This window comes from Thermobia domestica, chromosome 3, assembly GCF_964235325.1.
Source record: "Thermobia domestica chromosome 3, izTheDome1.hap1.1, whole genome shotgun sequence".
Taxonomy (NCBI): Eukaryota; Metazoa; Arthropoda; class Insecta; order Zygentoma; family Lepismatidae; genus Thermobia; species Thermobia domestica.
The window spans coordinates 230,441,131-230,513,219 of NC_137456.1; positions in this window are offsets into that span (position 1 = coordinate 230,441,131).

Here is a 72,089-nt window from a genome sequence, read left to right on the forward strand (position 1 = left end):
TCGGGAGCGTGAATGGCGAGGAGTGTTATTTGATTTGCTTTTTAGTAAGACTTTGCAATGCAAATAAAGGTAGGCAACATTAGTTGTAATTAAATAATAATAATAATAATAATAATAATAATAATAATATTAATAATAATAATAATAATAATAATAATAATAATAATAATAATAATAATAATAATAATAATAATAAGTGTTGTTTGTGGCAAGGCAATATCTTCCTCAATTCTTCTTCAAACGTAATGATTGTAAGGCCATATCTCCCTTATAAACAAAATATTAGCAATTTATATCGAGAGAACGGGAAATTGTAGAGTGATGGGAGCAACGTTAGTCAGTATGCACTCATAATAGTCAGAAAAACAAGTGATTTCAATGCAAAATGGACGAAGAGTCATTGTCATGGGGAGTCATGTTGCCACGGCAGAGCCTTCTTTAGGCAAAATGTCGATAACTTATATCGAGAGAACAGGAGGTGGTGGGATGGGACCAACGTTGGACACCGTGGACCCATAAGGCGCATTGAAAAAATTCGGGGGGCGGACGCCAGCTAGCCTTACTTATTTCCACATAATAATATAAAATTATATTGTTGAAATACTCACACGAGTTACCTACTAATATTTCATATTATTATTATTGTTATTATTATTATTTATATTATTATTATTATTATTATTATTATTATTATTATTATTAATATTATTATCGTCAGCGTCTTTTCATTATGTGAGCATGTTTGACATGAAACCAAAGAGAAGATCCATCATTCGTAGAAAGAATAACATTAGTCAGCTACTTTAACTGTGAGCGACAACAAAAAATACGAAAACAGTGACTACCTGTAGCGAAAAGGAACAATACTTTCTCTCAAATGGATAAAAACTGAAACCGAGATTGATTCGGATTTTAATACATGACGTATTGCCGGATACAAAATGCTTTGCATTACTTGTTTGTTTGTAGACAGCTACTAGCTTAGTGTTCTGAAAGGTTGTGTATAAACTAGAGATAGCCAATTCCGGAATTATTACTTTTCGGACTCCCGAAAGTAAACCCGAACAAATTCCGGAATTCCGGCAATAAGAAAAGTTTAATCTGAATAAGACATTGCAGAGGGGCATAAGGACGACACCGAAAGAGGAATCCAGAAACAGCAGGTAAACGGAGAAGAAAATGTAGAAATTGTTGAAGTGGAAACATAAAATACAAATACGAATAGGGATGAGCACGAGTCGAGCCAAAATTCGACTCGACTCGAGTTCAATTCGAGTCGAGTCAAAGGTATTTTTTTTTTGAGTTGAGTTCCGAGCCAAGTCGCTGTTTTCGAGGTCGAGTTTCGAGTTGAGTTGAGTTTGATAATGGCTCGCTCGCTCGTTCAGCTCGTTTCAACTCGTTTTGAAATAATGGCCTGATTAGACTGGAAAGCGAAAGCCATGAGAAATGTAAGCAGTAACGTCGAATACTTTTAGTGTTTCTCACGACAGGGGTGCGTCTCGTCTCGTAATTTTAATGCATCTCGCGGGGCAATTTTAGTGTATCTCGTCTCGTCTACATAACGAGAAGACAAGAGTTTTTTTTATTATTATTACGAGACAACTTCAAATGTAATCACCAATATAAGTATATACTGTACTTCTTAAAATCAAGGCTGAGACCTGCACGGCCGAATTCTTGAGCCCAAGCAGAAGACCAACTCGGGTAGTGATATCAACCGGCTCCTCTCGTATCAACTGAGCGAACAGCTTGAGTCAGCTCGGTTGCGTTGAGCCGTCGGCTCGGCCCAATTGAGCCGATGGGTCGAGCTTTCTTTTTTTTATTATTACGAGACAGCTTCAAATGTAATCACCAATATAAGTATATACTGTAGTTCTTAAAATCAAGGCTGAGACCTGCACGGCCGAATTCTTGAGCCCAAGCAGAAGACCAACTCGGGTAGTGATATCAACCGGCTGCTCTCGTATCAACTGAGCGAACAGCTTGAGTCAGCTCGGTTGGGTTGAGCCGTCGGCTCGGCCCAATTGAGCCGATGGGTCGAGCTTTCTCGGTTGGGATGGGTCACCTACTCGGCTCATGTGAACCGGTTTGAGTCAGCTAAGTTGAAACTAGTCCATCGGCACGTTTCGACTCAGCTCAACTAAGCCAATGGCTCAAATCGGCTCGGCTGGGTGAGCTGTTGGCTCGGCTCACTTCTCAGTTCGGTTCGATAGTGAATGAGCTGTAAGCCGATCCGCTCGAGCCGTTGAGAGGCCTAAACCCAGTCCCAGCTGTATTGAAATGTTTGGCTGAAGCCTATAACTTTTAACAATTTTTGGCTCGAGCCCGAATACTTGCCCCTTCGGAACTCAAACTCAGAACGTGACCGATATCTTTACCTCCTGAAATTTTCTCAACGACCGAGATCGACAGTCACTTAGCTTATATTATTCAGATACAAACCACATATCTTTTAAAGATTATACACGGTGTTCATATAATAATAATAATAATAATAATAATAATAATAATAATAATAATAATAATAATAATAATAGTTTTAAACTTGAAAAAGAAATCCGGATTTTTTCAAATTCCGGAATGTTAACGAAATCAAAAATTTTTAAATTCCGGATTATTTCGAATTGCGGAAATATTCCAAAATCGGAATTTTTCGAATTCCGGAATTTGTCTGGTTTTACTTTCGGGAGTCCGGAAAGTAATAATTCCGGAATTTTCTATCTTTAGTTTATACAATACCTTTCAGAACACTAAGCTAGTAGCTGTCTACAAACAAACAAGTAATGCAAAGCATTTGGTATCCTGCAATACGTCATGTATTAAAATCCGACTGCAGTTTCAGAATCTAACCAGAAATTGCATGTATCTAGCTACTGGAAGCTGAGGTATGAAGAATTGTATTGCGTCTTATACAGCCCTGCAAAGCACTGAATATCTAAACGGCTTTCGTTAAATCCAAGTTGTAGTACTCACAGTTTCATCCATTTGTCTATATGATCGTGTTACTAAAGCTTACTATATTATAGCGTCAGTAAGTCTTTCTCTGCTCTCCCGTAAAGTTGAGATACTATCTACTACAGAATAAAGAACCAATTATCAATTTAACTAAGTTGTTTTATTACTACACATCTTCTTCCGCCTCTGTCAAGTCTAGTCGATCTTGTTGACGCGACATATTTGCTTTTTTATACCCCTTTCTTCGTTTACTGAACTAAACAGTAACTATTCTGAAATATACTACTGCGCATGCCTCGTAGATAAATATTTCTGATGCCAATAGTTTCCGTTTTGTCCAAGGAATGTTCTTTTTCTTATTCCCAGCATGACCCTTTTATTACATTATATGAAGTGCATGTAGGTCTAAATACCTCATGTCTTACGTAGAATGTAGGTTTAACTCTTCCAGCAAAGAAGAAACATGTGATCATAGTATACAACCTACAGAAGTGATAGCTGGCAATACAGTGATCGTAATCCCTAACGACACAGAGACTGAGCTATGCCCTCCCTGCTGGTCTAGTGGCTAGCACGTGCGCCTTAGGTATATGGTGTTCCGGGTTCGATTCCCGGCGGGAGAGAATCTATGCTTTTTAACTGTTCTCGATGTTTCTGTGTTCGTGTCCCTGTCGTTATAAGTTATTAGAAAAAGCAAGTTAAACGAGCGAAGCAAGTAAAATTAGCAAAAAGTAAGTTACTGAAACACGTTCGGTGAGTCAGTTAAAAAAGTGGAAAAAGCACTGGCTTTTTGCGCCGTCCATGCTAATTCGAATCAATCTCGGCTTCATTTTTTATCCATTTGAGTTAAAGTATTATTCCTTTTCGCTACAGGTGGTCACTCTTTTCGTATTTTTCGCCGTCTTTCACAGTTAAAGTAACTGGCTATTCTTTTTCTTTCTACGAATGATGGATCTTCTCTTTGGTTTCATGTCAAACATGCTCACGTAATGAAAAGACGCTGTGGATAATAATAATAATAATATGATATATTAGTAGCTAACTCGTATGTGTATTTCGACAATATAATTTTATATTATTACGTGGAAATAAGTAAGGCTCGCTGGCGTCCGCCCCCCGAATTTTTTCAATGCGCCTTATGGGTCCACGATGTCCAACGTTGGTCCCATCCCACTATCACCTCATCTTCTCTCGATATAAGTTATCGACATTTTGCCTAAAGAAGGCTCTGCCGTGGCAACATGACTCCCCATGACAATGACTCTTCGTTCATTTTGCATTGAAATCACTTATTTTTCTGACTATTATGAGTGCATACTGACTAACGTTGCTCCCATCACTCTACAATTTCCCGTTCTCTCGATATAAATTGCTAATATTTTGTTTATAAGGGAGATATGGCCTTACAATCATTACGTTTGAAGAAGAATTGAGGAAGATATTGCCTTGCCACAAACAACACTTATTATTATTATTATTATTATTATTATTATTATTATTATTATTATTATTATTATTATTATTATTATTATTATTATTATTATTATTATTGGTTTACTTACCACTAATGTTGTCTACCTTTATTTGCATTGCAATGTGTTACTAAAAAGCAAATCAAAATAACACTCCTCGCCATTCACGCTTCCGAACTCGAAATACATGAGGCCCGGATTCGATTCCCGGCGGCAGCTTATGTGGTTCAGATTCAACGTTAATCAGTAGGCCCACGTCTCATATAGCCTCGCTGCTGAAAAAAGGACGTTAAACTGAAAATCAACTCAACTCAACTCGAAATATATGATTTACAGTTCTCTGTGTTAGAGGAAAGCACATTTATTATATTATTCTTTCAAATACCACGTTTCACAAGTTACTTCACTTTCAATGTGTAATTTCATATCATCACTAACAATCATCTTTTTCCGATACGAAAATAACCCCCTCCGGCAAAAAAAAATTGACCGTAGCGAAAGGGCGTGAACCTTCTTTGGGCGATTAATCGGGTCCAATATTTCATTAAAAGATGATAAGTCCCTGCAAACAAATATTTCAGTAAAAGAGGAAAAGTTATTCAAACTTTCAGAATACCTATTTATGGGCGAAATTTGGTTACCTTGGAACTTTTTAAGAGTTTGAAGGGCCGCCATTTTGAACATTTTCATCTGATTATTCTGGTTAACGAACTCATCAAGATATTTCAACAATTAATGTTTCTGCCAAGTTTCGTCCCCAATCCGCTGAAAATTACGGTGGTTATGGCATTCGCAAGTAGCGTTATATATATACAGATAGATAGCTAAATAAACACACACACAGAGAGATTAAAATTGTTTTGCTCCCTTCTCGCACCTGTGGAGCGTCAGAGCTAACCCGGGCCCCTTTGTAAAACGTATTGACCAGCCTAACCTAAACACAAGCCTCTTAATTGCTAACGTAGAAACGTGTTCGGGAGGTGTAAGGCATGTAGAAATTGTATTTTTAGTAACCATGAGTATGGTCCACTTCCATGTTTTTCTTTTTACTTTTTGCAGCTACTTCGGAACTTTCAATTTTTATTCTTCACTGATCGCAAATGGCGTTTACATTCAAAATAAGAAAAATTTTGGTGGCATTTGGTCGGATATTCTTCTCTTTCGAAATGAAGAAAAGAATAAAAGCAATACGCAAAGACAAAAAGTATTATCAGTACGAAACATTACCAATAATAATTGCTACGAAAAACTAAATAGACCTCTTTTACCCTCTCATGAGCTGTATGTATTATCAACAAACATTTTTAAAAATGTCCTTGAACGGGATCCGAACTGGCGACCTTTGCATTTGTAATCAAGCGCCTTAACCACTACACTAGTTTTATTATTACCTTCTTGAAAAATACAAAATGGACTCAACTAGCTGAGTCTAAACAAGAAAAGCACTAGACTTAAATACAAAAATCACCAAATCTGGGTCTACAACTATAAATGCAGAGAACTAGAAATAAATAAATGCATATTTAAACAATAATAATAATAATAATAATAATAATAATAATAATAATAATAATAATAATAATAATAATAATAATAATAATAATAATAATAATAATAATAAGAAAAAAACGAGAGAGGAACGTTAGTTCATGACAAAAGCACTTCTAAAAACCTACTAAAAGAAATCCTTTCCTGCTGCGGAGAATAACATTTCCGGCGTGTACGTTGAAGAAAATCAAAGTAAGTGCGTGCATCCAGTAACGTGATATGCCGCTGGAAATATAGTAAAGTGCTGGCTAGCAGGAAAAGCACTGTACGATGCTTAGTGGGGGGGAAAAATGAAAGTCCGGCAGAAGCAAATGATTAATGTAAAACAGTGCACTCGGACGACGAGTGATACGACCCACCATCACCTGCAAGGCGTTCCCTCACATGTTGTAAACCGATGAGCCAAAGTGTCCTCAGAACGACATATAGTACACAAAGCATCAGGTGCTCGTTGTATAGCATAAAGCCGCGCACGTGTTGGAGTAAGTTGATGGACTACTTGAAACCATAACACTTGCATATAGGAAGGTAAGATTGGGTTCCAAATGTTAGCCCAAACTTGCTGCCACTCTATATGTGGAAACTGTTGTACTACTCGTAACTGAGTCGGCTGAGAGGACAATGTGAAGAGCACAGAATATAAAGAGCGAGCATTGTGCTGCTTAGGGACCAAAGGCACCCCGGCATAAATCCAATATCGAATAAAGATCAAAACATATTTCGGACACTGATCGGCAAATTGAATAAAAGGGGGTTTGACAGGGTGAGCGTACTCCGGCCAAAAACAACTAAACCAATGGTTCGTAATAGAATCGACGGTTGAAAGACCAACGTAGGAATCTGCCATGAAGAGAGTTTGACATTTGAGACGGATATGAACTAAACCGAGACCACCACGGGAACGTGAGAGATAAATGGCAGTTCTGGGGATGCGAAAATAGTAACCCCGCCATATGTGCCAAAGGAACAGAAATTCAAATCTTTTGGCGTAAATCTCAGGGAGGGGAAATACCCGAGCCCTATACCACAATTTAGTTGCCACGTAGATATTGATAAATTGAATGCGATGCCATAAATGAAGTCGACGAAAGCGGAGGGTGAAGAACAACCCTCGAATTTGCGTAAGAAGAGGTTGCCAAATTTCTTCATAATGGGGAGTGGGAAGGGACGTGAATGGAATCCCTAAAATTGTTAAGGATGTCACATGCGGTATAGGCTGCGTACCTGGGGTAGGAGAGGGTAACTGAAAGCCGTAAAATTGTAATACTTGAGTTTTCTTTGCATTAAACTGAAGGCCAGAGCAACGCGAGAATCGTTTGAGGACCGGAAAGACACCCTGAAGAGCAACTGCGTCGACCCCTGTGATAGTCAGATCATCAGCGAAACAATAGATGTTTTGACAAGTAAAGAGGGTAGGGCCTGGGGGAGACACTAGCGCCAAACGATGGAGAAGAGGGTCTATAACTAAAGAAAACAAAACAGAGCTTAAACTACAGCCCTGGCGCAAACCTCGTTTTAAGGGAATGAGGTCAGATAGATGTCCATTAATTTGGAGACGAAACGTGGCGGTGGTGTATAAATTCGAAATTACTTGACAGAAAGCTGCGGGAAAACCCCAAGCGTCGAGGGTTAGACGAAGGAAATTGTGATCGACACTATCATAAGCCTTCTCTAGGTCTACTGCTAACGCTCCGGCTGGGACACCGCGAGACTGAAAGTATGCAAAGACGTCTCGAAGAGTACGAAGGGTAAATTGAATGTTATTCGATTCGTGCAGGGCTGCTTGATACGGACTGATAAGTTTCTGTATTATAGGTCGTAATCGGGCTGTAAGAACTTTAGTAAATAATTTCAAATCAACTGGCAATAAAGAGATAGGGCGGTAATCAGCCACAACCTTCGCCTTGGACGATTTGGGTATAAGTGCGACAGCCACAGTATTAGAATGAAAGGGCACATTAGACAACCAGGAATTAAAAAGTGTCACAAGGGTACCACGAAGAATAGGCCAGTAATGACGGTGAAAAGATACACTCAAGCCATCTATGCCGGGAGAACTACGTCCCTTAGACTTATTGAGAACCGCCAAGATGTCGTCAGCCGTAATTGGGCACAATAGAGCCTGACAAGCTTCTGCAGGCAGCCTCTGGGGAAGGGCTGATAGAAACTCAGGACCACAAAGAAAATCCGAATGCGTTGCGCTCGTGAAGGCTATAAAGTGTTGCGTAAATTCTTGTAAAATCTTTAAAGGGTCAGAAATGGTATCGCCGTTGGCCAATACTAACGATTCAATACATGTAGCTCGTCGCTGTCGAAAAAGGCGATCCACATGATACAAGGAAGACGATTCTTCCGGAAAACAATGATATAGATCGTCTGAAAAATACGCCTGCAACGATACTCGAGTATCGATTTGACGCATTCTACGTTTAATATCGTTAATACAAGCCAGATTAAGTAGGGAAGGCTGTGCAGCCCAGAGGTCACATAGTGCCCTATAATAAAACTCATATAGCTGACGATCGTGCTGTTGGGACAATTTCCCTCTCCATTGAAAGAAACTACGGAATTTAGGTTTACAATAAGTAGTCCACCACGCAACCTCCGTTGGAAAATAACGTTGCATTTTACGCCAGTACTTAAAACGCTCGGTAAACTCTTCAACAGTGTCTTCTCTTAACAGCACTTCGTTGTTGATTTTCCAGAAGAAACGTCCCCTTCCCGCCGGAAGAAAAAAAGGCAGCTTAAAATGAACTAAGACAGCTGCATGATTTGTGAACGATACAGGCCTTGTGTGGACAGCGAGGACAGCCTTACTTAATCGAGCATCGACGTAAATCCTATCCAAGCGACTTCGTGTCGTAGTACAGGTGTACGTCATTGCATGCTTAGAGTGAGATGCTAGAAGAGCATCATGGAGCTGAAGAACTCTCACCAACTCAACTAAGGCATGACAGGGAGGTGATGGTGTGAGCGAATCACGTGCGTCGATCACCGCATTATAATCGCCGGCAAATAAACAATAAGTAAGACCGGAAGGTATTAACGATGGAATGACACTGGAAAAAAAATCTTCCCTCTCTCGTGTTTTAAGAAAACCACTAGGGGCATATAAACAAATAATACATATACCGTTAAGATAGCAACGGATGGCTCTCCCATCCGGAGATAGCATAACCCTATCATAATGTAGACCCTTTCGTACTAACATCGCGACATCAGTGTTTTTTTCGGAATTCACTATAGTATTATAGTCAGAGAGAAAGTCAAATGTATGAAAAGTTACTTCAGTTAAACAATAAACGTCTGCAGGATTCCGTTCAATAAATTGTTGTAATAACACTAAGTTCTGTGGAGAACTAATTCTATTAATGTTGAGAGTAATTAAAGTAAAAGCATTGATCTGCGCCATACTTCCACACAAAAACACTAACAGCAATACAAACAAAAACTTACTTGTAACGCCCATAGAAAGACACTGCAGTAGACAAGAAATGTATAGCACATAAAAACTGGAAAAAGAAAGCTTCTTCTTGCTAAACACACAACTCAATGCAACTAAAAAAACACTCGTGAACTGAAGGCCCTAAAAAGAAAAAAAACAAACACACAATGCAGGCACGCTATATCTCGGAATTGGACGTTGCACGGCTTTTGAGGCTGTGATCACGTTACTTGGACTGTATTGCACCTTGAGAAACACCAACAACAGCTGTATGTTCTTTCTTTTTTGTAGTCGATCTAGATACCCTTCGGCGTTTTTGTTGGGAAGCCGGATCAACGGCAATCATCGTAGCACTGGATGAGATAACGGAATTGCTAAGAGGATCATGACCCTGCGAGGGGGGGGGTTCACTTGGACACATGGGCACATCTACATTCTTGAGATTCTCCGAATGTATCGTAGAGACCAGAGACGACTCGGAGGGCTGTTGCTCAGACACCAAGCTTTTTTTCCCTTCCAATACTGACGACATGGTTGGTAATGGTAAAGGCGCGACGGAACTCGTTGGTAAAGCAGGAAACTGAGACTCATCGGGAACACTGTTATCCTTTGCAAACCCAGTCTTAGATAAACTTGGTTCGTCACTTACATGATCGGAAGAAGCCGGAAGCGGATTTGATCGCCATACCTTCCCCAATTCAGTCATAACCACTGGCGGCGGGGTCGGTTTCCCCCCATAGTACTATTTTTCTTCTTCAAATGACAATTAGACACGGTATGCGACGTGCTCTGGCAAAAAAAAACAAGTAATTGGCTGACCTTCATATGAAACATTCACTTTGTAACCTTGGACGATCAATCTAGAGGGAATATGCTTAGTTAGCTCAATATGTATGACCCGTACACCACTGTCAATGCCTGTAGGAAACGGTGCCGCCCAATACTGTCGTTCTACTCGCCTTACCAATCCATAGGCAAGAAAATGTTCTTCCAATAATTGCACTGGAGCTTCCAATGGAAAATCATAAACTCTCATCAATTTCACAGGGTCTTCTGCGGGCAAAATTCTTACTGTACTTACGTTACCGTCCATGTGATTAAAGGTCACAGTCTCAGGCACTGTCGAGGCAAACTGGTCATAATCTTTGATTGATTTAAACTTAATATAAATACTAAAAGTTTCTTCATGAAGTTGAAGAGCACAAATCTGGTCAAACAGGCGAGGAAACTTCTCCAACAGCCATTGGTACACTTGACTGGAATTAGGTCGAGAACTTCGATAACGCTTATCAAACATGAATTTGTATTGTAATTCTTTCTTATAAGACATGACGCTCAAATTCTCGAGATACAGAAATTGGAATCACCACAAATATTAAACGTACGAGCCTAAATAGGCAAGAAAAAGATGCCACTAAGTTCACCACACTACCAATGTGTGAAAATCGTATGAAGTATGCTCCCAGCAGGCTTTGCGATCTGAACTGCTCGAAAGCACGAGCACGAATGTGACTACACCAAGATCATCGCATAGTGAATGTTGAGTTGTCGGCGTATTTGTTGTATTTGTGTTTTATGTTCCCACTTCGACATTTTTTATTCTTTTTTTCTAAGTTTAACAGCTGTTTCTGGCTTTCTCTTTCGGTGTCGTCCTTTATTTATACTATGCACTATTCGTATTCAGAGCTTGTGCCCCTCTGCAATGTCTTATTCAGATTAAACTTTTCTTTTTGCCCCTCAGTAAATATTTGATTGATTTAATTCTCATACTCTCCACGGATGGAGCGCAGGAATGCCAAACTCGAAAAATAGGTGTACATTTACTTTCCTGACAGATAATACATATATTTCTGTAGTATTGTTTTTGAACGGAACATATTGATTTCGTGTAGTTTGTTTTGGGAGATTTTTGTATATTTCGTTGATCTGTTACACCTTCACTTGTAGCGAAAAGAAACGTTTTTGTACACTGATTTAACAATGCAAATCTCATAGATATAGGAAATCAGGTATCATTGCTGGAAAGGGAGTAACTGTATTTTATAAACTTAGTTCTAGAGTGAGAGAAATGAATGCTGGCCACATTATTCACCTTTATTTGAGCCTAATTATCTGTTCTATACTGGCAGCCTATGGTGGTGAATGGACACAAAATCTTTGAAAAGATGGCCATTCCAGCATCAGAAATCATATAACTGTTAGGCGCTGTTAGTAGCGTAACAAGACGGAAGGGCGATTTGAGGGGCCGTTGCCTCCCCTAATTTCAGGAGTCAAGTTTATTTGCGACCATCTTTTTGTTGTGCACCAATTAGTACCTAACTTAATAGTGCAAAACAATTTTCGAAAGTGAATCTATTAAGTTTAAAATGTGAATGTTATTTTACAAGAAAAACAGGATTTCTCGAATGTTTAAACAGAGTGAGCTGCGTCTTGTTTATAACGTTAAAATTGTTCTAAATAAGAATGAAATATAATTTTATTAACATACATAAATTCAAAAATAATAAAACAGAAAAATGACAATAGAGATTGCTACATTTTATGTATGTGGAATATTCGCGAGTATCACCGGACACGTAAGATATTTGTAAAACATAATATACACGTAGAAGAAACAATAAGAACACATACCTACGAAGCTAACAGTGATAACATGTGCAATGGACAACTGTTTCCATAGAGGTGCAGTTTCATGAGCCCAGCATTCGTAGAATTCACCCTACACCCAGCTTTCATTGAACATTTCACCACAGATTATGCATTGCACACCGATTTCTGTTCCTCTGGTCATATTTTCTCTGACTGCGTGGTGGTTCGTTAGCATCTTGTGACTGTGACTTTGGTAGTTCGTATGATGAAGTCACTTTTCTTCCAATTTGACTCTTATATGATGAAGATGTTAGTATCGCTCTCTCTTCGGTTCTTCTTGTTCGTGACGCTAAACGCCTCTTCCGATTTTCCGGCAATGATGGTTACTCTTCACTTATGGAGGGCTCTTTACTAGTTGATTGACGAAAGTATTCTGATTTTCGGTCATAAGTGGTCCGCTACCGACGATGAAAAAGAAGTTCCTTTTCTTCATCTGCTGCTGAATTGAAGGTTGTGTGTCTTCGCAGTTAGGCCTCGTGTAACGTCTTACAAAACGTATCACGTTTCCGGACTGGTAGTTGCGCCTATAAATATCTGATTGTTCAGCGAGTATATTCTGGTGCACGCAAATCAATTGAGAGCAATGTACAGTACATGCGACACTCCTTTCGGTATGCCTCTGAAACAAGTTTGAGCCCTAAATTAGTTTGAAATAAAGCAATTCTCGCTTATTCTCATATCAGTGTTATGGTTACATCGACAGTAGCAACACCATGCGGCTTACGTGTAATGCTTTAGCCCCCACCAAAGGCGATAGTGATATCGAATTGCTTGGCAGGATTAGCATATTACAATATTTTGCTTCGTACACTCCGCATCAAAAAATTGTGACAGCTAACGCCGTGCAGTTAAGCTATCCAATATACACCTTCTTATCCCATAATCATGTCAGGTAAAGAGACCCCCCTCTCCTACTTTCTTCTCTCCCATTCTAAAATTAGCTAACACCATAAGCGCACTTCTAATTGCAAACTATACATGCATTAGCTTTGATAAAATGAAATAACAAAACCGAGACAAAACAAAATTCATAAGTTGATGTAGGGAGAAACTGAAACACACAGAATGAAAGGTTGAAACCAATGGATGACTATTACACAGAGATTCAAAAATGAAGCAGAGAGAGAAAAAAGAAGAGAAAGAAAAGGAACAGATAAAACTGTGGAATTCAAACGTAGTAAGAAAAGAACCTTACATTATAAAGTTCCGTTTCCAGAAATCCAACAGTAATATCGAAATAACATTTATTTTCACATATTTTTTCAGAACTATTCGAATATATAGAGGATGCGTTAAACATTCTTTATGTCACTTTCATAATGGATAGCATACTCAAGTTCCAGCAGAAATGTATAACTCCGAGACACGTCTAGGATAATGTCAAATAGTTTAACACACGCTTTACTCCGCGTGGTTCGATTGCAAATTCGGTAGTGCTCATTGGAAGTACTAATACAAAAACAAATTCTAATATAGCGAGTAGATAGCATTGGTCATATCTTCCATTTCAGACTAGTAACGCAAACAGTCCAAAAAAAAGCGAAAAGAAAAAGAAAGAAAGAGAAAATTGAAGAATGCTATTTTACTGCTAAAATTCAATCAGAAATAACCTATATTAAAAGTAGAAACTGTATCGTAATGAAACGTTACAGATGTTCGAAAGCAAAAGTTTATGTTCCGCTTAGATTTAGCATGTTTCAAATGTCAACGTGAATAAATCACATTGAATTATAGGATGGAAATAAATTTTGTGTCCAACTAGTATAAATAAAATTCTGTTTTCAAATAATAGTCTGGAGGAAATCCATCGAAACTAAAAATTTCAGTATGTCTAATGTTTCTCGGTGGCTTTTAGCTAATTTGAGGGTGCTGAATCTGAATCTGCCGGGTGTACAAATGTACACCTTGAGGGTTTCGAGTAATTCAAGATGGTGCCTGTAAAATTGATAGGAATATTTCTGTATATTTTTTCAGGATGGGTATTAAATTATATGTTTTGTGGGTTCCAGATTCCAATAATACTGTCAAAAATGTTATGAAATTGATACAAATCGAGATATTCAATATGACACCCAAAATGGCGGCCGTAAAATTGACAAGAATATTTTTGGAGTATTGTATCGACATGGGTATCGAATTATATGATTTTTTGGATTGCAGATTTCAATAGTTACTTCAAAAACCTTATGAAATTGATAGAAATCAATATATGTTCAATATGGAATATTCAGATACGTGACCCTCGAGCTAGGTACATACTTAAAACAATATCTGATACACTGAAATTTTGGATTCGGTGTTGATGCTTTCTCCGTCACCACAACTCACCTTGTTTGCGTTCCAGAACATTTTTTTCACATTTTGGGCTTCTCTATATTTATTTACAAAACCTTTCCTTTCTGTGTGCAAAACAAAACAAAACACAAGCTTAGGTTTGAAGATTTTCTTATATTTTTTTCCTAGAAGTTTTCTTAATCAAGAATTATCTTGCTGGACACATTAATGCGAATTATGTATATTTACAATACAAAACACCGATGTTTCTATGTTACTCCGCATTAAAATAATACATATCACAGATCAGTCATTTGTCAGTCTTCGTCAGAAGAAGTATCCATGTTTTCGTCTTCTAGATTCCTAGTATTTTGACGTGTGAAAATATTCTGGCATCGTTTAGAGGCTTCACAATTGCAGAAGTTAGTGCAGCTGTTATGATTTGCCACGCAGCCACAACTTCCTTTACAGATGTTTTCTGAAGAACAGCCGCAACTCATCATCTTCAAGATGTCTTTCGGTGCCATCACAGTTCCCGGTGGTACATAACTGATTCCAATGGTTTGTTCAACTCATCACGATACCACCCAAAATGTGTCGGATCCATGTCTGGTGTGTCTGGTTTATCTGTTTGTTTCCAAACACAAGCCTGGAAATGAGGTCTTTTTTACATTTTCTGAGAATGCCTCCGTAGTTGGTAGCAAGCTCATCAATTTCGGGATATGTACGGCAGTCTTCTTTGACAATTTCTTCAGCCTGACATCTCTTCTGACATCAGACATTGTAGGGCCAGTTATCCTACTACCATAGCAAGAAGCTATAAACTCAGTTGCCTCCTGGATCACATATTCAAGTAGTGATGTCTTATTTCCAAGCTTTTGAAGCTCCTTCCCACTTTGTAGTACTTTCATTGCCTTCTGCTTTCCAGTGCCATAAAGAGTAGGAACTGTATCGCAGACAGAAAGAGAATGAAGTGCTAGTAAGTTGGAAACAATATCATGGTGTTTGGACACAGACAATCCAATGTCAATAACTCCTCTATGACTTTGAGTTGTCTCCATAAAAATGTTACAAGTAAGTTTTTGTGTATGGTAGTGGTGCATCAGAAGAAGAAGAATACAGTGGAGTCAAGATAATTCGAACTTGGATAATTCGAAATATTGGATAATTCGAACAGAAGTTTATTCCCCTTGAAAACTGTATCCCCTTTTGAATCTATGTTTTGGATAATTCGAAGTAAATACAGTTGAAAATTTTTAATGTTAGACAGATGTAAACAGAGAAATACAACGTGTTTCCAGTTATTGAGATGCTGCCATGGGGAAGAGTAATACAAATGATAAATAGAAAATCTGGTTTGGGTACAAATCCTCGCGGCCAGAACCTCGCCTCCCAAAACCTCGCGGCCCAAAATCTCGCCGGGCCGAAACCTCGCCTGGCCAAAACCTCGCCGCCCAAAACGTCGCAGGCCAAAATCTCGTGGGGCCAAAACCTCGCCCGACCAAAACTTGGCCACCCAAAACCTCGCGGGCCAAAATCTCGCCGGGCCAAAACGTGGCCTTGCCAAAACCTCGCGCCCCAAAATATCGCCATATCCAAAATCTCGCCTCGTTGTAATGATCTCGTGACACAGAATCTCGCCTGGTCTAAATTAAGCGAGATGTAGTGTCGCCTGGGAAGAAATGTCGTCAGGATAAAACTTCTTCACGACGATTTCTTCAATGTAGAATGTTCTATCGCCAGATTTACAAAACTTATTAGGTTTTGAAACTTGACATTTTGTATAAATCTTCTTGCTCCACAAGGGCACAAACTCCAGATAAGACAATATTTTGCGAAATGCATGCCCTAAGGAGGAATGGAATGAAAGGCCTTGAATGAATTTTGCCGTTCTCCAGATCTAAGAAACTACTAAGCATAGAACCTTTACGTTTTGGTACAAATCTTCTCCTTGTACAATAAGGAGGTATGTTGCAAAATGCTCCTCATAATTCTTGAGCGTTGGCTTGATCTCAGGACCCACGAGGTTTTGGCGGTGAGGTTTTGGCCACGCGATGTTTTGGGTGGCGAGGTTTTGGCCCGGCGAGATTTTGGGCGGTGAGGTTTTGTCAACGCGAGGTTTTGGTCCGGCGAGATTTTGGCCCGCGAGGTTTTGGGGGGCCAGGTTTTGGCCCGGCGAGATTTTATCCCGCGAGGTTTTGGCTCGGCGAGATTTTGGCCCGCGAGGTTTTGGGCGGCGAGATTTTGGCCACGCGAGGTTTTGGCCGGCGAGATTTTGGGCGGCGATGTTTCGGCCGCGAGATTTTGTTCGTATCCCAGAAAATCTATATAATGATAAAGATGAAGGTGAGTTGGGGAAGAAGTAAAGATAGAGAACGTGTGCCAATCTAATCTTGTTTCAGAATTGGTAGAAAATTTAAGATGAATTATTGATAAAGTCAACCATGTGTTATTAATATCGTATTCCACGCAATACATGAAATTCAAGATTTATTGACCGCACGAAAACAATCAAATTTAAGCAAATGAGGTTTACGACTTCCTAAAAGTGAGAACAGAATATTCAAATTGTTATTGATGTTTAACCCTTTTGTGATCTTGGCTTTTTGGGCTATTTTTTAGACTTTCAGTCAAGCAGCTACTGCATCGTCACTACCCAGACAGCAATTTAATCTTGCTGCAAGTTGCCACAAACTTGCTGTTGCAAGGTCAATTAGCTTGCCGCAAGCTATACTATGCAAGCCAATTAGCTTGCTGCAAGCTAGTTAGTTACATCTGGGCAAGGCTTGCGGCAAGCTCGTCTTCACAAGTTAAACACAAGTCAAATTATCTCAAACGCAAGCCAAGTATAAGCGTACTCTCATCAAAGGCAAGCTTTATTAAGCTTATTGCAAGCGAAAACACGCCAAACAAGTTATGTGGAAGCTTGCATTAAGCGAATTTAAATAAAACAGTATGAAATCAGTATAATTTAACCGTCTGACTAAATCTATGCTACAATATATCTCCCCCTCGCCTTCCCAATTATTGAAGCAAATGCATAACCGTGGAAACACCTAAGTCTCCGATCCGCTTCTGCAAAACATCAAAATAAGCATAATTGTTACGGTTTATTTGTGACAAGCAACGCTTTTTTTTAACAAGAGTTTCATTCCCAACCATTGGATGGGCGGGCCGTAGAAGGCAACACCTTCTCTGTGGCCAGAGATATTTTCAACTTTTTTGAATTAGATGACATGGAGAATGATTTCAGGCTATAGAATAATGTGGATTGACGTAAGGAACTAATAGCAAATCAAGTTGACGAGGATGTGTAATAGGTGGCTATTGTGTTAAAATGTGTCTTGGGTACATGTGCGGAGGTTATGAGCAATATATATGTGCATTTCGGTGGTAGATACGGCGGTCAGGATTATACTGATCTATGGCTTCGGTGTATTCGTATATTGCTAACAGATGATCCAGTGGTGGGTAGGCATAGCTTGAACATGGTTTAACAGCTCATGGACAATGGGATGTGCCAATTGGATTCTTGTTGCTATGTAGCATTAGCGTAGATGGTAGAGGTGTGGCAAAATAGTTGGGAGTTGTGCACGACGATATATTTCAGCAGTGGGAGTATCGAAAGCGAGAGAGTAGGCCAGACGTAAGGCATGTCTTTCGAGAACTTTCAGACGTTCATAGTAAGTTGGTGCTGCTGATAACCAGGCAAGATGTCCATACGTGAGTGCTGGGCGTACGAAGACTTTATATGTTAGTAGTAGAAGTTTTGTATTAAGACCCCACGTGGTGCTTTTAAGGTTTCGTAAAAGGTTCAAACGGCGCCGGATATTAGCTTCTAATTGTTTTAGATGAAGCTTCCAAGTAAGATGTTTGTCGAATATTACACCCAGATATTTGAGACTGTTTTGAATTGGGATTGGAGAGTCAAAAATGGTTAAATGTATACGTTCCGGATTGCGACTGTTACAGTATTTATTGCGTTTGAGCCCAAAGAGAGTCATTTGAGTCTTAGTGGAATTCAGCTTGAGCTTCCATTTCAGGCACCATGTAACTAGTTTGTCCAAAGCTGGTTGTAGGAGTTGATTAATGCGATCCACAGAAGATCCCAATGGGACATAAGCGGTATCATCAGCAAATTGTAAGGCATATAGTGGGGGCTGAGGATGAGGCATGTCGGCTACATAAAGAGTATATAATAGAGGAGATAAAACAGATCCTTGGGGTACACCGGCGCGGAGTTGAAAGATTCGCGACTTTGCCCTGTTGATCTGAACGAAAGCCTGGCGCTGATGTAGAAAATTGGCTACTAATCGGACATAGCTGTGAGGAAGCAGACGACTCAGTTTGTAAATTAACCCCTCATGCCAAACAGTATCAAACGTTCTTTCAATATCAAAGGAGATCAAAACAGATGGTAAACGCTTATTAAAATGGTTGACAAGTAGTGTAGAAAGTTTGAGTAATTGATCAGCAGTGCTATAGAGTGGACGGAATCCAGCTTGAATAGTTGGTAGTTTGTTCGTGATTTGTAGATAGTGATGTAGCCGTTTTACCAGAAGGCGTTCTAGTGTCTTTCTAAACACGTTAGTAAGGCTAATAGGTCTGTAAGATGACACAGCAGTTGGATCTTTGCGAGGTTTTAGGAAGACCACAATTTTAGCAAGTTTCCATGTAGTTGGAAACTGCCTGTAGATAAAATAGTTGTATACAAAGAAGCAAGTGAGACTAGAAATGCCACAGGTGCCTTAAGCAGTTGACGATACGTAATTGAGTCTGCCCCCGGAGCTGTGTTGGGACGGCATTTAAGAACAGCTGTAATATAATCTGATGTTATTGGAGCAGTGAGCTGATTTGTGGGATCAAGGTGGTAGTTGAAATCAGGTTGAAATGATGGCTACACTAGAGAACCAGCGTGTGAGATATGGGTATCTGTAGGAGAAGTGAACAAAGGTGTAGTGTGTGGAGTGAAGACTCCCTCAAGATATGTAGCGGAAGTAGTTGCCTTTTCTTCATCCGTCGTTGGTACTTTGTCAGTATATATGATGGGGTATTGTGGGCCCTGTTTCTGAAATGTTAGACGTTTAAAGGTATTCCAGAATTTAGTAGGATTTGTTTCTTGGCGCAAAGCATTACAGAAGGCACGCCAGTCTAGTCGTTTGCTGGCTACTATGTTGCTCTGTACCGTGGAATTGACGATGGAGAAGAAGATATCGGCGGTCATGCGTGCGACGAAACTCTGTTAAATACTCGTGTGAGCGCCGGAGAAGATCAAGGCGCGTGCTGGTAAACGAGGTCTAAATGATTTGGTGGTACATTTAGGAACTGCGTAATCCATAGCGTGAGAGACTATGTCAGTCAGAGTATGTGAGAGTGTTTCAATAGATGCAACTGTTGTGAGAGTAGGTGCAGTAGCCGGCAGATTTTCGGTAATATAAGTGCTGTACTGATCCCACCGAACTTTGCTAAAGTTATATCTGGGTGTGCGTGGTGATGCAGATGCAGTGGATGTCAGACGTGAAGTTATAGAAAGAAGTATTGGGAGATGATTACTACCTATGGAACCAAGGACATATATAGTAGTAAGTGGTAACAGATTACTGGAAATGATTGCCACGTCGGGACTAGTGTCGCTTTCCGGACGAATAGGATGCGGCAGCTGCAGTAAAGAACTATGAGTAGTTTGGAGGAAATCATGAAAGTGTTGTTTCTGAGCAGCTGTACGAGAATGGTAGTTGATGTCTGCTAAGAAGATGTATGTTTTAAAGTTGAGATCTAAGTATGTCAGAAAACGATACGGAAGTGACTGTGTAAATCGAACATAGGTGGTGGCGATGGTAATAGTAGTAGCTGGAAAATAGAGCGTCTGTATGACGTGTTCGGGATATTGCCCGGGAGAAGGTGGTATGATATGGCGCAGTGGAATAAACTGCTTAACGGCTATTGCTGCACCACCACGTGCGATGTTGTGTGGCAGATAAGAGCGTATGAGATGATAACGTGGAAGATAGAAGCGGTCAGATCGTTTTAGAAAGGTTTCATTAAGAAGGATGCTATCTGCATTGTGCTGGTTTGCTAAAGTTTCTAGGAGAACTCGGTTGGTAGGTAGCGAACGAATATTGCAGAATAGCAATGTAATAGTCGTCCTTCTCTGACCTGTACTATTCATGATGGGTGTCTGTATGAAAATGGAAGTAGGTTGAGAGTCCGGAATATGTAGCTGCCATGTGGAGCTGGAATATATCGAAGGCGACTTTGGTTGCATGATTTAGTATAGCCTTACGCTGGAAGGGAAAGACATTTTGAAGAACGATAGTGATAAACTTCAAAATACTTTCCACAGTAGGTGGTGGTAAGTAAGATGTTTGTGTGGTCGCTGTGGTACTAGTCGGACGTGATGAGACATGAACGCGTAAAGGTACAAGAGTCTCGGGCTTATCTGGAAGTGGTTTAGGTTTGCCCTTACACTTGTAGGAGTAAGTTGGATGTTCCCCGTCACAAGTGTTGCATCTGGAGGGTTCGTTGTGCTTAGGACACTCTTTTATTTTATGATCTCCTTTGCAGTGGGAGCAGACGGAAGGATTTGTGCACTTGTTCGTTGGATGCGCATTATAAGTTAGGCAATTTTCACACCGTAGTGAGAGAGGCGGAGGTGTGCGTGAAGGCTCTACCCGATGGTGGCAACGGTAGATGTAGACACCGTTATTTAGAAGATCGTCCACCAGTTCTGGATCATCTGTTAGTAGTCTGACCATATATGTAGGGCCATTAGCATTTTCAATACGGCGAGCTCTAGTAGGTTGAATCCCATCTTGCTTTAGTTCCTCTAGTATGTCTTGTTCGGTATAGGTAGGATCAACTCCACGGATAACTACAGAGAGTAATGGAGTACCCCGAGGCGGAAGTGGTGTTTTGATATGAGGAGTTTTAAGGAGTTGAATTTTCGTGTTAAGGCCAAACATTGCTGGTCCCACTTTATAGATGAGATGCTTATAAAGATCGGGATTCTTTGTTTTTAGGATGATTCCGTTAGAGGTCTTGTTTAATTGATGGAGGTCCAGTCTAGAACAATATCGTATTAGTTTTTGTTAAAACTTTTTGATGTCCATGAGCTCAGCAGAAAGATTAGTAAACTGAAGTGTAAAAATTAGAGTAGGAACAATGTCCATAGTAGCCTCTGAAGTAGATGGCGTAGATTGAAGTTGGATTCTGGCTGTACTGGTTCTAGGAGGACTGCGCAAAGCATCAGTGTATCTAAGCTTTTTAAATGAGCGTGAACGGTCTCCGATTGGTTCGCGAGTTGGTGAGAGGCTAGAGGTGGATGAGTGAGATGCTGAACGTGCACGCGCCCGTGGGCGGTCTATTGGTGGACCCATAACAGTTGGCGGTAGTTTATGCCTTTCAACTCGACCTTCCGGCGGATCAGAACCCGGCATTAGTGAAACTACTTAAGTACTGCCTTGTCAAAAATTGAGTAAGAAGTTGAAGATAAAGCGATAAACAGCACACAACTGATTTCCAGTAGCTCCGCCTCCGAAGAGGAGAGAATAAATCGAAAAAACCAAAGAAATTGCCAAGATCGTCAACTTAGAATCAACTTCGTCTGTTTACCTCCGTGGAGGCTTATAATCAATTCGACGGTTGTTTCCTTACCTTGAAAAAGGCAAGTAATCCAACCGTATATGAGAAGATCGCGATTACGATTGAACCAATGGGGATGGAAATCCAAGGACTCGCTTATTTTTCTCCGCCAGCTACGGATACCCTCTTTTTAAGCCTGGTTAGAGCTCCAGGTGGCCAGTTCGCAAGCAACGGTCACGGTCACGGTAATTTTAAAGTTTTGAGTAGAGTATCGGGCCGAAGCCCCTGACTCCATGAGTTAGATGGTATAAAAGATATATGCAACATGTGCAGGTGGTTTGTTGGGTAGTACTATTGTTTTGTTAGGCGTGGTAGACTACCTCGGCAACTGTCGCAGAGTAGCAGATGATGATATCAGTGCGATCGCTGGAAAGATATTAAATGCGTGGCGTGCGATAGACATTTCGTAGAGCGAATTCGGTGCCGATGTTAGCGATTGCTGGATTAATGTGTCGGGGTAAAGTACGCCAGAACTTACTGTGAAGATGTCGCAGTAGTTCTCTAACAGTAGGAAGTTCCAAATCTTCCAGAATCTGTCTGTTTCGGGTATATCTGTCGTGACCAGTGATTATACGACCACCTTTAGTTTGCACACTTTCAAGTGTTCGAAGGAGACTGTATGAAGCGTGTTGCCAAGCAGGGCATGCATATGTGAGGGTGGACAGAACTATCATCTTAAGTATGTGAACGCGGACCTCATGAGAAATGGAACTGCAGCGAAAGATTGGATATAACGCTGAGATTTTTCGTAAAGCTCTTTGCTTGATGTTGCTGATATGTGAGGCGAAAGTTAGCCCACGGTCTAAGGTCACTCCCAAGTATTTGGCGTGGGTGGCGTGAGGAATATGTGCGTTCTCATAGATAAGGTATCGAGGGACGCGGATGCGTCGTCGGCTGTGGATGACATCACAACTTTTGTCTGTGTTTACTTTAATCCTCCAACGTCTTGCCCATTCCTGAAAACTTGTTAGTTGTCTTTGCATATAGATGTAGCATTGTGCAATAGAGCTACTGGTCGTAAAAAAGGCAGTATCATCGGCATACGTTGCTAGAAAGCAATGTGGTAGGGTCGGAAGATCTGCTGTATACAGAGTATATAAAAGAGGTGAAAGTACAGCGCCCTGTGGAACACCTGCTTTGATAGTCCTAGAGGAGGATTTGACACCGTCAACAGACACATGAAATTCTCTGCCAATGAGGTAAGAACGAAGTAAATGCAGAAGACCATCTGGAACACCCTGGGTATATAGTTTATATAATAGCCCTGCTAACCAGACTTTATCAAATGCTTTTGAGACATCCTGATATACACCAAGGGTGTGTTGTTTTCTGTTGAAAGCCACTGTTAAGTGATCTACTACGCGTACGAGTTGCGTAGTAGTACTATGTTGTGCACGAAACCCAAACTGATGGGATGGTATGAGATCGTTATTGACTACATGCTGTCTTAGCCTCCAGAGTAACACACGCTCAAATAATTTACTTAAGTGTGACAAAAGACTGATCGGCCTATAGTCTTCCGGGAGCAGCGGATTTTTTCCAGGTTTGGGTATGGTAATGATACGAGCTTCCTTCCAGGTCTTTGGGAAGTAGCATAGTTGAAGGATGGCATTAAATAAATAAGTTAAGAAGACCAGTAATTTCCTTGTTGGGTGTTTCAGTATCGAAGTTCGAATCCCATCAGGCCCAGATGCTGTTCTTGCCGGCAGACGTTTGATATGTCTTTCTATTTCCCGAGGTGTTACTAAAGTGATATCATCTGTAGGGTTTTGTTTACTTATGGTATATAAAGTGGGTCGAATGTGCTGTTGGAAATAAGGATCAAGAATAGCTCTGTTGGGCTGGAACTGCTTTTCCAAAGAGTCGACGAAAATATCCGCTTGCGACTGAGGGTCTTGAGTCAGTCCTTGGGGTAATTGTATGACTCTAGCTTTTGAAGCGTTTGTAGTACGTTGGAATGCTTTGGAGTACGTCCAGATTTTGCGATCATTTACTGTAACGTTTCGAAAAGTGTCTTCCCAGTATTGTTGGTTTTGTCGCATACTCAGTATCTTGAGCTTTGCACGCAGTTTGTTCCATAGTGTCTTATATGCTGGATGTAGTGTGCGCTGCCATCGACGCCTACCCCAGCGTTTTAGATGGATATACAGTTGTAGATGAAAACTGTCGCTCTTGCTGTTCGCTATCAAGATGGTGGTGCTCGCTGCCTCTGCAGTACGAAGTGCTAAGGTGACGTGAGAAACGGTTTGTTCGATGTCCTCAATAGTGGCTGGTCTATCTCGTAGATCGATCATATTGTTTAATTCCTGTTTAAATACATCCCAATCAGTTTCTGTTGTTTTGATGAGAGGACTGGTATGTACGAGGCTGCGGTGTGAAACGTGGAAAATGACAGGATCATGATCAGAGTCTAAATCCGAGATGACATAGAGATGTACAGTAAAGGATACATCTTTGCAAATAGCGACATCAAGAACATCGGGTTGACCACCGAATTTTGGATGATAAGTCGGGTCTCGTGGAGCACTGACAATGAAACTAGACGCTATGATATATTGGTGTAAAGCGTCCCCTGCGTTGTTAGGTTTAATTGAGTGCCATTCGCCATGCTTAGCATTAATATCTCCAGCCAAGATGACTTTTGGTCATAAGCTAGCAATGATATCAAAGTCTGTGGGCTCTAGTTGTGTGGCTGGGGACCTGTGCCTAGTAACCTATATTAGTGGAACGCTGGAGTTATTAGCTCAACAGCAAGGGCCTCCAAAGTTAGTAGGGGTGGTATTGTAATCAACCTGACTGGGAATGACTTTTTGATGATAAGTAATAATCCTCCTTTCTGTCTACCCACTCTATCCTATCTGTACACAATGTAGTTAGGTAAGCGCCAGCTAATGATTCGAGCAGTAACATGCGTTTCTTGTACAAACATAATATCAACTTTATGTTGGATGAGAAATCTAATAAGTAGGTGTTTCTGCCCTTCGAGACCATCTGCATTCCACGTAGCAAGAATAAGGGAGTGATGGAGAACCTTGGATTTAGAAGCAGCCATCGTCAACCATTTCCGCTATTGTTTATATTACAACTGCAGCCTTAGAAGCTGAATCGACTGCTTGTCGGAATCGTGTAATCCCACGTTTAATATAAGTTATTATTTTACGGGAAGGTAATTCCTTGAGGAAGGAAAGAACGGACTTTAAGTCCAGATCTTCTTTAGAGTTCCCTTGATTGAGTGCAGAAGTTGTCTCGATGTTGGAAGAAATGGAAGCTTCAGGATCATTATCTGTAGTCATTGGCTGGTTATTAGCAGAAGTGGGAATGGAGGTTTTCTCTGTCGTTGGTTCTTGTAAATTTTTCTTGGGTGCTTCTGGGTGTTTCTTCGGCTGCTGTGCCGGTAATTTTAGTGCTTCAGAGTAAGACTTAAATACCTGGCAACCACGGTAATGTGCCGGGTGATCTCCCTGACAATTTGCACAAGTGGCGGGTGTTGATGTGTCTGGTTTACTGCAAGACTGTGTGAAATGCAGTTGTCCACATTTGAGACACCTCGGGTGAGCTTGGCAGGTATCTTGAGAATGCCCCAAGCGTTGGCACCTGTAACATTGCAGCACTGAAGGAGGCTTATAGGGTTCGATCTGGACCTTGTAGTACAGCAAGTTATTAATTGCATATATTTCTTTAACAGCTGCAGTTCTCTCCAAAGCTACCAAGAACAGTGGCATCATTATTTTCTTATCATCAGTCTTGGTTTTGCGAGACATTTGGTGGACACTTATTGGTTTGAAGCCTAATCGTGTAAGTTCTTCCTTCAGGTCATCTAATTCGGTGTCAATAGGCAGTTTACGGACCACTACCTTTATGGGCCTTTCAGTTTTTGCTACTCCTGTGGCATATTCAGTTTTCGTTTGCTCACAATAAGCTTTGATAGCGTTATAGTCATCTTTGGTAGCCGCTTGAATTCGGATGCGCTCCTTATTGGGCTGAGCTAACGGAGGCTCCTTCCGTGCTCGCGACAAGGTCTTTATAAATGTATATGTGTCCGTTATTCCGTATATGAAAATCGGAGGCGGCCTGAAACTGGAGAGCTTGTTAGCCGGTGCATTGTTGTTGCTGGTACTACTATTATCTGCTTGTTCAGGTGACAAAATATCGAACCTATTACTGGTGGGAAGAGGTGGATATTCTTGGGTGCTATTAATTAGTTTTTCCGCCTTGTTGAGGTTCTCCAAAGAAGACCTTCGTCGCTTGAGTGTTCTCACCACTGTGAAATCCATATCGTCAGTGTTATGGGACGTTGATGGCTGCGAATCACTTCACTGTTTAAGTGTAGTTGTCGTTTTCACTTTTTGCTTCGCTGGAGCGGTTGATTGTTTCTTCTTGCCTAAAGGCAGAAAAAATCTTCCGGTTTATAGGTTGATCTTATTATTTTGCCCCTGATACTAGAATTTTTGGATGATTGTGTCTTTTTCTCTGTCTTGACTGGGGTCTTCTGAGAAGCAATCTTGATAGCGAAAGTGGGAGATGGCGCCAGCTTTCCACCTGGAGGGTAGTGGAGTACTTAAGAAAAGATATGTTCTTAGAGCGCTGCTCTAAGGTTGTACTTTAATAATATGACCTTTCCTCCTAAGAGGAAACACAAAAAAGTAATCGTTAGCCGGTAGAGATGCCTGAGTCGTCAACTGGTTTGTTCAACTACCGCTGCCTCCGAAGAGGAGAGTATCAAAATAGTTCGTTAAGCCTAAAGAATAGCAAGGTCGTCTAAAGATAAGATCAAGGTAGTGTGTCCGCCTCCGTAGAGGCACAAAACAATTGGACGGTTGTTTCCTTTACCTCGATGAGGTAAGTAATCCAACCGTATGCAAGATGTTCGCGAGTAAAATTCAACCAAGGGGGATGGAAAACCAGATAAAGTTTGTACTATAAGTTAAACTTGAAGTTCATATTAAAATATCTTCAACAGTTCTGTATTCTTTCGCGAAATAAGTAGGCTCAAATTTGCTGCCATCTATGTTCACATTTATGCTTTATACATAAATACTATAATTCGTTATGCCTCATGGTTACCTAAATATGAGGAAATAAAGAGCGACATTATAGGTACGTGGGACGAGTACTAGAGTAGTAGACGGCACAATTAAAAAAAAAAGTTTGTCCTTTATTGAAGCTGAAGGCTAACAAGACGCTAACAACGCGAACACTACTTTGTCGCCGAAAGTTAAGAGGTCAGCGTCACGTGGTTTTTGAAAACAACTGAAAATCGAACGCGCGCTGGCTTTTTACTTCAATCTAAAGAAAAGCGTCTCGCAAGTGAAGCGTGGGTTGCCCGCACTACAGCTTGCGCTAAGCGGAAATAAGCTTTTGTGTATAAGCCAAAGCAAAATAAAATCAAATAAAAGCGACAGGCAAGCTTGCGGTAAGCAAACATGCTATCTGGGTATTTATCCTAGGATCATGGTTCATACCTCATCAGAATGGAGCTGGCTTTCAAATGGTAACAATTGCATGCTCATACCATATACCAGAAGCGGGAAAAAATGTCAAAGTGAAAATTTCGGAGGGAAAAATTTTTTCCTCGAACTTTGGCCCCCCTGGACCCCCCTGTGTGAACGTAGCCATCTAAAAAAATCTGGTAAATAGTACTTGGCATACTGAATGTGTGTGCCAAACTTCAAGTTTCTATCTTGAATAGTAAGGGCGGGAGAAATTTTATCACAAATTCCCACAATGCCCCAAATTACCACAAAACACTATGATCTCAGGGAAAAAATTCCTGAGACATCCCTAATTACCCTAGGGACATGTGTCGCCTATATTCTCTTCTGAATACAACTGCCTTTCAGGCGGTACCAATCACATGTCTCCATCATGTATCTAAGGCGGGAAATTCCAGAAAAACAGGATTTTTTGGTCTAAATTTCCCTTTTTTCAACTTTTAGCCCCTCTGGACCCCCTGTTTTAACGCAGAAATCTGAAAAAAATCTGTTAAATGCTACTCGGTGGACTGAATGTTTGTGCACAATTTCAATCTTCTAAGTGCAAAAATAAGTCCACCAAAAACAAAATTTAGTAAACTCCCCATGTTACCATATACAGAAGTATATTTTAAAAAAAATCACTGAGACGTCCCTAATTACCCTAAAATAATAATTCCACAGTCATTCTCTTCAGAACGGAACTGCCTTTCAGACAGTATGACTCGCGTGTCTCCAGCATGTATGTGAGGGGGGGAAATCATGAAAAACAGGATTTTTTGTCTGAAAAACCCTTTTTTTCAATTTTTCCCCTTCTGGACCCCCCTGTTTTAACACAGAGATCTGAAAAAATCTGAGAAATACTACTGGGTGGTCTGAATGTTTGTGCACAATTTCAATCTTCTAGGTGCAAAAGTAATCCCGCCAAAAATATACCTACCATGTCCCATTTTTGCCTGCATAGAAGTATACTTTTCATAAAATCCCTGAGACGTCCCTAATTACCCTAGGATAATGATTCGACAGTCATTCTCTTTAGAATGCAACTGCCTTTCAGACGGCATGACTCACGTGTCCCCATCATGTATGTGAGGCGGAAAAATGACGAAAAACGGGATTTTGGGGGTAAAAATATCCCTTTTTCGCCCATTTCCCTTTCTGGTTCCCCCCCCTGTTTTAGAACTGACATCGGAACAAAACATCTGGTAAATACTACTGGTGGACTGAATGTTTGTGCAAAATTTCAATCTTCTACGTGAAAAAATAAGCCCGCCAAAAAATAATGAACATAGCCTTCATAAGGGAAAATTTCTATTTCAAAATTATGTCGTCATCACTTCCTATGTCTGGACGCATAACGGTCTGAAACCGTACGTAATGTCTTCTACAATGTCTCTGGACTTGAAAAACAAAAATAACCCGGACGAAAAAGCTCAAATAGAAGAGAAATAACGTAATGTACCATGAAAAATGCGTATGGCACAAAATGTACCATAAGATCCCCAAAGGGTTAATTGTTTGGGCTATTCAATGTATGTTGTAGAGTTGTACCTAAATATATTTTCCATTGTACACGTAGTTTGAATTAGGTGGAGTCAATGTCGTTTGTTAGTTTGTGGTATTCGATCACGCAAATAATAAGCTGCTTTAAAACTAAAGTCTACGCCATATGAATATATTTTCATGCACAGTACTTTGGTTATAAATGTGAAAATAAATGTTGTTGGATAATTCGACTTTTGGATCGTTCGAAGTTTTTTCGTGTCCCTTTCGACTTCGAATTAAAAAGAGTCCACTGTATACGTGTCATCACTAATTACATTTATTGTACAATTTCTGTCCAGCTGATTGGCTACCATCACTAATTGTGTGATAATTATGACATCAGCCTTTTCGTGGGTGTTTTTAATATCTGGACGTTCCTTGATACCATCAGCAGTTATTTCTGTTGTAACGTCTTCTGGTCCAGTTATAAATAGATTTTTGGTGGAATCTGATGGCAACCCTTCTGTCATTAGATACTTGCAGATCAGCTGTACTAGTTGTACCTTATTCTTCGTAACATTCAGCACAACTTCTTGGGAGGGCAAGGGCGTGTTGAAATACAATCTATCATACCTGCTACATGTTGATCCTGTTCTGACGCTTCTTACTCCTCCTTTGGTGCTGTACCCCTTGTATTTGTCAAATATCAGGTACACGTTGCATTTGTTCAATTTTTCAAGCACATATGACCGATACAATTTTATGAAATAAAGAACAGTTCCGTTAGAGGGCCAGTTGATCACCCACAAAACAGCACAACCATCAAGTATGATAGCATCTTCGTGCTTGTATGATCTCATAGACTTCTCTACCTGTAATATTTGTTTCAGTTTGACTTACTTTTGCAGAACCTGAGAGTCCAATATTCATCAAACAAAGATGTGAGGACAGCGGCAAGGTCATATGAAATCACTTTTCTAGTATCAATATATCTTGTAGATGTGAGACACATTGCACGCGTGTGCAAGAGTTCTGTGTCAATAACATCAATACTAGCTGTTCTTTTGACCTCATCGCAGGAAACATTACGAACCGTTGTATAGATTGGATCGTGAAAACCAGTTGGTAGTTTTTCTTCGTAAGAACAAAACGCCTTCTCACCTATGTCAACAGCATTATTAATATTCACTTTCTGGGAACAAATTTTCCCTATCACAATATTCACAATAGTTTTTGGGTGATCATCGGTCTTCAGAGGATCTATACAATGAGACAGCTATTCTTTTAACTTAATTCAGTCTGCAGCATCTCCTCTTACTCGAGATGGCATTCCTTCCTTATCCTTAGTTATTTCCATATCTCGTCCAGCATCTCTCATGACATAAATGTCATTTACTAAACGACTGCAGGTGTGAAGGCTGAAAGCCCATTGCTTCACTGCTGATGGATTTAGTGTAAATCCGATTATTCCTCCTGGTCCATGGCCATAACGCTCCAGATACCTCGTTTGTGAGGCAGAACATGTTCGTCTTTCATAAATCGTTCTAGTATTTCACTTGGAAGTATCTCTTATTTTGTTTCTGAGATATTTCTCCTAAATTCTAAGAAAATGTTGCCATCTGTGAGCACAAAATTAAGATTTTACGATTTATTATTACTCATGTCAGTAAAAAAATTGTTTTTAAAAATTTCAGAAATGACAACATAAACTTCTTTTGCAGCCGCCATATTGAGCGCCATATTGAATATCTCGATTTGTATAAAATTCATAAGATTTTTGACTTTATTATTGGAATCTGCAACCCAAAAAACATATAATTTGATACCCATCTTGATAAAATATACAAACATATTCCTGTCACTTTTACAGCCGCCATATTGGCTGCCATCTTGAATTACTCAAATGAGCTAAAAACCGCTGAAAAACAATAGACACACTGAAATTTTTGGTTTGGTCCAAAAAGTAGGGTTTTTCCTCCAGACTATAAGCAAAGACGTTACCATTTTCTAGTCTTTACCGAAGATTTATCTGTTACGAACATCCAGCATTGTTTTGATCTCTTTCCGATATAACATAAAAAGCACTGATAAAATGAACACGTTAAGAGCCCAAACGTATCATCGTGACAGTCGGATGATGTAGACCACCACAGGATCGAGGATTCAAATCCGTATTGACCAGGTAATTCGACTGAGACTCGGTAAACCAGAGGATAAAAAAGAGATTTTACTTATTTCCGTGCGTTTAAACTGTATTTCTGTCAGAGATGACCAGGACTGGAGATGTTATCCCCAGAGCACGAAAAACACGACGCAGAAGTTTCCAGTTAATTAGATTTTCCAGATCAGGTATATCGAGCTCTTGCTCCGTTTTAAATTTGGAACATGGAGTACGTGTGTGCGTGAGAGAGAGGGGGACGAATATAAATATGTAATATACTTATCATTGCAGTGTATGATGTAGAACGCACACACTGTTTACTCGAACTATCCCCATTTTGCTTTTCACCATCACAAGTTAAATCTCTGTTTGCAACTATTATTTTATGCGAAAATATCATTCTACCTGACTAAGAACCGAACCAAGATTTCCCATTTGGAAGCCTAGCACGTTACCACTACACCACCGATTGCTTTATCCAAACTTCGTTTAACAAATGGTGTACTGTTTCTTTCTGAGAACGATAACATGAAAAGTGTATACTGCAGATCGTCTTTGGAATGTCCTGGTAATTCCCTTGCCCTTTCCCAACCAACATTCGTCAATCGTCTCTATCATTGTACAAGCGTTTACGTCCACATTCTCATGTATTGCTCGTCCAGTACGATAAGTCGATTCTTCACAATCACTTCGTAAAAAGTTAACTTTGGCCTGAACCTGATTTGAAGCAATGTTATATAGGTGTATTATTTTCATAAGATCATTAGGTTATCACTACTCTATCTTTTTTTTAAAAAAAAATGTTCACTGATTCACCGAACGTGTCTTAGTAACTTACTTAAACTCCTTATTACTAATTTTACTTAATTTACTCGTTTAACCTGCTTTTTCCAGTAACCTATAACGACAGGGACACGAACACAGAATCATCGAGATAATTACAATCCGAAAGGCGAATCAAACCCGGGACCCGTACACAAAAGCGCACGTGCTACCCACTATACCAGAGGGGAGAGCAACACTATCGGGCCAACTGAAATTACAAGCCAAATATTACTTAGTTTAGGCATGTTTTTTGCAACGAAACAGCTTTTTCCTGTAATGTTATTTGCACCAAAGTGCACAACGGTATTCATTTATTCGACATCATAGAGAGGAATTAATGCCCATTAATAAAGGAAAAACATACAATCCAGGAAAAAATAGAGAAATAAAACATATTTTGCAGTAAATTCGCTGTGGAGGTTCAAAACTACACAAATACTACTACTACTACTACTACTAATATTAATATATATGTTATAAATTGAGAGTAACTATGTTCGTGGGTGCTAATCTCTTGAACCACCCAACCGATCTCGATCAAATTTTCAACATTGATAAGATTCGGGCCTGGGAAGCTTTTTTACAGTTTCATTTTAACTCTAGAACTTAGTTGAAGAAGGAAAAGATGGTTGGTATATAGAAATGAATTAAACACATCATCGCATAACACACCTGGGACGCCATAGAATGACGACTTCGGCCATGAACGCTGTTCCAACTAACGTACAAGCTCTGTGGGAGACTTTGCAGCTGATATGGATTAAGATTCCAGAACAAGACTTCAGGCGCCTCCTATAGTGCCCTGGCGGATAGCTTATGTTACCAAAGCGAAAGGTGGTGTTACACGCTATACGGTATGTGTCTATAATTCAACTTGTGATGGGTGTACATTGCCATCCTTTTTATATCTAAATACTTTAAAGTTTAGCAGTTTAATAGATGCTCAGAAGAATCTAAGCACAATTATGAAAGCTAATACGTATTGTAAAATAGTAAAAATCATGAAACAGGATATGATGATATTTGCTGTAATTAGTATAAAAACGCAACTCAAAAAACTCCGGTAAATATAATTCCCTTCATTTTTAATAATTAACCAATTGTTTAAGTCGCCATTTTTATTTTTCCTAAATTCATATTTTGGATCACTAGTAGACACAGCCTTAAGGAACAATGAACGTTTGGTAACGCCAACTCGGAAAAAGTGATCACTTATTATATATCCTATGATTTTGGAATTATAATAAAGAAAAATTATACATTTACGATTATTGGCTTAGGAGCCACAATGCAAAAACTAAGTGCTGGGAAAATTTGAGGATGGCGTACTGCTTATTTAAAATTGCGGTAAACCAGCAACTAGAGTTTTGTGACTGTTTTAGTGTAATATCAATACATATAACATATTCTAACAGGTTTAATCCCTTTTTAAAAAAAATCTTTAAGTTTGGTCGATTTTTGTCGTATTTGCACTGGAAAAAATGAAATGAAATCTTTAAGTATTACTTCTCACGGATAGGCCGGTTAGGCTAAAGGGGACGATGATGAGAGATGAGTGAAATGGTGGAATTAAGAAAGTGGGGGGAAACGGGTGAACAGCGAGAAAAGCCAAGAGCACTGTGTTTGCCCACCGCAAAGTCGCGCGAGCTGCGATCGAACCAGGGACTCCAAACACCGGACGTGAACGCTCTACCACTGAACCACCGCGCCTCCATTATAATTGCACTCGACTAGGGCTGTTTCTTCATAAAGGTGGAAAATCCGCAACTGGATTCTTTGCAGGATAACAACATTATTAAAACATATTTCAATAGATTTAGTCTTCTTTTTGAAACGTTTATCTCAAACACTAATTTCAGTGGACACACAGGCTTATATACAGGAAGATAGTGCGACAGTATACTTGCAGAGTTCTTGCACACCCATTGCCGAGGCCACTGTTTACGAACTATTTATAAACTAAGCGGACTTCCAAACCTGTTGATACTTACCGGAAATTGGAAAGAAAAGCCGTCTCAAATCACTAAATAGCCTCTCTTTTTCTTCATGTTATATGATTCACATAGCCTGTCTTCATACATTTCAAAAGAGATTATGCGCAGTTCGATGACATTTGAAGCTTTATTACGCATTCTCTGACATTGTATATAGGAACAATATATACACCTTTTTAAAATTTATGAAATTTCCAACAACTTTTATTCGAGTTTTTTTTCATATTTCTAATCTGTTAAGTTGTATGAGGCAATGAGAAAAAGTCCTTTAATATAGATCCTATTTTTTTTTACTTTATCTATGCAAAACTGGTTACTTGGAGAAAAGTTATAATAACTTGTTGCAATTCCATTAATATTAGAAGTATAATAAAAAATAATAATTATTTTACGCTAATTAGTCTAAAAAATATGTGGCGTAAACTAACTGCATTTGAGAACTCCAAGATGGCAGACTATTTTTTCAAAATGACGGAAAACCCGCAAATGTATTTTCTGATTTTCTGGTGGCTAATGAGTAGGAGATCAGGAACAAATTCCAGAAGGTCCAATCTTTTGTATTCCAAATGTATACCTCAAACCTTGATTTGACTGCACTATATTATAATATCCTTAAGAAACAGACATTTCAAGTGATGGAAGATTATGACGTTCAGTAGTATATTTGTCTGTTTGTTTGCGTGTTGTTGTTAAGTGTTAACGGAAGTTAGATGATAGTGTGCAAATGTTTCAAAATTCCATTCTTTTCAATTTTAAACTTACAGCCTTTTTCTCGTTTTATTAGTATATTCTATCTTGTTTGCAGTATTCTTGCCGTTTAGCACTTCATTTTCGACGTTATAACACAAATATTTTATTAGATGCCACGAATAGTTGAGTGCAATCATTTGAGTTTGAGTCCCTTTCAGCAGTACGGCTATATGAGAATAAAACCTACTGATTAACGTGAAATCCGAGGCACATGAGCTACCGCCGGTATTCGAACCTGGGTCGCTCACCTGGTACAAATAATAACTCTGATTCAGTTTTTGTCATACGCATATAATATCGTCCTCTCGCTGGCCTTGTAGCTAGCGCATGGCTCTTTGGCCACATGGTCTCATGGAAACAGTAATAAATTCTGAACTATCATGATAGTTCGGATTCCACATTTAACTATGTGTCTCCGTCTTATACAGCCTCGGTACTGAAAACGAAAACTAACCTTAGTCGAACAAATATATATAACGATTCTTTAGTCTCGCCATTCCATTTCAAAACGAAATGAAATTTTCCAGTTTAAGATTCCACGATTCTGCTGTTTAGGTTAAATGAGGCGATAATTAAGGCAAGTGAATGACGATGCAAGAATTAGAGGAATAACAATATGGGAGTAGTCCCCAGAAAACGCATAGAGACGTTTTTGTCCGCCCGAAACTAACTTGGAGAGGGATTGAACCAGTGCGCTTTTCTATTTGAAAGGAAATATTTTTTTTTAGCCTTACGTCCCATGATTATGCCCTATAGGTTAAAATAGCCGGATAATTAGACTGAATGATTATGAAATAATTGGTGGAATGAAAATGTGAAAGGATACTGGAGGACCCAAGAAAGCCAACGACACTAATCAATGAGTTTCAGCTGCAAAGTTAACAAATTTAAAGCAGTTGCTCTAATGGCATTGCTCACATTCACTCACTGAACTCGCACTGTAAACAGGCGGGAGCTCAGGTGGTTCGGATTCCACGTTAATCAGTAGGGCCACGTCTATATAGCCTCGCTGCTGAAAGGGACGTTAAACTGAAATTCAACTCAACTCGCACTGTACACATATTGCACACAATATTCTTGTTTGTTTGTTACTGTCTTAGTATGTTAAAGTTACTTGTTTTGCAAATGCCCAGTTGGCTTGGGTGCTCACTTGTACGTATCCAGTCAAGGACGAGATATTGCATTCTGGTGCTTATGAAAATTTAACTTTATCACCGATGTAATTTTCGTAAGGTACACAAACAGATGTGTGTGTGTTTGTGTGTGTGTGTGTGTGTGTGTGTGTATGTGTGTGTGTGTGTGTGTGTGTGTGTGTGCTGTAGAATATCCCAACTTGAATATAATATTAGGCAACGTATATGAGTATCATTGTCATCGAACACCTAAAATTCAAAGTCGTTTCTTCACATTGGGTTTTTGTGTTCGTGTTAACTTGCTGGTAGACTGGCTTGCCAATGACGACGTCATGAGTTCAAAGCCTGCAGGGATTTTTTGTTAGTAGAATTGCACAAAAATCGGATACAATGAGTGATTTACTCCTAGAAATGTTTTTAGAAAAGTTTACGTAGCCCTGAAGAGGATTTTATTCGCGAGTTAAGGTGGGTACATTAATATTGTGTCCAAAACCCTTCTGAATTTATTACACGCTCCATTCTTCTGGGCATGAAATCTATTAAATGAGTGAGAAATCTCCTTCCCCTACTTCCACTCATGTCTCAGAAGCAGGATGCCACAGGCCATCCCGAGTTCTTCGTGGTTATGCCTCAGGCCAATTGTCCCTTAAACAACGCTTCAGCTTTGCCCCTTATTTTCCATGGGATTGAAGTCTGTTCCACGAGGCGGTCAGTCAATTAAATCATTCTCAGGCTTCGATGCGAACCATTTCTGAGTCACACGGGAAGTAATTATTGGCGACTGGTCTTGCTGGAACTGAATTACACCATCAGGCTGAAGTACTCGAACGTATGGCTCCATCATATTACTCATGATGTCTAAGTATTAAACACTGTCCAGATGTCCTTTAATCCTATGAAGCTGTCCTGCACCATGCCTGGAATCCAACATGAAATAAATACATGGCCACTGCGATTGATAGCAGCCAAATATCCAGGTTTATATCGGGTGTTTCTCGGACGATACACAAAAAGGCGTCCCTCATTCGATGTTGTGAATACGAATTAATCTGAGAAAACAACGTTTTCTTAGTTGCGACCCACATTCGCATGTACAAACTCAAGACTGTAAATTTTGTGTTCGTCTGAATGTTTTCCCTTCACGGCGGCAACACGGAAACATAACCCAGAATGACGAAGTCTTCGCAGAGCTGTCTGCGTACTACCAGGAAATTGAGAAGCTTTCCTTAGCTGTCTGGTCATTTCGAGTGGGTCTAACCGGGTTTTGTTTGCTAATCTTGCATCTCTCGAATAGGTAAACACTTGACGACAAACAGGAGATCGTAAGTTAAAAGTCTTACCTATAGCAATATATTGCCTAGTCCGTCGCCTTCCTCTAGTGACCGGGGTACCTACTCGCCTGCCAGCTGCAATTGCAGAATAACCTTCCAACTCCCATACAGTAACTATTGCTGTACGTCTATCCATAATTACTAATGCTATAAGCTGTGAGCAGGAAGCAATAGCTCAAAGCTAGTACCTGACATATGATTGGTTACTTGTACAATACGCCTATTATGGGAAACGACTTGGTCAATGAATCACGAAAGAAATCTTAAAATGGAGCGAGAAATATAATAATAATATTAGAAACAGTTTTCATAAAGGAATATTAATATAAACCAAAACCTGTTTAAAGAAGGAATTCTTGTATTGACTTTACAAGTATAAAAATGTATACCGTATTCCAAACAAATTGAACGATATGATTATGGTTGTCTTGAGGCGAGCACTTTCCACTTCCAACTTCGGGTGTCTCCCGAAAACAGTAAACTAAAAGTGTTTGTTCGAAACTTCCACTCAATCTTATATGTTTTGTCTTATGTGATATAAAATAATACATGTTGAAATGGTATTAAGTGAAGAAAAAAGTAACATTGATTGAAATACATAATGATGCGATATTTCGAAACTACGTATTCAAACTCTCATTTCGTCATTGAAAGCCCATACGGAATAGAACATTTAGGTATGAGCTCAGTTATATTTTATTAGATGCAGCTTCCCAAGAGCGCTCCTGTTAGCTCAGTGTTAAACCCTCGAGCGTTCAAATGATAATTTTATGGGTTCGATACCGTTCAGGCGACAATCTTTTATGATATTCTATTTTACTGAAAAGATTGAAAGCGGTAATGCTTTAATCGCTCTCTCTCAACTTTCCCTTATCTGTATTTATACATTAAAATGTATGTATAACTCGTGTATGCGTAGAGTAGAGCTTTTCAACTTGAGGGTCGCGAAGGTAAGCGGAAGAGATAAATATAGTTAGAACCGAATACCGGAAATTATATTTAATTATTATTTTGAATTTTATTCTAATAGACATATCTTTATTTCTTATACATACTGTAAGGAACAACAAAAAATAAGTCAACTGAACATTTTCAAAAGGTGCAGAGTTGTTTTAAAATGAATTTAAATGAAAGAGGTATTATATGAAACTAATAAAAATTATATATTGAAATACCAGAAAATACAAATGTAATAAAACCTGTATATTGAAAAACAACTAAAATTGAAATCTAATGAGATATCTAAACATGGGGTAATTTACTACTGCAGCAATACCCGGTTCAATCTTCGTGACGAACATTATCAAGCCATTTTAACTGCTAAGTGATTTCTTGTATTTGTTTTAATGCTTAGCATGGAAGAAAAACCACTTTCGCACAGGTACGATATGGAAATGAATGATTACTTTTAAACCAGCAGATACCAGACATTTTTCTCCCCTCATCAAGCAGAACTTGTCCAGGTCTTTGTTACAGAAGACCAGTTGCAAGGATTTGTCTAATGATAATTCTATTAGTTGGGCTCAAATCAGCTACTTTAATGGCCTCTTCTATGAAGGAGTTTAACATTCATAATGAGCCAGCACTTCCATCGTAGGGAATATATTACTGTATCCAGTATCCGTGGGGACATATAGCCGGGCGCCGAGGAAAGGGGACAAAAAATTCGGAGGAAGTGTGTTACTCATGTTAGGAAAATGCATGTACACATGTATAAAATGGAAGGAAAAACGTAATAAAATTTTTCAAAATCAAGGGAAAAACAGTGTTTATTTTTAAAATTTTATTGCTAGTCTGTCGACCTCACTCGTATGTACGGAGACATCGTCGTATACTCTCGCCCCGTGTGCTAATTTTTACATGACACGGACTATAGTCAAGAAATGGATTCTACTCTTATAGAAATAGGTATGTTAAAAATCCAACACAAGTTTATTATAAAACATAAAATATAACGGGGTCGCTGGAAAGAGGATGTGATAAAAGGGGATCGTGAATGCAATTGGTTGAGAACCACTGGTCTAGAGTAATTTTAACCACATTTCTTATAGTCTGGAAAAGAGTACAGTCGGGTTAGCTACGCTGAATGGGAGGGGGATACATATAAAAGATTGCTAGAAAATGATCGATATTAGTGTCGAATTCATAGTTTTCGGAGTCGCTCAGATAAATAGTGTGACTTTCAATTTCTCTTAATTCTGGTTAAACTCCCACTAGTAGGGATGGGCACGAGCGACTCTTCTTTGAAATTCGACTCCTCTCAAAACAGACATCTTTCAGGTCTACTCTAGAACTCGGCGCATAAAATTTCCCTCAACTCGACTCCCTTTAGATTCGAGTTACAGGTCGAGTCGAACCAGAACTAAAAAATTCTGTTTGTAGCCCTACCTAGACAATAAATAGACATTATAATTATTCTATTCAATGATACTACTACTACAACTTATTATTATTATTATTATTATAACAACGCCGTGTATAAACATGAACGATAGACTATTTGTATCGGAATACTAAAACCTAGTTTACTGCAGACGTCTGTAGATATGAAGTCTAGAATGCAAGTACATCGTTCACTACTCCAAGTTGTAAGTGTCGGTGGACCATAGATGGTCAACTATCGACCTCGCGCCAAACTTTTTATGGGCCACAGCGATGATCCGCGGTAGTCACAGTTCAGTTTTGAAAATTTTACGACAAGCATCAGAGACGCGACGAAACGCCAACGAAACATAAAATTAATCTACAACAGTATGTCTTATATTTTACTTGTTATTTCACTTGTAAAGGATTATTTACTTGTAATTTTGGAACATGATGTATTTTAAATATGTGCTAGGCTGATTCTGTTATTAGAAGAAGAGAAAGAAAAATAAATAATACGGTTATAATGTTAATGTTAATATGTAAAGATATTGAAATGTTATGTAATCTAATCTCGAGGTCGTCGTCATGACAACATATAACACACAGATAGACTTATTCATTTAAATAAAACAGACATCTTGAAAATGTGTGTAGTAAGTAATCTGTACGTATCTCTTCCATAATTATTAAACCAAGTGTATAAAAGGTAATTGGTGTGTTTTAATGGCTAAATAATTGCTAAAAGAACCGTTATAAATGGGTGTCGAAACGGAGAGAGTTGCAGAAAAGTTGTATCCTTTAGAAGTATAGTAAAAACGATCAGCATTAAGCCTAACATCAATTTCACTATTTTGAGAAATGCAAAATAATAAACAGGAATATTATGAGTGCTATATATAGTGAAGCAACTGATAATCAAACTATTCCTATTGTAATAAATTCTCCAGAGAACATGATTGATATTTTAAGGGAAATATCACAACAAATTAAGGACCAAGCTCGAAGAAGTGATGACATATCACATCAAATTAAGGATCAAGCTCAGGATCAAGCTCAACAATTTGAACAGTTAGACCAGAAAATGAATCTACAAGCCCAACAGTTTGAACAGCTAGACCAAAAATGAATCTAGAAGCTCAACATTTTAACGAAAAGTTAGAGCAGTTACAAAAACGTAACGACGGTAAATGGGATCAAATACAAGGGCAATTAAATCAGGTGAACCAGCAGATTGCAGCCAAATTTGGACGCTACGATGAAGATATGGAAAATATAGCACAGAGATGCACCGAGGTTCAGAACTCTGTAAATATTATAGAAACAGTGGTAAATGAACATGCCAATCAAATTAAGCAGTTGCAGGAGTAAGTGAACTTCATTAAAGAAAAGTGTATTCACGAGAATGCAGTGCGAAATGGTTGGCATACGAATACTGTACACCCTACATCCACCGGTTGGGAATCTACACGTCATCACAGAGCAACGTTTGAATGTAATGAATCTTCAAGCTGTAATGAAGATTGTACCGAAGGAGAAAGGAGAACGAGGCAATCATCCAGGCAGAAACGTAATCACCACAGGTATTTGAATACCAATACAGGTAAATCATTACGGTTTAGTGAAGTAATAGTACTTACTAAATTTAGTGATGTAGCGGAAGACATACCTGCGCGAGGGTTTCTTGAAACTATTGAGGATGAATGCGAACTAATGGGCATAGAAGAGTCTTAATTTTTAAAGTTGTTACCACATATACTATTGCCACCTTGTTTGAAATGGTTCAGGGCCATTGGGAGTAGTCTACATACCTTTCCTGATTTTAAGAATGCCTTTTTATCCATTCTTATGATTGCTTTGAGACTGATTTTATGATTGCAAATAGGGGTGCTTTTTTGAGAACGAAACCATTTAATTCTAAGGTCCATAGAAGCATTACAGAATTTTTGGTTTCTATCTTTAATGAATTAAAGTCATTAAATCCAAGTCATCCGGAATCCCGAATTATTGCTTCAATTAGAATTGTATTAACTTTTAGGTCACAACAGTTATTAATGTCTGAACAATGTTACAATTTCAATCATTTGATTATGCTTATTCAAAATTATGAGAGTAAAATTGTAGTACAAAATGGTAATAGAGGGCAGGATAGAGGTCAAGGTAATTCTGGTCGTAATCATGTACAGTATTCTCCTGTTCGCAACTTAAATGTACAACCAGAAAATATTTCTAACTCATATCGTTTTAATAGTAGAATAACTAGTCGCAATATTACAGGTAATCAGACGCAACCTAATCGTAGAAATGGAAAAAGGAATTTTAGAAATAGTAATCGGAATTTCAATAGGAACATTAATCCTCACATGTTCACACAAAATCGATTTACAGATGGCAGTAACTACACGCATAGAAATCCGAATGCTGTAACGGCGCAGGAAAATACTCAAGATTGTGGAATATAATGTAATTTAATCGAAGTTATGGGTCAACGTAATTTAAACTAGATTGTGCTGATGTGAAAGGGGTTAAAATCACGTCAGCGTTAAATACTTCCAAACAATTTTCTGATTATGAAACTGATTTAAAAATTTTAGATACAAATTCCGTTTATCTATACATACCAATTGTTAATTGTTTTTAATATTTGACGATGATATGGAAATAAATGTAGATACCACTGAAAAGGACTTTGTCTTTTTAAAAATCATTTGCACAGCGAGAGTTACTATAAAAGTTAATGATATTCCTATTCATGCATTAATTGATACGGGAGCTACCGTATCCCTTTTATCGTATGCTTTCTGGCGTAAAATTACCAAGAATTGCTCAAACCCTAGGTTACAAAAGGTAGATTATCTGATATTAAAAGATTACACAGGAAAGCACAGAAAAAGAGTGATGGGTAAAACGCAGATAGAAATTGGAATACAAAATTATAAAATCACTTTTCCTACTTTGGTTATTAGTGAATTGAACGAAGAAGTGTTAATTGGATTAGACTTTTTAACGCAATTACGTACTGTTTTGGATTTTGAATACAAGACGTTCACAATACGGATAAAAATGATGTAGTAGTTCCAAAGTTAATTCCTGCTAGGGATAGCATTGCGTCTCAATGCCAGCCTTTTATAAATAACGTTTTAGATATTAAAACTAATGAGTTGGAGAAAACTAATACTAGCAAAATGGTAAAAGGATCGTCTATGACGGACAATGAGGATCTTTCTTTTTATAAATGCGTAGATGATAATCTAAAATCATTGAATTTTGTTGATAACAAAGTGGTTTCATTATTTAAAGACATAATCTATAAACATAAGAGAGTGTTTTCACGTAAACCAGGTTGTTGTAAGGATTTTGTGTATACTATTGAGTAGATACTAAAGATCTCATTGTGACGAAACCCTATTTTATCCCATATCGTTTTAGAGAAAACGTGCGTAAGCAGATATCTGAAATGTTAGAGCAAGGAATAATAAGACCTTCGCAAAGTATCCATTTAAACCCGTTACACGTAGTACCAAAGAAGGACGGAAAACTGAGAATAGTGATGGACCTCCGAAAACTAAATTCACATGTCAAGTTCTATCAAGTACGATATCCACCTGTAGATGAAATCCTCAGCTCATTACAGGGTAACCCTGTGTTTGGGAATTTACATTTGGTTATGGCCTATAATCAAATTATGTTGGATGCTAGTTCGAACCCCTTTACTGTCTTTTTGTTTGAAGGTCAGCTATATGAATATAATCGTGTGGTGTTTGGATTGATTAATGGTAGTGCAGCATTGGCATCTTGCTTGAATCAAGGGTTAACGCAAGATTTACGTAGTAATGTATATTATGCCGATGATATTTTGATCATGGGTAAGGCACCAGAGTATGGTGAAAAACTTGAGTTTAGTTCTTGAGCGATTAGAAAATTTTGACTTAACAGTAAATATTGAAAAATCTAAATTCTTTCAAAAGTCCATTGAATACTTGTAGTACTCAATCGATGCAAGTGGAATGTGTTACAGTGATTCCAAAGAGCAAGCAATTAGAGATCTACCAGTTCCCAATAATTTAAAAGAAACTCGGCAAATATTAGGTTTTTAATTGGTTCAGGAGATGAATTCCAAAATTCGCCGAAATCGCCGAACCTTTATTTTCGATAAGAAATAAAGGAGTGAAATGGCAATGGGGAGATGCCCAAGAACAAAGCTTTCAACGTTTGAAAACATGTATTATGGAAAATATTCGTCTAAATCATCCTGACTATAATCGTCCTCTTTTTTGCTCAATGTGATGTTGCACTTACAGAAATTTCTGGGATACTCCGGCAAACTGCCTTCTACAAATGAACCTTCTGTAATGCATTGTGGCAGTCGAACTTTGAAAAATGCAGAAAAAGGGTACACTAATACTGAAATTGAACTACTTGCGGTACGTTTTTCGTTACAAAACTTCGCTCCTTACCTTAATGGATGCTATTTTACTGTCATCACGGACCACAGTTCATTATTTCATTTAAAGAAAATCCAAGGATACAATAGTCGTTTATTAAGATGGGCGTTAGAATTGCAGTCTTTCGATTTTGAAGTAAAACATATAAAAGGACTTGAGAACATTCCAGTGGATACGTTATCCAGATCGTTTCCTAGTGAAAATCATCATGTATTATCGATAAATGTTTTCAAAATTTTACAGGAAGGAATTTCCATTATTTCTGTGAACGAATTGCAATACCCCCAAACGGAATATCAGCCCTATGCAAAAATCATTCAACGTTTGACGTCATGTGTAAATAAATTTGACTGTCCTCGTTCCTGGAACACCCTGTATCAAATGTCGAATAATGTTTTACTAATTAAGGACTTCAAATATGAACATAGGACAAAATTTGTGTTCCAACAAAGTTGGTTCCGTGCATATTGAAAGCTTATCATTATGTCTTTGGATATTTTGGATATTTAAAAGTGTATTCCTTACTTAATAAATCTTTTACTGGAAATCGCTTAGATCTCAAATCAAAAATTATATTAATGATTGTGAACAACGTATGAAGATCAAGCATAATTATCGATCTATACATAAACCTATGACGTCCATAATACCTGTACGTGCAAATTCGTTCATTTCCATAGATTTATATGGACCACTTCCTAGAGCTTTCAGTGCCGACACTTTTCTGCTTAGTGTATTGGACATTTTTACAATGGCAAAAGTAGAGTATCCTTTACGAACAGCGACTTCATCAGCGATAGTTAACCGTATATTAAACGTTTATATCCCACATTGTGATCCTCTCGAACATATATTATGTGATAATGGGGGTCAATTTCGTAGTGATGTGTTTATGCGTGCCATGAAAACTGCTTGTATTAAAATACATTTCGTAACGCCGTTTCATCCCAGCAGTTCAGTTGTTGAAAATATACAACGAAACCTTGGGATGTTATTCCGACATTGTTGTCGTAATAAACATAGTGAATGGATCAAATATGTAACTGAAATTATATATTTTCTAAATTACTCGGTGTCTGATACTTTAGGAGTTGCGCCTGCTAATATAATGGGACATATTGTGTTGCACCGATTGAACATCATTTTGGAGTTCAAATTAATGGAAACAATGAAACTGATTATTCACATCTTGTGAGTATGATACATTTTTGTAGAATGCAGAAATTCAAATCCCGAAACTTGAATGTTGAAAGACAACAATTGGTTAAAATTAAAATTCAGCCTAATGATTTGGTATTCGTAAGACTACATCCCCAGAGTGGTGCATCATTGAAAATGATATATAAATTTTGCGATTTGTTTGCTGGACTTTACTTATGTATGAAACAAAATAATCCTAAACTATCTGAACTTATGGATATAAGAACTGGGAAAATGTTAGGATTACAAAATATTGATGAAATTAAGTTATGGCAGCCTACCGAAAACACTAGAAAACGGTGGATGGATTTAGTCAAACTTTAGTTCTTCCTGAAATTATAACGAAAGCTAATGTAAAGAAAACTTAACAGTGGAAATTTAGTATTCAAAAGAGAAAAACGAAACACTTTATGGATATATGAGTTGGTTTAATGTGTTTTACTTTATGTTATTTAATCTTTGAGTTCATGTTTATAGTAGTAATTACTCAATCTATGTCAACATATATCTTAGGTGTTTTATTTGATATTAGTATTTCATACTATTTGTGCGTTTTCATATGATTTCAGAACCCAATATCGATCACATTATTCGTGTTTCATGTTATAGAGTATATTTGAAAGCAATGCAAGAATATATTAAAATTAATTTTTTATGTTCTCTTTAAGGAGTTTGTATTTAAGCAATTCTTGCTTTTGTGTTCTTGTTCTACTTAAATTTTATGCAAATAATATAAATGTTAAAGGATTAAAGAATATATTTTTAATGGAAACGTAAGAATGTAATGACAGTTATGTAAAATTGATGTCATATATTTCATGGAAAATTGCGAGTAATGAAAATCAAACTTATACGTTTTTCCAAGAACTTTGAATTTAAATTCATATAGGTATTCTTGTTAACCTTTTGTTTCTTTATGGCCTATAATGGACTTGAATTAAGATATTGACAGTATTTTTGTAACGTGCCATATAGTCGTTGACTATGGAGTTAATCATAAAGGAATGTAATTATTAATAATATTTTGGTGTAAAAATAAGGAAATACTAATGTATATGATATGAGATATATTGTATATATGAGCGGCACTTAAAAAGAGTATAAAGGTGAACGGTCCAGAGTTCTTATTCTTTTTATTGAGTAATTGAATAAAATGAAAAGTCCGTCGAGCGCCACAATATACAAAAGTATGTAGTATACTTTACTTGTTATTTCACTTGTAAATTATTATTTACTTGTAATTTTGAGCCATGATGTATTTTAAATATGTACTAGGCTGATTCTGTTATTAGAAGAAGAGAAAGAAAAAGAAATAATATGGCTATAATGTTAATATATAAAGATATTCAAATGATGTTATGTAATCTAATCTCGACGTCGTTGTCATGACAACATATAACCAATAGATTTAATTATTCAGTTAAATGAAAAAAATCTTGAAAATGTGTGTTGTAAGTAATCTGTACGCATCTCTTAGATAATTATTAAGCCAAGTGTATAAAAGGTAATTGGTGTGTTTTAATGACTCAATAATTGCTAAAAGAATCGTTATAACTCCACCAAAATATGTTAAATTGCCTATATGCGTGATTCGTTTATGTTCCGGTGAGTCTTCAAAACACACAAAAGCAAAGCAGCAAAGGAAGTACCCTCAGGCAGGCGTGAACCTTCAACCTTATGTTTACTAGCTGCTTACACTCCCTACTACGGAAAATATGAAGGAAACCTTCTTTGTAGAGGGATAAATTATTGTGGTCTTAATTTAGGCAATCCGACAAATCCCTCTATCTCGATTTCTATGAAGTGATACCGTGAACCATTTCAGATTATTTGCTTTCTGGTGCGGTACTACGTGCAAAATCGCAGAGGCGTACCTTCGGATACTCTACCCTTTGGTATAATGTTAAACAGAGATAGCGTGAGTAAAGGAAAACTTGATCTAGAACACACCGATCCACCACACTCGTGATCCACGACATACTGACCCATGACCCACCGTGACGACGATCACCCAACACCCAACGTGACCAATTGGCTCACCGTGACCCACAATGACCAACTATAACCCAATTTGAACCATTGTGACCAACTCCGATCCACTGAAACCCAACGTAACTAACTCTGACCCATGATGCACATGATTCCCTCCACTGACTAATCAGGTTTTACTTGTAATAAAACAATTTTTGCCAGTAGTTAGCTTCTCTAAAAGCTCTCAGGCTGCATCTCAAAAGAAAAGTAGTAAATGCTATTGCTATTTTAAACAATTGCAAATATCAAAATCCAAACTATCTGAATTTCCTTTTTGAGTAGATACAAATGAAAAAAGAACAAAAATAAAGGTCTTCAAAGCAAAATTTAGAAAAATCAATAGTATGCAGAAGATGCAATGCACTGAGCGGAATGGATCGGTGGGACGTAATGGGTCAGTGTGAAATACGGTGGGTGGTGTTTTGCAGTGGGTCACGTAATATTGATCCACGATCCATTGACCCATTTCACAAATCATTACCCATTTCACCCACCAAACCACTCCGTCTCTGATTTTAACACGTCTCATTTCGTTTTAAAAAAGATGAAAATAAATTTACACAGTATTTATCTAGATTACGAAGATTGGCATTATACATATACTTGTTGCGGTTGTCATTCCTTTTCACATAGGGAAATTGATGTGACAAAAAAGCTCATATTGAAGTAGATACAAACTACTTTGCAAAGTTATTAGAAACACTTTCCCAACTCCGAAAACTATAAATTCGACTAATATTTCAGTAAAATTTTATATTTTTCAGATCTCCGAGCTTCTCATCCTCTGATGATGGGGATGAATTTGGACGTAAATGTCTTTGGGTACATCAATAATCATCTCAAGGACCCACAAAACTACGGATAACACACTACGATCAATCATTTAATATTATTTTCACATGTCATTCCTCCCAACTTCCATTCAATGGGCTATTTTAGTTACATTTTTTCTTAGATTGAAAGTAGTATGTCTACCACGTTTGGTAAAAGTTGCAGTAGATATTCCAGTGTTACTCTGGAATATACATTTATACATAAACATTATACTATTCAGAGGTGTGCGGGCAACTCCTTCGATGCTTACCGTGTTAATTCAAAATCAAGCCGAAATGGCTAAATGGTAAGATGGCACCAGAAGTGTAGCTATGTATCTCGATGATCCCGAAACTATGGGCTGTACACTAATATCAGTCGTTTTGAATCACCTTATGTGTTACTCCCTTTGACTCTCCATTGCAGATGTGCTAGGAAATCTTACCCCTACTCGCACTTAAACGGAAAAGTCATCTCAACTAATTCCAATAAATTTGAGAACCCGAAAGGTATGGATTCGACATTAACATTGAGCTTTTTCAATTACTTTTACATGTCACAAATTCACACATTCCTTCAGGATACTAACGGTGGTCTATATTACATGAAATCCGGAGAGCCTCTCTTTATCTAAGCGACTCTCATAATTATGGATTCGATACTAATATCGATCTTCTTTTATTATTTTGATGTCAGCCTCTCTCATTTCTAATAGGACGACTTAGTACGTTTTACCGCCTCTCGGGGCAAATTTAACATTTAACCAGGCGCGCTCTTTTAGACACCGTTAGTAGGCGCGTGGGGGTAAATTTTACCCACAAAGTTATTTTACTTCTTTCATTATAGTATCGTATAGATTTACTAGCAGACAAATTTATGGTATTACAGAGATTATTAGCAGCCACCAGAAATAGGTTTTGATATAAAATATGAGATAACAACGAAATAAAAATTAAAAATAACAACGAAAAAAATAGAAATAAAATTGCAGGCATTTTATCGCCTTCTTCGTATTATTTTGGATACATTTTTAAAGTTACAACAATAAACAATAGGCAAATATTAAGATAACGAAATACGCTTTTTCATTGAATATACTCCCTGATATTTGTTTAATTTTAACAGAAGTTCGATTTTAAAACCATAAAATATTTTTTATCACTCTTTTCTTTGAAAAAATCTAGTTTCTGTATATGCAGTTTAATACAATGTCTTCGCTTTTAGGACTCCAGTAGAGATTTTACCCTTTTTCATTTTCCTTTATAGCAATAATATCAGTGCATAAAATAATATATTGTGAAATGTATATAAATTGTAGTGTATATAAAAGTGAAGTATATATAAATGAAGTGTATATAGAAATGAAATGTATGTATTTGAAGTGTATATAATAATATTGCAAACAACTTCTACAAATAAATATTTTATTTCTTGTGTTAATTGAATATCGACTAATCGATTTAAGTTTGTAATTAAACAGTATCAACTATTATAATATAATAACCCAATATGTTTACAAATTGAATTGTTATAAGTAATTCGTAATGGAAAAATTGTTGCTTTGTCACTATCCACGCCGTAAACATTAATTGATATTTGCTGGTCTGAAAATGTTATATATATATTGTTGAGGAGGTAAAGTTAAATGGATTTTTATTTTAAGATTATTAATAATTGCATTAAATATAGATAAATAAATGTGAGAAAATTAAAAGAAAAAGTTAAACGTCAAGAAATTACTACAACGCAGAATTAGCTTAAGAAAATAAATTTCAAAATTATGTTATTCAAGTATTGTTTTGGTTTTGTCACTTGTAAATACTCACTCACGTGTGAATGGGTAATGTTTTGATTACAAAGATTAAAAAAGACGTAATGCTGTGTCAGGAATATTGTGAGAGTAGTTGTAATGTTTATGTTATTTGTCAATTGTTAACATCGACACAAATTTTAGGATGTGACAAAATTGTCAGATTACGGAGATAGACGTCTAGAGATTTTGTCTATTTGATGATCATTGCGGAAATGTGAATTTCGGCAATGAGATAGCAAACACGTGGAGCGACGTAAAGCAAGGTGGGAGGTTGGGAAACTGACAGGTTGGAAATAAATACCCTACGAAGTTGAGATGGGGATGATTTGACGGAGAGAGGTCTCAAACGAGCATCCGACGGAGAGCGGACTACTCTCAGTCTCATTTGTCGTTTTACACATCAACGAGATTTACTTTAAGAATCTTCACTAGCTATGGTGAATTGGTCTACAATATAAGTTCTACAACCATTCTATTTTTGTAGCATTACTATCACCAGAGGTTGGAATTAGCTCTGCTGCACCTTAGCTTCCTGAGGAACAAGATTAACATCAATCCTGAAGGTATGTGTTTGCTATTCGTTTCTCGTCATCAAATAGAGAAAATAGTCAGGCTCCGTAGGTTGTGATCTGGTAACGTTTGTTCATCTTCTACGCAACACAGTACACTCTAATACCACAATCGCTTATTGAAAATACAATGATTATTAACGTAACTCGTCATGTGTTTACTTTCTTACAATTAGTAACTGAATTTTCCCGGACATTATAGAAAATGTTCGGAGGACAATCTCCCTGCGTCTTCGAGCTACGCACTTGTTATTAAAGGCACACGCAGGGGGTTGACATGGTGGAGGCGACCCTTGGTTCGATTCCCGGGAGATTCATTAGTTTAAAATCATTAAGTTACTCACCAATGGTATGGGGAAGGCGTTCTGCGGAGAATTAGGAGTATAAGTTGAGATGGTACATAGAAATATATTAGTGGCACTTTATTTTATTTTATTATACGAGGTTAAGGTTAATTATTATTATGTGACGTTATTTATATATTTAGAATAGTAAGATGTTAATAGTTATGTATGGAAAATAGATATAATAAATGAATGCAGGAATTATTAAGACTCGCGCACAAAATGGTAATAAAGGAATACAATTAGAAATAGATAATTTATTTGATTTTAGAACTCCAGAGAGAAGGAGACACGAGAAACCTGTAACACAAAGCGTAGAAAGTCCGAAAATAGTATTTCAAGAAGCTCCGGTTAGAAGGTCCTGTTAGGTCCGGTTTTCTCTAATCCAGTGCCACAATCGTTCACGGAAGACTTCCCGTCTGTTACAACTAGATGAAGAGTTAATAAACAAACAGAAAACTTGTTCTAGTAAAATAGAAGAATCTGTAGAATTTAATAATAATAATAATGAAAAAGAATCAGAGTTTTAAAATAAGACAGAAGTGGCTTCTAACGTGACAGTTTACGCAGATATTAATAAATTGGAGAAGTTTGATTTAAGATCGGACAATGATATCATCGGATTTTTCGATGAATTTGATAATGCATGTCAAATGGCAAGCGTGACTGAAGATAAAAGAAAAGAGCTATTGCCTAGTGTTGTCCGTGGAACGGGGAGACAATGGCTTATGTTATTCCTTAAAGGGAAAAATCTAGCAGAGATTGCATATAAAGACTTACAGGAGCAAATAACTAACGAGTTCACAAAGACAAATGTCACCTTAGATATTGAAGAGAAATGAACAGAGCGTTTGCATCAGGAAGACGAACCGATTGTCAATTACGTGTATGATATGCTCGTAATGTATGAATCGTTAGATTCTAAAATGTCGGATAAGAGAAAGATAGGTATTATTGTTGGTGGACTGCAACCATATTATATTGAGAAAGTCGGTACAAATGCTTACTCTACAATAGATAAGTTTGTAGAGGTTATACAGAGAATAGAAAAGAACAAATGTAAAATAGATAAGAGAATAAGAAGAGGGACGAGGAAAGTTACAATAAATCATCTACTAAAGAAAATCAAGGCGCAGGCAGATAGTGAGGATAGCCATTCAGACGAAATAGATTAATTCTTAGAAAAGAAATGCGTGGCATGTCGGATACGAAAGAACAGGAACCTCCGAGTTTGACTCGGTTAGCGCAATTAGAAAAGAAAATTGAGGAACTACAGTTAACGTTATCAACAAAAGTTAAAGACGATGGAAAACAACCGAGTAAAAATAATGGAGATAGGAGTCAACGGTATGAAAATAGTGGAGGTTTTCGAAATCACGAAAGAAGCCAGTACCGAGGAAATAACAGAAGAAATTGGAAAAATCAAAATAGAAATCAGAATGGAAATAGATCAGAATGGAATAATTATCGAGCAAACGGTAATTATCGGAATAATTACCGTGGTAATATAAGTAATAGCTGGAGAAACAATCGGGGCAGACCGAATAATTATTGGCAAAACAGTAATTCCTCTCAAAATATGTGTTTTCATAGCTCTGGACAAGGTGAACAACAACCACCATACGTTCAGGTTATTCCAATTCAAGTAAATGGGACACCATTTTACCAACTAATCGGAAATCAAAATTTAAACTAAATACTACTGTAAATGGGAGAGGAACATTTACAGGGAATAGAAACGGGAAAGTTAGAGAAGTACTGGACTCAATTAGTCAAAAGAATGGCATGGTTTATTTGCCGATAGATATTGAAAATAGAAAAGTTAAAGGGTTACTAGAAAGCGGTGCCCAAATTTCTATTTTGGACGAGAAATTAATTCCACCTACAGAAGATTAATACCACAGCAAACTAAAATTAAGGGAGTTACTCAAAACGTGTTAGTTATTAATAAGATAGCAATAGTAAAATTTAGAGTTGCTAATCAGACATTTCACTTACCATTTCGGGTAATTAAGAACTTCCCGTATCAAGGTTTGATCGGGAATGATTTCTGGAGAGCTCAAAATTGTAAAATTGATTACGAAAATAATAAATTATTGATTCAGAGATTTAGCAAACCTCAAGTACGGAGGGAAACTAATACAGAAACAGTTTCCGTTTCGGACAATGCAGCGGTTGGTGTGAAATTTAGTATGAAACCAAAATGGATGTTAGCTCAGAAAGTAAAATTATGTCCAAGGAGCCGAATCATTGTTGCAGTAAATTTAGTAAATTCCTGGAATGGAAACGAATATTTATTAGAGCCCGATAGATATTTAGAGAAGCAGTTTAATATATTCGTACCACGAGTTTTGTTGTCTAAAGAAAATAACAAATTAGAAATTGTTAATCCGGCCAATAAACCAGTAATGTTAATACGTAATCTAAAACTAGAATATGTAGAGGAGTGCAAAAGTGAAGAAACTGCGAGGCAGGAATTGCGAGATGAAGGGTTATCTCCGGAAGATATTGACAAAGTATTAGAAGCAGGACAGAATTTTGATAGATCTCGGATAAAGTGTGGTAGACAGACCAAACTGGAGATTAGGAAAAAGATTGAATATTTTTGCTATGATTATGCTGATGTTTTTGCATGGAAAGAGAAAGATTTATGGAGAGATAAAACGTGGAACCTCATATTGAGCTTGAAACAAAAGTTCCCTTCAGGCGTCAGCAATACCCCATACTAATAGCGTTGCGGGATAAAGTTAAGGAACAGATTAACATACTGCTAAATCAAAACATCATAGAGGAGTCAAACAGTTCATACAATTCACCCATGTTGTTTGCTAGAAAGCTATCTGGAGCTAGGAAGGACGTTTTGGACTGTCGCTGGCTTATCCGCCATGTTAAGTTTCACAGCATTGCATTATCAACTATACACCAGATACTAACGTGTATGGTGGGCCATAACTTCTACTCAATTTTGGATATTAAGGCTGCATAGCATAAAGTGCATATTACAAAGGAGTCACATGCCTGTAATGCTTTTAACATCTCAGGCGTTGGGGCGTACGCGTATAAAGTGCTCCCTATGGGATACATTCAATCTCCCGGAGTTTACACGAAAATCATGGCAATGACGTTAGCAAATGTTAGTCCAGAGGCAGTATCATATTATACGGACATTATATTTTTATACATAAACGAACAGGAAAAAATGGTCGAGGTGTTGAAGTCAATTTTTCAGACTAAGACATTACGGATTGAAACTTTCAGTGGAAAAATGTCAGTTCGTCGAAGAAAAGGTTTTAGCATTAAGGCACGTTGTAAGTGACGCTGGATATGAAATTAGCCCTAAAATCATTCAAGTGATTAAAGTATTCATACCACCGAAGCCACCCAAAGAATTAAAGTCATTTTTTGGGTTGACGAACTATGTCCGAAAGTTTTGCAGAAACTATGCTGAAATTGCAGCAGTGTTTTCTCCACTTTTGAAGAAAGGCCATAAATTTGTATGGAAAGATGAACACCAGGAGGGTTTTCTGAAGCTTAAACAAGCGTTGGAGGCACTACTTTTAGCACCTATCCGTGAAGAACTGGAGACACGGGTGTATACTGATCCTCCAATGAACTCAATTGGAGCTGTGTTAATGCAAAAACAAAAAGTGGTGAGTGGACCAATGTTTCGTATTATAGCAGAGTTTTGAGGCAACAAGAAAAAGAGAAACACATTGTAGAATTAGAAATCCTGGCGGTGGTGGACTCGTTTAGAGCATTTAATTACTACTTTTTTAATAAAGAATTTGAACTTTGGACCGATTGTCGTTGCTTGAAATATTTGCAGACTACACCAAAATTATGTCCTAAATTACTACGATTCAGTTCTGAATTGGCCCAACATAATTACACGCCAATCCATTGCCCGGGGGAAATGAACCCTAGTGATGTATTTTCGAGTATTAAAACAATTAAACCGACAGAAGATGACATAGAAATAGATTCATTGCCGATTAACAAGGATGATTTTTAGGTGAACTTGACGTTTGATGACAACGTAAACATGGGAGATTTACAACGAAAGGATGCATTTTTCGGCCCAATAATGAAAGCAATTGAAGATCCGGATGCGACTAATGTAAAAGCTGAAAAACTGTCTAGATGGTATACGATAAAGGATGGGAAACTATCGAACACAGAAAATGGCACGTGGAATGAAGTTATTATTATGCATACCATTTTCACTTCGGAAACAAGTATTTAAGAATATCCACTGTTCCGTGTATGGCGGAGGTCATTTTTCGTATCGTAAATATTACAAGACAGCCTAGAGAACTATTTACTTTCCCAATATGAAAAAGTTTTTTATGACAAAATAAAGGAATGCATTAGCTGTCAAGTCCAGAACAGGAAGTCTGGAAGGACTCAGTTTCATGCGCAGACCTACCCTAACTATGCACCAATACAATTCGTAACCCTTGACGAAATTGGTCCGTCTAAAACATCAAAGAATTATCGAAATAAATATGTTTTGTGTTTGTAGATAATGCAACACGATATGTTATAGCAAAAGCAGTTTCGGCACTCACGGCAGAAATTATTGCACAAGTTATATTTGAAGAAATAATTAGGAAGCACGGAATTTCTAAATTTCTTAATATAGACAGACTGTCCACTCACCGAAGCAAAGTCATGGAGTAAATGGCTGAGAGATTCGGAATGAATCTTCACTTTGCAAATACGGATGCCCATTATTCCGTGGGAGTGGCTGAAAGAGCAATAGGGACCATCTAACGAATGATGAAACATTACATTAATAAAGAGCTTACAAATTGGGATGAGGTCCTACCCAGTATAGTTTTTACGATGAATACTCAAATACATGAAAGAACGGGGTATTCACCGTGTTATTTGTTAACTGGAAAGGAACCGAGGACATTTTTGGAGCAAGATCTGGACATACCGTGTGAAAATGTGAATAATGAGACGAGAATGCAAACCATTAGAGAAGCAAGGAAGTTGGCTTATAAGAATCTACAGAAGAAGTTCAAAGCACAGAAAAAACAGATCGAAAAAAGTATGACCAACCGAGTTTTGAGATAGGTCAGCAAATTTTGACAAGCTGGTATTCCAGACTGTTTTTTTTTTGGGGAGATATAACATAAAAGGTACTATATTAGAGAGAGTTAATATTAACTCATATAGAGTTAAATATGATACATCAAAAGGTGAAAAGAAAGTTGACACAGTAGAGATCAGACTGATTAAACCATCTATAAGTTAAAAAAGAAAAAGACGATCAAGAAGAGGAAGATTATGATTCGGACAGTGATGATTAGGAATGGAAGTAGGATATGGAGAAGAATGGAATTTTGAATTTTTTAAGTACGAATATTAGTAAAAAAGATTTCTGCTCAATGCGTGTTTATTTGTGACCAGACAGTAAGGCGGCTGGTGCTCAACCAAAGCCTCATCCGTAGCTGAGGAAAGCAGATATTTTAGTATTTTGAACAGATAAACATGTATTGTCACAGAAATTAGCGTTTTTTTTAAAATTAGAGCATAAAAATCATTAGAGACATTTATATTTTAGAGAATTTATTAAAAGTATTTTTTATGTGTAGCTAGGTAAATAAATAAATATGTAATTAATTAAATAAATACATAAATAAAAAATTAAATAAAATTAATTAAATAAATTAATAAATAGGAATAACAATAATAATTTAATAATTTTAATTAATTCAAAGTTCATTGAGAAATTAAATAATTAAAAATAAAATTATGCTAAATCACTAGAAAATTGTCAACAGAATTCAGAAAAATATTTAGGTGAAGTGTTATTTGAATACACACACGCTGGAGTAATATAATCATCGTTAAAACAAGGATATCGGAGAAGATTAGAGAAGCATCAAGGCATAACATCAACTAAATTAGAATACGGTAATAACAGATCCTATTTTGTTAATTATAAGTATTTTGATCGTATAATTATTGATGAGTTGGCAATACCGACTAAACATATTATTAACGTACAAAGTAAGCATGTAAATTTAACGGGGAATTAGTCAGAGAAACAACTAAATCTTTCATTACGCACAGGCAAGATCTTCATAATCTAACTGAAAATTTGCTAAAATTAAAAGTTGAAACTACTTGTTGTTCCAACGGAGTATATAACATATATAATTTTTGGAATCATGATGGTATTAATATTAACGATACGAATAGACAGAAAATATGAAAAACTAGAAAATAGAAAATCAAAAAGAGAGAGGTAATTGGAAATATTTACAAGATATATGATTAATAATTTTAAATACATAGAAATAGACAGGGAAGTAGATACTGTAAAATAGTAATAATAAATACTGAATAGGATTGATTCAGCAATGAAATATTTATATAATTAGTAATGAATAGTGTGTATACACGAGAAAATAGGTTAAGTGAATTTCAAACTAGCTAGTATTATTGTGTTATAGTATTGTAATATTATATATAGAGAAAATAGAGAATATTAAGTGTAAATAGGAAAATAGAATAGATTTAATTAATAGGTATATTTTAGATTAATATGTTAAATCATTTAATTTTAATATTAATATAGTAACATAGGAAGTTAGGACGTTTTAAAAAGCGTTTGATACGCGTCTTGCTAGAACGAGCGGATGTCTCGTTGAGTTGGGAGGAAATCCTCCAAATTTTCCGAAGACATACGGAAAAGAACGAGCAGATACGAAGCCATATCATGTGGCCTCGAAACAGCAAGATGGCTTAAGGCTGGAAGACACGCCTCTCCTCGCTGCGAGATAGGAGGCTGAAGCGATAATCCAAGCGCGGAGGAAAGCATTGAATGAGAGAATTAAAATTAAAAAGAAGTGATTTCAATAATCTATAATAATACGAAATAGTTAATAGTAGTTAAGTTAGAATAGTAGATACTTAAATACGAATTTAAATAAAGCTTATTTATAAATATAGCGTTATGTGCAAGTTGAAGAAAAAAAACGACGGAAATTAAGATGTACTTCAAGATACTATTTTAGTACTATGAGGACATACATATAATAGTAGAACGATAAGATAAACATTGCATCTAGGAAGCAAAGTTATTGGTAAGGAAATGCAATGAAAAATTAGAACAAGAAAATGCCTACCGTACAATAAACGGGATTGTATAATACAACAAGATGAGTGGGTAGATAGAAATATGAGTAATATTATTAAGTATCTATAATTAATGGATAGTACAATCAAGTAAATGAAGTTTGTAGTTTTTCCTCTGTTTATTACAAGTTATCGGGAATAATGGACAGCACCAAGTTATGTTTTACTTTGCGATTGTTGTACTAGTTATACTAGTAATCATAATTAGTATGGTTACAACCTATATTTTAGTTAAAATAAGAAATTTAGATAGTAAAAACTGTAAAATGGTTAGTACAAGAAGCGACATTAATTCTGAAGATGTATATGAAAACCTGTTATAGGCCCACCAATAAGTAAACACTACCTCTCTGTACCAATATATGCTAAAGTAAATAAGAGTAGTAAAAAATACACACACAAGTTAACACGAAAACAAACAGTATTTTTAAAAACACTACTCACAGTAATTCAGATCACAACTCGCTGAGAATGATTATTTCACAGGATAGCGACTTGGCGATTAGTAAGCAACATAATAAGCATCAAAAACATAGCACTAAATGTATAGAGAATGCAGCGGATTCCACGAGTATCTCCGAAACCGATAATGAAGTAAAAACCCGATCGACGGACAAGGACACAAACTTAAGCAAGCATTATTTTGTGCCTTGCGAATTATCAATGATATAACCGTAAAATTATTGGAAAAAGGGCAGGTACTCGTGCAGTGGACTTATGTCGTAACCACTAAAGACGCACAGTGCAAACGGAAGTTGTTCTTGATTTCGTTCAAGGCCAAGCTGTAGAATTTCGAACTCAGCAATTTACGGAAATGCCAGTCTTGCCAAGGGCATGATAGTGAATTATCATGGTTTTGCAAGTGATTATGGTAATATAACATTTGGCGATGGTAGAAAAGAAATAAAATGATCAAGTGTTGGTGAAGGACTGTGACATATAAATAGTTAAATGTTATTTTAAATGTGTGGAATTCATAATTAGTAATTTATTTAGTGTATATTTATAATGTAATCAAGTGAATTAAAAACTACGATGACTCAATAAAAATGTATTAGTTGGAGACAATGCATGTAAAGGAGCAAAAGGAAATTTCCATGTGGGACTATTTCGATTACAAAGATACATACCTACATATAACTATGAAGAGAACAATATGTAAAGTAGTCAGCAAGTGTCTAAGTGCTTGTAATACATTAATAAACCCACGGATGGCAGGAAAATGTCACTGTGAATATTGTATACCTTTAATGACGTATATTAATGCGCGAAATTGTAAATATTTAATTCAGTACCTTACGTTTTGATTTTATCTTGTTAATATTATGATGATTGTAGGTTAAAGTTGCGATGATGGAACAAGTTTTATATATATTATTATTTGTATGTTTGTATTTTCCAATCTCATGCTTCGATTGGATCAGGCGCGAAGCACCTTTGAGTTTCAAAGGCGAGCGTGTTGAGGAGGATGTAAAGTTAAATGGATTTTTGTTTTAAGATTTTTAATAATTGGACTAAATAGAGATAAATAAATGTAAGAAAATTAAAAGTCAGGAAATTACAACAACGCATAATTAGGATAAGAAAATTAATTTCAAAATTATGTTATCCAAGTATTGTTTTGGTTAGGTCAGTTGTAAATACACACGTGTAAATGGGCAATATTTTGATTACAAAGATTAACAAAGACGTAATACTGTGTCAGGAATACAGTGAGAGTAGTTGTAATGTTTATGTTGTTATTTGTCAATTGTTAACATCGACACAAATTTTAGGATGTGACAAAATTGTCAGATTACGGAGATAGACGTCTAGAGATTTTGTCTATTTGATGATCATTGCAGAAATGTGAATTTCGGCAATGAGATAGCAAACGCGTGGAGCGACGTAAAGCAAGGTGGGAGGTTGGGAAACTGACAGGTTGGAAATAAATAACCTACGAAGATGAGATTGGGATGATTCGACGGAGAGAGCTCGCAAACGAACATTCGACGGAGAGCGGACAACTCTCAGTCTCATTTGACGTTTTACACATCAACGAGATTTACTTTAAGGATCTTCACTAGCTATGGTGAATTGGTCTACAATATAAGTTCTACAACCATTCTATTTTGGTAGCATTACTATCACCAGAGGTTGGAATTAGTTCTGATGCACCTTAGCTTCCTGAGGAACAACATCAACATCAATCCTGAAGGTATGTATTTGCTATTCGTTTCTCGTCATCAAATAGAGAAAATAGTCAGACTCCGTAGGTTGTGATCTGGTAACGTTTGTTCATCCTCTACACAACGCAGTACACTCTAATACCAATATCGTTTATTGAAAATACAATGATTATTAACGTAACTTACTTTTCTAGAATTAGTAACTGAAATTTCCCGGACATTATAGAAAATGTTCGGAGGACAATCTCCCTGAGTCTTCGAGCTGTGCACTTGTTATTAAAGTCACACGCAGGGGGGTTTACATTATATACAATAGCACTACAGACAGCAAAATATATGAAAATATTGTATGGGAATCTGTTAATATAGTCAAAATTAAAATTTAGAACTATTTTTCCAGAGAAGAGAGTGCCTACGTATGATTCTTCACCTTTTCATGCCTTGCAAGATTTTATTTTATGTTCTAAAACCAGTATGAGTTAAGCAGAAGTCACTTATCTTTAGCTAAAATATTCCTTTCTACTCTGGCGATTGACCACTAAGGTACTGATCACACACGGGTTTCATATGATAAGCACATACGTTGGCTCGACACTCGAAACGGAAACTTTTCACTTTCATGTCCTTTTCTCTTGGGCACCGTACACAGCGTAATCGGCTAGGGATTTTCATGTCACAGGAATCTTTAGGCTGAGGGTGAGGGAACTAAATTTTTTCAATCTTTGCTGCTTTTTCACGCATACATCTTGGAATGTTTGTAGTTGCTGTTCTTTTCACAAGTTGCGATTTCACCAGGCTCATGCCGACATCCCGCAAATACAGACGCCTAGCAACATTCTTTTCTGGGTTATTGAATAAGAATATTACTTACCCATTTATTCCAGCTGTGTCAAGCAGACGATAGAATAGAACAAGGGGTCATCTTCTGCATCGTCATGCAACCGAGTACGTTGAACACATCTCGTCCAGCGTGTCTACTCCCTCATTATAGGTGATGAAGGTCTCTGGTTTCTTCTGGTCACTAGTCTCAGGATCGATTGCTCCAGCGTAGTGCATGGTGGACAACAAAATAACACTCTTCTTCTGCGCCGCTTTGTAAGAAACTATGGTCATATTGTGCCTAAATCCAAATACACTACTGCTCAATTCTCGAGTTTTCACATTGGTGAATTCTAAAGGAAGTTCTGGTTTATTTTTGCGCAAGATACCAACATACGTTGTCTTTCTTTGTAACAAGTTTTATGCTAAAGGCACACTAGAAAAACAATTGTGAGCTGTTATATTTCGGCCAGTGTTGTCTATCTTTCTTACCAAGCGCAGAACTATCTCCTGAGGACGATTTGACTGGACCTACGTTCCTTCCGGTTGACATCAAACATAGAATTCAATTGTTTTTGTGTATATTGTTTCGGCATCAGGAAGAGTGAAGATTTTCAGGCCATACTTAGCTGACTTGTTGGCCATATATTGCCTAAAACTACAGCAACCTCTGAAGGGAACTAGCTGTTTGTCTATTATAGTGTTGCTACAACAGTGTAATATCATTCACAATTTGCAACAAACACCTCAAACCCTTCTCGGAAAGCTGCAAATTTGTCCACTTCACGTCGTTGCGCACGATCATAAATGTCATCAAATTGTATACACCGTAGCAAGAACAGGAAACGCTTTAGACACATGGTAGTGTAAAAGATTTCGATGCCAAAACCGTTCTGGTCCAACAGATCTTCGAGATTTTGATGGCTTCCACGTGAAGATCCAGCTAGAAGTAACAAACAAATACACTTCTTACTTCTTCACAAGTTGTCACGATGGCATCTCTTTCTCTTATATATACTCCCAGTAACTTTTCTATGAATTTGTTGGTTTTTACTGTTACAATTCTCACAATAGAATCATATATAAAAGTGAAAATGTCTCAAGAGCAGATTTCGCGTTTTAGCTTCTGCACATGGTCCAGCAACCATAGAACAATGTTCATACTTCTTGTCCTAACATTAGGGCCAGAATACGGGACTTTCTTTCATATCATAGACTTGTCTTTACCACCGTAATAGTTTCCATCTTCATTTACGAAGATATCGCTCTCATCATTGTCACTGGTCTCAGAGTTGGTATCGTGCTCTGATTCACTCACGTGGTCTTCTTTGTCGTGGTAAGATTCTTGATCAAAGTCTTCAGTTTCGAACGCTACTGATAAATTTGGCTCTTCTTCATTCCACGTCCCCTCCAAAAGCTGCCGAATTCGCTCCTGTTCCTTTAATAGGCCATAATTCCCTCGATATCTTACAGGAATAATTTCAGCTACAACATGCCGCTCTTCAACATAGACACTCCCTGATGCATCATAAGATAAGAAGTTCAGGGAATTAAATATTAAATAACAGGTGTCACCATTCAACACTGATAAAAATAACTTATTGTTGCAACAATGAATGATAAAAGCAAAAATTCAGGTAAGAGCAAAAAAGCAAATGACATACTTACTAGGCGCGTTGGGGCATATTTAATCCCAGTGACTTTGAAACTTATTTCTGGTATATTATGTCAATCTAACTCTCCTCTAGACGAACCAGCAGTAATATATTGCGTTAGTCGCACATTGAAGAATAAAAGAAAAGAAATACGACCACTGAAATCGAATTACTTACGCTCCAGAAGTTCGCTCCCTACGTTTGTGGTTGTTATTTTATAGTTTTGACTGACCATAGTTCTTTACGTCATCTTAAGAAAGTACAAGGATACAACAGTCGATTATTGCGATGGTCCTTAGAACATCAACCTTTTGATTTTGAAGTACAACATATTAAACGTGTAAATAATGTTCTGGTAGAAACGCTATTCAGATTGTTTCCAGATGATAATCACCGAATGTTGTCTATAAATGCTTTCAAAATTTTAAAGGATGAGATAGCCATAAACGAATTGAAGTAACATTAAAAGAATTGTGAGGGTATGCAAAAATTATTTATCATTTAACTTTTTGCCCTAAGGATTGTGATTATCCTCGTGATTGGAATTCAATGTACGAAATAACTAATGAAGTATTTGTGATTAAAGATTGCAAATTTAAAAATAAAAAGAAAATTTACATTCCTCCGCCATTGGTGCCTCGTATATTAAAAGCATGTCATGACGACTGTGGACATTTTGCAAATTTGAAAGAATATTCACTAATTAGTAAATCCTTTTATTGGAAATCTCTTCGAACACAAATTAAGAGTTATATTAGTTATTGAGAATTGAGCATATATACCAATCTATATACAAACCTATGATGTCAATCATGCCTGAAGACCTCATTCTTTCATTTCTATCGACTTCGAGCACCTATTGGTGATACTTCTCTTTTTACTGTTATCGATGTTTTTACAAGATATTTAGTGGCATATCCCCAAGAAAGGCAACTTCATCTCCAATCGTGCATCGAATTTTGAATGTGTACATACCACATTTTGGCCTGATAGAATATATTCTGTGTGATAATGGTGGACAATTTCGCAGTTACGTATTTATCCGTGCGATGAACAATGCCAATATTAAAGTACATTTTGTTAGCCCATTACATCCAGGTAATTCCAATGTTGAAAATGTACATCGAAATTTTGATATGTTATTTCAACACTGTTGTAAAAATAAACACACAGATGGGGATAAGTATTTTATGGGAATTACCTATTTCTTAAATTATTCCGTTTCCGATACTTTGGGACCTGCTCCAGCAAGTGTTCATAATGGAATAGGTTCCTTAAAAATCATAGAACAACATTTTCATATTAAACTTAATAAGAATAATAAATTGGATTATTCTCACCTTGTCAGTATGATACGTCTTCGTAGAACACAAAAATTTATTTTGCGAAATCAAAAGATTGAACATCAACAGGCAAGTCGATCCAAAATTCACATCAGTGATTTTTTTGTGAGATTTTATCCACAAATTGGTGCATCGTTGAAGAGAACATATGTTTTACGACTTATATGCTGGACCTTATTTATGTATTCGACAAATTAACCTTAAGGGTTTCGAATTAAAAGATACTACAAGTAAATGGATGCAACTAGTTAAAACGTTAGTTTCTACAGAAGTTTTATCTAAGATCAATGTAGATAATGTCGAGTTTTCAGATTGACTCTTAGTATAATAGTTTCTTTACTCTATGATTGTTTTAGTTAGCATCGATTAGTTCTTGGTTCGTTTCACTTTGAATAGTATCATTTCATTGTAATTCTTACTTCGTCTGAATTCTATCCAATCACAGTATGAATAATTTCTATCAAAGTTGTGCTAACTATGCCCGAATAAATGAAATATGTCGTGTTGTATTTTTAACTTACACCAACTTTATTGTTAACAAGCATAAATGGTACTAAGTTAAAGAATTTATTCAGGACAAAAAGTATATAAAAATGGTATTGAAATAAGAAAAATTATATATTGTCTGATTAATTGTAATTTTAATATATAGAGGCTATTCAAAAAGTAAGGTAACCATGTAAATAACATGTTTAACGGTCTACTATTCTTTATTCAATTATAAACAATTTAATTAGTCCTATAGTACAGGAGCCATATATACAACGATAATGTGTATTTGTATTTTCTTTCAGTATTTTTCTTAGTTAGGACTAAAAGTGCTGTTGAAAAAGGAACAAGCTGCTGAGAAGATAATATATATAGATATAATTTTAATAGTTGTTTTTGCATCGATATATTTTCTTGCTTTGGTTACTATAGCAACCTGTTCATGTTCTTGATTAACTAGAAAATATATAACGTATGATAATCTATGCATTTGATGTCCATTTTTTTAAAGTATCGTATTTAGTAGTTATACCACAAAACATATATCCTTAAGGGTATAATCGTTGTGTGTGACTTATTTTAATCTCAAATACATTAAAAATACTAATTAGTCCGTATTTGGAACTGGGAAATGTAACGAAGAATCACGTTAAATCTGATACTGTAAAACATTTGCTTGAGAGGAAATATTATACAACGGGGAAATATATCGTTGTAGCAAAGAAAGGTTTTAATATTTTTACTCTGTTTTGTTTCTGTGACTCAATGTTGTGTGCTAAACTTGGAATTCTGGGTTTAATGTTGTCCAACTCCGACTCAAAACAGTTATCAATGCTGACGCTTCACTTATATCTCCCCGTAAACACAAAGAAGAGACAGACAAATCTTCAAATAGATATACGGTTCCAAGACATACACGTCAACAAACCATGCATCGTTATGAATCATCTCCTTGTATGCAAAGCCTGATATAATGTTCTGTTTTGCAACGATTTTATGAAACTATCCAACTGAAACAAAATGCTTATTAGGATTATTATTTACAAAGGGAAAGACCAAACTATCATTGAAGAGACTAAACTGTACTTCTACCTAATATGTTTGTAATAGCTCAATATCAAATTTTTCATAAATGTAAAATAGAATAATTTAACAAAACATTTTGTTGGGTGCTCTCATTGAAATTTCGGCAACTTAATTAACTAAAATTGCACTAAAAGTTGCTAACATGCATCTTTTAATTTCATTGTACACGTGAATTTGTTAGTGAACTCTATAAACCACGATAGAAAAACCTCCCCGATAATTTAAGGAAGGTAACGACGAAGACGAAAGTCATTGAACAAGTATATAACTCCATAATCTGATACTATAGAAGAAATGATGGAGTTACTATACGAATTCACAATCGAAACTACGGGGCAAACTACTATATCCAGCCACATAAACCCCTTATATTCACACAAGCAAAATTGCATTCACACTTCCCTTTTTATATCCTGCAACGTTAGACAACCAGCAATTCTGTTAATGTTTGTTGGTTGAGAGCAACACAAGGCAATGGTTTGTTTGAAAAATGTCAGTGTAGCAGACAGCAAAAAGATAAAACAATACCCATGCTTCTGAGACGAATGACAAATCTGGTAGAATACGCCTCTTAGAATCTACGGAGCGATTTATATCATGAGAAAAATACAAAGATATCGTATTTAACCTTAGACATACCAAGGAAAAATCAACGTTGCTCAAACATTCATTTTATTTTACACGTTACACTCTTTCGAAAAATCTGTGAATGGTTTACATTATTTGTTTCAACATTACCTTTCTTTGCTTATCAGTTTTAGTATCTGTAGTAAAACTTTATGAAAAAATATCAGGGAGATGTGTCTTGACTTCCATTTTGTTTTGCAAAAATATTTTTATCAGCAAAGCCAGCATAGTTTTTACTTTTATGATGTTTTGTTATTATTATTACTATTATTATTCATTTACAGATTATAGCTATCAATAATATTTTTGGAAGTTATATAACTAGTTTCCAGTGTGTTTGAAAAAAATAGAAGAAAAGAAAAAGAAAAAATGAAAGACAATCTAAGAAAGTAAAAAGATATGCAGTTTATGTCAGTTCAATTTGCGAAAATCATTGTATCAGCAGAAAACATTTCATGTGTTTCAAATATGACGAATAGTCATACTTTGTGTGCACATAACATAAGTGTGTGTAATTGAATCCCCAAGTAATGATACAACCATGATTTTATTAAAAGAATATACGATATCAAAAGAATAGGAGTACTCTCTTACAATACGCCGTAATATATCACTCACTGTCCCTTGTTATATTCCAAGTAATCGAGAACTGTAATTTCGTAAAGAAGAATAAACTAAAATGAACTAAAACATAATCAAATGTGATTATCGCTGAGTTTTCCGGATAATATTTCAATTGGATATATTTCCAATCTCTCTTTCTCTCGATTAACATGTGCATGATTCTTGCATCTCGTCTCTAGTTGGAGAACTTTGAGCAAAGAAGAGTCATCACACACCTTGCAAGAAGAAATTAAATTTAAAATTGTTAAATTTATTTACAGTGGAATTGAACCCCCCAAGCCGACTATTTCTAACCTATTGCTTATAAAACCTTGGCTATTCTTTTACTACTTCCGTAGTCTCTTAAATTGACAGTAGCGTCATGAAATGATGCCCGGAGGGGGAAAAATTGGAAACAAAAGTTTGATATTAAAAATAGGTATAAACATAGAATAAAAAATAGAAACCTGTGTGTCTTGGTAGGTAGGAAATTAATTACGCTGAAATCTGAAAGGAACGTCTTAAGTGGGAAGATAATACATTATTATCTGTCAAAAAGATATTTGTCGCGGGTCTACATTGTTTAACCCTTATTGCAATCGATCTTATGAATAATCAGTGAATACATTACGCATCCATTTTAATTATGTTTAACAAAGGTTTTCGAGTACCAAATATGAATAAAATAGATATTTACGTTTATTTACTGTTGCAGTTCACACCACAAGCTGTAACAATATTACAAAAGGGGATCAGAACAAATCTTTATAGCTTAGCACTTAACTTTATGATTGTTTCAAATTTTCGTTAATATGAGAAATATAAATAGAAAACAGCATTTCAATTATTTACATTTGGAGCTGACCACGTGATCCTTGTGCCTTAATATTACGTGGAACAAAAGTTTGTCTAATAATGGGCATAGGTCTTTGACCAGGTAATGGCGATTGCTTTGAAACCAAATGCGACTGCTATTAGTGATTAGAACAACTCATGTTAATAATATAAACTATGTCAAAGATTTTTGAATTATCAGAGAATAAATACGAAAGATACTTTGAATCGAATATAAGTCACCTAAAACTTTGTTAGCGGAGGTAATGAAACCTAACGCAAAGACACTAAGGGTCAAATCTTTTCCGTGTGTTAGTCGTGGTTCAGATCAAGGCGCTCTGACAGTAATATGAAGGTCCTCGAATCGGATCAGCGAAGGGATTTTTTTTACTTTAGAATTTTGGTGGAGATTAATTGGCGATGAATTACGTTTTATTTTATTCAGATATTTGAATACTCGAAGTACCAAATCTTCACTGATAATAATAAACTAATAACAATTATTATTATCTCGTTGAAGATTACAAGGTAGGAGCTTATTATTGTAGAGACCATATCATTACAAGCAGAAACATGGCATTTGGCAACAATGTTGGGGTTTAGTTTAGTGTTGCACATGAAACGAATTTCTCATCTTGTTACTAAAATAAAACAAACAAAAACGAGACGAGAATGGACATTTTGCACTGGATACGGGACAAGGCTAAAACAAAATATTGAATAGCTTTAGAGAGGAGAAAGGAGACGAGACAAAAGTATCGTAAACATTTATCGTCTTATCTCGGTTCTCGAAATATTTTATATCCACTCTTTAAATGCTGGGTTGCCTACATCTTATACGTTATTTTGTTACTTTGTATTTCTGAGCTCACGGAATTATGATGTGTGTAGGTATTTTTGTAACAAAGCTTTTATAATTATTTTTGCATATCCTAAAAGTTAGTATATTATCAGATTTACTGTTCACTGATATTCAGTTTTTTTATTACAGTTATATTCCCTAAAACGTACGGTAAAATACTTTCGACATAAATCTTAGTGAAACACTTTTTGTTTAAAATTTGGCTAGTCGAGTTTTAAATATGTGCATAAATAGTTCCCCGCAAAGTATCATAAATACGTTTTTAAATTAAGACGTTTAGAACATTTGAGACTTAGCAGCATGCACAGGGATGTTACATTTTCGTGACGAATTGTTCCCAAAGTAAGCTCCGGTGGTAACACCTGCTTATGCATCAGGAAGGAAAAGTCTTAAGATGAGTGCATATACCTGTTGGCAACTGTTGCCGATCATTAGAAAGTAAATATGTGAAAACTATGTAATGAAGTAAAGAGACGCGTGTTATTTTGTTATAAAATTACAACAATGCAAATAAAGTTTATCTGATCCTAAACAGTTATTATTTAGGATCACTCTGATTAGGATCACCTAATATACACTGTTAAAGCAGCACTCTGATTAGCCAAGATAAAAAGACTTCAACCAGAAGCAATGATTTCTTTATCTCCTCCGTGTCGAACTCGAAAGTGAACGTGACTAGTAACCACGAGGTTGGTGTTTCCCCAAATCCCGGAGAATGTTTTTTTTTACTTCCTTAAAAGTGTTTCTTTTGACAAACCTTAAGGAAAACAAATCATGTATATTGCCGACATAACCCATTTTGATTGGAATTTATGATTTATTGGCGTTCCGTCGCGTCTCTGCCGCTGGTGGGGTACTGACGGTATAATTCCAAAAACTGAAGTGGGGAAACCGCGCAGAGTCACTGCGAGACAGCCAATTTTTAGCGAAATGTCACTAGTTGCCCATTGGCGGTACATTATTATTATTATTTTTATTATTATTATTATTATTATCATTATTATTATTATTGAAGTTTTGTAAATTTAATCGTTCACCTGTAAAACTCTTTTCTTACGGTTGTTTCAGACCTAGCCAACTGTGCTCTGGAGCTTGTGTCCCCCCATCTATCCAGCTTCCTCCACTGTGCATTGTTATTGATAAATGCAGTGTATAGGGGTTTTTTCGGGGTTGTGTTTCCTTCCACTTTCTTCATTCCACTACTTTTTCATTCTCATCATTGCCGTCTCGTTTTGCTTACCGGCACAACCATCTAACGTAAAACTTAAAAACAAATTTTTGTACGGTTCATGTGAGTTCAGTAGTCCTACTTTCTACATAAAAGTTTACTGTTAACCTTTTGTTTAACATTTAGCTACTTGCAGGAACAAACCCAGGCAATATGTCCTGGTGGTACTGACACTTCTCTCCAATCCTAACTATTTTGTAGCTTTTACCTAATGTTAGGGGCGATTTTACAAATTTAAAAGCCGTCTATCACAATACGGAATTTCTATTCTATATTGTTTTTCTTTTTCATCATCACCATTATTATTATTATTATTATTATTATTATATTATATTATATTATATTATATATTATATATTATTATTATTATTGAGTTTTTGTGAATATAATGGTTCACCTTGTACCAGAAAACTCTAGGTGTTTCTTTATGGTTGTTTCAGTCATAGCCCACTCTGCTCTAAAGCTTGTGGCTCTCGATCTATCCCAGCTTACACCAGTATGCATTGTTTTGGACAAAGAACGACGTGTGGGAGGGTTTTTTGGGGTTCTGTTTTCTCCCAATTTCTTAATTTCACTATTTCTTTCATTCTCATCATACCCGTCTCCTTTAGCTTTGCCAGTGTATTCATGAAACATAAAACTTAAAAAGACATTTTTGTACGGCTCTTGTGAGTTCACTACCCCTACTTTCTACATGAAAGTTTACTGTTAAACTTTCCTTTAACATTGGGGTACTTGTAGGAACGAAACCAGGCGCTATGTCCTGGCGGTAGTGACACTTCTCTCCAATCCCGACTATTTTGTAACTTTCGCATAATGTTATGGGCGATTTTACAAATTTTAATGCAATCTATCGTCATACGGAGTGTGTAGTCTATATTATTATTATTATTATTATTATTATTATTATTATTATTATTATTATTATTATTATTATTATTATTATTATTATTATTACTGAAGATTTGGGACCTCATATTAAGTCATATTCCAACAAGATTCAGGATATTTTCGGCTGTTTCAGTGGTACATATACTTTTCACATAAACTTGGAAACTTGTTCAGAGACTAAGTTGAAAAATGTAATCCTATATCCGTCAAACTCTCGTAGATTTATAGAGAGGGAATTGGATTTACCTTATCTACTTTATAGAGGCACTAGCTGGAACCCGTACCTATGCCGCCAGAGAGAAAACCAACTTGAGCCGCTCTATCTTCGTAAAGAACTTGTGAAACTTGAAGATCGAAAGTTTGAAACACCGTGTGATGATGAAATAATTAAATGTGTAATACTTTCTACATACGTAAATTCCAAAACTAATGATTAGATATTAAAATTGGAGCTTAGTGTTGTAACGATCTGAAAAACGATCGTTACAAATCTGATTGGTTTGGTCTACATTGTCATTATTTGTTTGTTTTATTTTATTGTAAATACCTGATCATTTCATTTTTAAGATTGCTGTTACTAATTTTAAAATGCTGTTATCAATTTTCAACTTAAATTTTATTACAACGAGTCGATAAATTATAGTTTTTCTGGAATACTAAATGAATTACTGGGAAGAAAAAATGAAATGAAATGAAATCTTTGAGTTTTACGTCCCACGGTTATGCCGGTTAGGCTAAAGGAGACGGTGATGATGAGAGATGAGTGAAATGTACTGGGAAGAAAGTGCTTTAAATTCTATATACATGCATTTTTAACGTTTTCTTATTATTTACCGATTGATGGATATCCAAAAATATACAGTGAAAGTTGATAAATGTAAAACCGAAATAATTTGACCTTTAAAGTAATTTTAAGTGTTATTTAATCGAACTGATTAAATATTTAAAACTATAGTTTTTGTGCAGTAAATAAATATAAAAGGGTAAGGTGTGTTTGTGGAATATCGTTGAGATGTACCATAATATGAATTGCTAAGATCTTACCCCGCCTACTTCCGTATCCCAGATGATTCCCAATGTTAAATTATTATGTTAGATTTTATATGCAATAATTATTGTATTAAATAATATGGAGTTTCCGGAATCTAGAAAGCTAATATTACAGCCTATGTACTAACACGAGATGGATGTTACGGATGTTTTTTTACATGTATTCTTAGCCATTGTTTATAAAGCTCCGTAGTCATGTGGAAATACGTCGTTGCCTTGAAATAATATATGTACTGACTGCAGGAAGTAAAGTTGTGAGGCAACTGTTGTATGCTACAATCCGGATCGTTTGAAAGCAGAGAGCTGTAATATAGCTCTTTTATTTGGTATTCCTGGTATTTGAAATAAACATTAATTTTCGAGCTGAGATTTGCATCCGATATGACTATTGATATGTTTGTTAAATGCTGTGAATCTGCTTCCACGCATGATATCCGGACCTGCTCGACTGGTGATAATTACAATGGAAGTCCGAAATACAAATTATATAAAAGTTAAAGTTTTCTTAGGGCAACCAATGGTTGTTCCTATAGAAAGAAAATGGGAAGTACTAGTGAGTGTTTTAGAAA